At 43.5% G+C, this 70,194-nt stretch overlaps 6 protein-coding genes across 11 annotated transcripts in view; 3 read left to right on the forward strand and 3 right to left on the reverse strand.

Annotated features, from left to right (window-relative positions):
* Window positions 1-8,865: 8,865 nt before the first annotated feature.
* On the reverse strand, window positions 8,866-16,990 carry ccne1 (cyclin E1). Its single transcript, XM_070907117.1, has 11 exons — window positions 16,938-16,990; window positions 16,636-16,723; window positions 16,189-16,251; window positions 15,660-15,826; window positions 14,824-14,959; window positions 12,442-12,588; window positions 12,157-12,252; window positions 11,256-11,390; window positions 10,428-10,539; window positions 10,121-10,278; window positions 8,866-9,983 (listed from the first exon to the last, which is right to left on the reverse strand). The coding sequence occupies exons 1-11, from the start codon at window positions 16,949-16,951 to the stop codon at window positions 9,747-9,749; spliced, it is 1,353 nt and encodes a 450-aa protein (XP_070763218.1). The 5' UTR covers window positions 16,952-16,990; the 3' UTR covers window positions 8,866-9,746.
* Window positions 16,991-18,436: 1,446 nt separating this feature from the next.
* On the forward strand, window positions 18,437-23,229 carry LOC139286086 (uncharacterized protein F13E9.13, mitochondrial). The gene is made up of 6 exons (XM_070906762.1): window positions 18,437-18,509; window positions 19,084-19,166; window positions 19,246-19,426; window positions 19,889-20,039; window positions 20,271-20,398; window positions 23,006-23,229. The coding sequence occupies exons 1-6, from the start codon at window positions 18,437-18,439 to the stop codon at window positions 23,227-23,229; spliced, it is 840 nt and encodes a 279-aa protein (XP_070762863.1).
* Window positions 23,230-23,265: 36 nt separating this feature from the next.
* Window positions 23,266-27,475, reverse strand: LOC139286913 (tumor protein p53-inducible nuclear protein 2). The gene is made up of 4 exons (XM_070907854.1): window positions 27,382-27,475; window positions 25,769-25,900; window positions 25,451-25,613; window positions 23,266-24,258 (listed from the first exon to the last, which is right to left on the reverse strand). The coding sequence occupies exons 2-4, from the start codon at window positions 25,890-25,892 to the stop codon at window positions 24,030-24,032; spliced, it is 516 nt and encodes a 171-aa protein (XP_070763955.1). The 5' UTR covers window positions 25,893-25,900; window positions 27,382-27,475; the 3' UTR covers window positions 23,266-24,029.
* Window positions 27,476-28,067: 592 nt separating this feature from the next.
* LOC139281672 (protein C19orf12 homolog) lies at window positions 28,068-32,295 on the forward strand. Its single transcript, XM_070901782.1, has 3 exons — window positions 28,068-28,268; window positions 29,619-29,780; window positions 30,579-32,295. Exons 2-3 carry the CDS (start codon window positions 29,621-29,623, stop codon window positions 30,839-30,841), a joined length of 423 nt encoding a protein of 140 aa, XP_070757883.1. The 5' UTR covers window positions 28,068-28,268; window positions 29,619-29,620; the 3' UTR covers window positions 30,842-32,295.
* Window positions 32,296-36,002: 3,707 nt separating this feature from the next.
* LOC139286193 (AP-2 complex subunit alpha-2-like) lies at window positions 36,003-51,924 on the reverse strand. 4 transcript variants are annotated; one of them, XM_070906963.1, is made up of 23 exons: window positions 51,798-51,924; window positions 50,325-50,393; window positions 49,829-49,971; window positions 49,442-49,635; window positions 48,220-48,349; window positions 47,409-47,510; window positions 47,192-47,300; window positions 46,070-46,220; window positions 45,732-45,900; window positions 44,967-45,104; window positions 44,701-44,883; window positions 43,714-43,811; window positions 42,936-43,167; window positions 42,259-42,419; window positions 41,875-41,968; window positions 41,064-41,197; window positions 40,009-40,091; window positions 39,686-39,775; window positions 39,132-39,255; window positions 38,929-39,045; window positions 38,278-38,347; window positions 36,846-36,980; window positions 36,003-36,724 (listed from the first exon to the last, which is right to left on the reverse strand). In XM_070906963.1, exons 1-23 carry the CDS (start codon window positions 51,862-51,864, stop codon window positions 36,647-36,649), a joined length of 2,871 nt encoding a protein of 956 aa, XP_070763064.1. In that variant the 5' UTR covers window positions 51,865-51,924; the 3' UTR covers window positions 36,003-36,646. The 4 variants fall into 4 exon arrangements, with proteins under 4 accessions (XP_070763064.1, XP_070763295.1, XP_070763140.1 ...); XM_070907194.1 differs by having other exon boundaries at window positions 41,064-41,167; window positions 41,899-41,964; window positions 42,258-42,419; XM_070907039.1 differs by having other exon boundaries at window positions 41,875-41,964; window positions 42,258-42,419.
* Window positions 51,925-60,377: 8,453 nt separating this feature from the next.
* The window catches only part of LOC139281935 (tryptophan 5-hydroxylase 1-like), a 12,115-nt gene continuing 2,298 nt past the window's right edge, over window positions 60,378-70,194 (forward strand). The window contains exons 1-8 of one of the 3 annotated variants that reach the window (XM_070901806.1): window positions 60,378-60,491; window positions 62,397-62,543; window positions 63,339-63,522; window positions 63,698-63,798; window positions 63,951-64,018; window positions 67,900-68,096; window positions 69,847-69,982; window positions 70,066-70,192. In XM_070901806.1, the coding sequence (XP_070757907.1) occupies window positions 60,378-60,491; window positions 62,397-62,543; window positions 63,339-63,522; window positions 63,698-63,798; window positions 63,951-64,018; window positions 67,900-68,096; window positions 69,847-69,982; window positions 70,066-70,192 (1,074 nt within the window). Of the gene's footprint in view, window positions 60,492-62,387; window positions 62,544-63,338; window positions 63,523-63,697; window positions 63,799-63,950; window positions 64,019-67,899; window positions 68,097-69,846; window positions 69,983-70,065; window positions 70,193-70,194 lie in introns of all 3 variants that reach the window. The other 2 variants (XM_070901815.1, XM_070901825.1) reach the window with 2 other exon arrangements.

Genomic DNA, 70,194 nt, shown 5'->3' on the forward strand with positions numbered 1-70,194 from the left:
ATTAACTGGCCCAGCCCCTTGAACAACAGGAATTGTACCCGATTCCTGCACCTCATCTCGCCAGATCCACGTTAACTTACAGCTAGCTGGCTAAACTTAACGTTACCTTAGCTCAGCATCACTCTTGGCTGGTAGAAAGCGATCGTTAGTTATACACAAGGGTTGGGGCGATGTGCCACAGTCTGCCCAACAACCAGCTGGCGATTGCTGATATTACTCGTGCAAGTGTGTGTGAGTGTGAGTGTGTGTGTGTGTGTGTGTGTGTGTGTGTGTGTGCGGCGAGCCGGCGACACCCGTAGCTTCAGCCAGGAGATGTGTGCAAGTGGAAAGTAGTAAATCTGATAAACTCACAAAATGTCAAATGAAATACTCTTACACCTACTTCCCTTCTTAAACGGTACATAGACTTTATCATGTTCTGTCCCACTCGTACTTAAAACTGCCTAAAAACGTAGTCAATGCGCCACAGGTCTGTATTCAACGCGCATTCAATGTGCTTTCTATTGCTCCTCTGTAAAAGTTAACAAAAACCTGGCCTCTGCTTGAAGTTTCCTTGAGAAATACAGCCGTTTCTGAGCTTTCTGTACCAGTGAGGAGATGTGTGATGGCCATGACAGGTTCTCTGTGATGCTGAAGACCAGAAACTGTTCACCTGCTTCACCTCAGCTCCGCTGATGTAGATAGGGGTGCGTGCCTTCGCCTCCTTTTTCCTGAAATCAACCAACAGCTCATTGGTTTTTGCTGCCACTCTGCAAGATTGTTAATTTCCTCGCGACGTGAAGTCTCGTCGTTGTTTGCGATCCGGGCCAGCGATGGTCGTGTCATCCGCAAACTTCACAACAGAGTTCTGCCCGTGACGGGGGTTGCGCTCGAGGGTGTGGAGCGCGAACAAGAGGGGGCTCGACACACCGAGAGCCGATCGCTCGAGTATGCGGAGTAGGCAGCTGAGTCTCTGTTGAGGAGATCAACGCAAGCGTAAGAGGTGGTCTCACACATGATGGGGGCGCTGCTGCTGTTGTAGTCCGTGATGGTCTGGATGAGCCGCGCCACGCGTCTTTGGTGTCGTTGATGTTGAGGTCTCTCTCCAGTCTCTCCTGATGTCTCCGCTCTGCCTCCTTGATAACAGCCTCCTTGTCACCTGAACGAAAGGCAGCTTTTTTGGATCTGGATAGGGCCCTCACCTCTCCATTCGTCCAGGCTTTCAGGTTGGGGAACAATTTTATTTTTGCTGATTTGCCGTATAATGTATTTTCCTCAAGATTGACGTGGTTCTCCTGGGTGGCGCCATCTCTGAACATGTGGTCCAAACTGTAGAGCTGCTGTAGCTTCCCCTGTCCACACTTTAATCGGGTATTTTTTCTGATGGTTTCACCCTTTTAATCAGCTGGTAGTAAGTTGGCAGGAGAAGCAGGGTAATGTGGTCTGATTGCCCAAAGTGGGGGCAGGGGAGGATTACAACTTTGACATATGGGGAACATTGTCCATAAACTTTGACTACGTTTGAGCACAAAGTATCATTGATGTAAACACAAAGTGCCCACCCCCCCCCCCCCCCCCCCCGACCACAGTCCACCCGTCGAGTCTAATAGCCTGATCCATGATGTGGGGCCAAGTCTCCAGATCCAAAAAATGTGGGCACAACAAAACAGTGATTTTCCCGTTGCTGGGTTCTCCTCAGTCGTATTTCTTCCAGATTCAGAGGTGAAGATGAAATCATCTGTGAATGCTGTGAACTATGTTTAGAGTTGTGAGGCTGCGTGCATATATTGGGACATTATATGTAGGCTTTTCATATTTGCACGAGACGCTGGTGTCTGAATAGTTCCATGAGGGTGAAGTGGCCAGACACGAAAATAAAACTATTCATTCGTTTAATAAAACGAACTTGGGACACGTTGGGGTCGGTAGCCTTCGGCCTGGAGCAGATGTCGTCAGGTGTTACCCAAACTTCAGCGAGTGTTTCAACCCTTACCCACAACGCTCTCCAGTTGGTGGGCTGGTAGTCGCTGCCCATCTGCTCCTGGCCTCCAGCTTCCCTCCTCTCACCTACTCCATAACCAGCAAGAGGCTCGCTCTGCCGCCTCCCCCATCCTGTGAGCTGCTTGTTTCATGCTCTTTTCGTCCAGTGCTTACAACAACCGCCATGCTGATTTGGCTGGGAAGCCTCTGCCACCGATCTCCACGGGGGAAACAACCGTGCCTGCCATCCCCTGAACTAAGGGCTGGTACTTCAAGGCCTTTCTCTCGTGGGAGGCCTCTTCGCATCCCTTCTCTCGCTCAACCCGAATGATTTTCCGGTCTTCGGTTGACCACGGCACAATGTCTGAACCGAGGGTCGTGTGCACCACCTCTGGGGAACGCTGCCTCCTTCCCGCGTCGACCCTCATCTCCCAGGACCTGGCAGTTTGCAGCACATTGGGTTTAGGTCTGATTCCCTTCTTGGTGAAGGTGATGGCCTTTCGTCCGTAACACATGAATTAGTTAATCTATGAAAATACAAGTAACGTAATCCTTGTTTCTGTTGGGATACATTTTCTCACTCTTTTAATACTTCAGGTAATATTGTACAGACAGGACCCAGCTGTGAAGCCTGATTATCTGTTCCATTTAAAGCAGTTGAGTCGCTGCCTTTTTTTTTTTTTTACTATTAATCCCACACTATGAATCACAAAAGACCGGAAAGTGCATGATGGATTCAATAGCAAAACACAAGCATGTTTCAATCAGTGTTTCACTTACAGTGATGCTGGACTTTGTAGTACACGAAAAGAGCACAACACAATAGGCCTTTTATACAGCAGACATTTTGATTTACAACAGGAAACAGGAAAAGCACAGGTGTTACTGCATAGCGACACTTAATGGAACAGATCCATCATTAACCTCATTTGTTACACATCTGCATTTCCTACAATGACGAGTGAAAACATATACATAATATAATATATTTGTGATGTACTGCATCTTCTTATTTAAGGGTAAACAACTCGGGTGCAACTAAATGTGTAAAGCTAAGTACTTCACGCAGCCTTCAATGAAAAGAAAAAGAGCGAACCTTCATATGTGTTTCTACGGCAAAACGTTCTCCCTACTCAGGATCCCCAAAACTGTTTTGCCGGCAATGAAACACTGTTTTAGTTTCTGAATTGGGGGGGGGGGGCATGCAGCGGAGGAGCACATTGTGATGACTGTGAGAAGCAGGCCATTTTAAATAAAATCAACCAACAGGAGTATGATTCCAAAATGACTCGTCTTGTACATCAACAGCTTCAATTCAATGCAATGAAACACATCAGTTCTGCAACAAAACAAAAAGACACTGTGAAACTCCATTTCTGGTCATTTCGTCAGAGAGGTGGTTTTGGTTAATGGTATGTTAAAAACACAATTTATATCTCTCAGACACACATGGATCGCACCAATTATGCAGAACTCCTTTCCATTCTGTGTGTCCTTCTCAGAGACTGGGAGCACGGGGGCTCCTGTGGTTCAGCAAGTGGCCCTGCATTTAATTAGAGTAGCCACAAGAGGGAGGCAGACACTCATTCAAAACAGCATGACAGGAAGACTGGCATGTACATCAAGAGTCCCTGAGCATTTCACAGACATGTTTCTCACAGTCTGAGTGTACTTCAGGGTTTTTCGGGGGGGGGGCCCTAAACAACCACCGACCCCCTTCAGGAACTCAAAATGGTGGTATAGAAATCATACAGGATTTTCACATGTTCAGTATGTGTTGCTGCCGTGAGATAGAAATGTAAACCAGCAGTCATAGCCCTTTTCATAGTCAATATCTCACTCACACTGTTGTGATTTAGCGCAAGTCAATAAAATATTTAATTGTAAGAGAAGAGCAAAACTAAGCCAACTGATGACATCAAAGTGTCTGCTAATATACACTGGAGCAACTTGTTTACATGCGGTGGTGGCAAGGCCCCTGAGGGAAGTCTGGCCTGGTTCTAACTCGGCTCAGCTAAGGCACCGTCGGCAGCGTCGACACACAGAGAAGAAACTAACCACTTGAGAGTCTAGATCTGTGTCGGTGCTTTAACGAGAACCTCGGTGTGGCTGCTGGTCCAGTTTCTGTGCGGCTATTCACCAGTCAGGGAACCAAACAAAACTGCGAGCCCCCGTCCCATCCGGACAGATTTCTGGCCGGCCTGGCCCAGGTTGGGCCAATCACAACCGTTTATCTAATACGAGGCGGGTTTGATACGATGAGTGACAGAGGAGTACTGTAAACAACCAAGATGGCTGCCGCTGACGTGGAACGTTCTGTTGAATCCGCTGTCCCATCAGTATTAAGCAAACTGGGCTTACGAACGGGAGAGGTTCCAAACGAATTTCCGGCGATGCCAGGCCAGCTCTTCACGGTGCAGAGCTGCTTCTCGTGGGGCAGTTGACCAAAGGGGTGTGCCATAACGGCTGCTGAGCCATGACTGATCTAATGTCATAGAGCCAACTCGGAGCTCACGTGAGCAGACGAAGCCTAGTCTGGCTTACTTCAGAACTTTGAAAACCCAGACCCCGAGACACCGAGCACGGATCGCATCAATTTACAGAGAAAACTGACACGTAAAGACAAACAAACAAAAAAGAAACAACACAAAGACAGAGCAGCATGTGTTACACATGTAACATGAAGAGGGGTTCAGTTGGGTTGTGCTAATACATAACATGACATAACAGCTTCCATATGGTGGCAGTACTGTTTAAACAGCGAGAGAGTGCGCTGGATTTACTTCTCTAGGGGAGGGGGGGTGATTCTAACATTACCTGCGCTGTTCAGTCATTCTAATCCCATCCAGAGCACGTATGTGTAGAATTTTTCACCTCCACCCATCTCGCTAATTATTACGGCCACAATTACCTACTGTTTTGCCCGCGAACTCGCATCCCAACCGGAAGCAACGTCCTTATTGCTTTTTTCTGCTGCAAGAGCTGCTTGTTTTGTTTTTTGTAGGATGCAAAAAATGTTTTAGCTAATCTGATGCTAAACATGCGAACACCAACATGTAGGCCTCTTTGGGAGCCAATGTGATGACATGAAAAAGTTAAAACTTATCATGTGGACTGCTACAGGTAGATCATCGTATTCTCTTTTGAGACCTGTTTTTTGAGCCTACAAATTAAAAAAAAGTGGGTGTTTTAAAAGACAATACAGAGTTCGTCACCCCCACCGGCATCTCGGGGGGGGGGGGGGGGGGCAATGAAAGATCTGATAAATAACTTGGGGCGAGGCCTCTCAGGGCTTTCTAAGTAAACTATAATATCTTAATATCTATTCTAAAATCAACTGGTAGCCAGTGTAAGGAAGCCAGGATCGGTGAAATGTTCTCACGTTTCCTAGTCTGAGTCAAAAATCCGGGCGGCAGAGTTTTGGACGAGCCGGAGGCGGGAGAGAGATTTTGTACTGATGCCAGAGAGCAAGGAACTGCTGAAGTCTAATCAACAAGTAATAAAAAGGCGTGGAGGACCGTTTCCAGATTTTTGGCAGAGAGAAATGGTCTCATCCTAGAAATGTTGAGTTCTTGAATGTGACAGTGAACCCAGACTGTTTGACATGAGGGGTATTAGCACTATCTTGACCTATGATCAGTGTCTCAATCTTATCAGCGTTTAGCTGGAGGACATTTCAGTTTAGCAGGTTGACGGTGTTCTTGTAGTTGTTTGCGAGGTCACATAGATCGGAGTGTCGTCAGCGTAAAAATGGAAACTGATATTAAGACTGCGTATAAGGTGGCCAAGAGGGAGCGTGTCAATAAAGAATAGGATTGGACAGCACAGAGCCTTGGGGTACCCCACAGTAAACATCTGTTGCAGCTGACCTGGCATCAGCGATACCGACACAGGAACGCCCGTCTTTTAGGTAGGATCCAAATCATTGAGGAGCAGTGCCATCGATACCCACCCAGGTTTCAAGACCCTCCAAGAGACTTAATCATGGGGGGGGGGCAGACAATTTAACATGGAGGGACTCGCATGAAGAAAACAAAGAACAGAGAAGCTCGGATTACAACACACACCGGAGGGAGTGGACCGCTCAGGACTGCATCTTTACATAGCAAATAGCTGTTTCAAAATCTATATTAATGTTCAAAATCTCATATATGGAACCTTTAAGGCTCGAGAAAGAATGCGGTCACGGTAAAGAGCAAGTGTACTTTAAATTTCCAGTCTGAGGCGATTTCATCACATTGGAAATCAGGCCGCTGGTACTATGCTGACGCTCTGCTGCCCCCTAGTGTCCCCTCTTCTGTCACACACGCATTGCAGCAGGCACAAGGTGCATCATGGCAACAAGGTGGCAGAATGAAATTGATTTGACTACTGTATTACTCCATTTACAAATGATTTCTGGCACGCGGGTTGCCAAATCGAAGCCACCTGGCATTGCTGTATTTGGTGCGTGCGGACAGGTTCATGCGGCTCGAGCGTGGACCTTCAACCAACGGCCCCGCCGAAATACAAACCCACTTCGTGGACTGCGTCAGAACTGCCCGGGTCTATTCCCGCGAGACTGTGGCACAGGTGTGGCGAGGCGCGTCCGGCGCATGCGTGGAAGTATCGCCGACCAGTCTTGCTCCGACTCCGAACCTTTGGGTCCTGTTCAATCACAAACAAGACTTGTCCTCCCTGCCCCTTTTCCGTTTACTGAAATGTTTGCTGTTTTTAGTGTTGTTTCCTAATTTGTACGTTTTTGTTTTCTGTTGATGTGTATTATTTGAATTGACAACACTGTCTTGTTGTTGTTGTTGTTGTTGTTGTTGCTGCTGCTCTGTGAAACGTGACGTTTCCTGTTTTGCTGTGGTCCTTTGCGGTTTGGTCTGGAGAAGAACGCTGAAACCCCGGTTGGATATTCAAGGACGATCTTTCATAATCATCAATGTCAAAATAGACCGTAGTGTAGTTTAAGGTGTTTTAACAGCATCTCGGTCACTGTGCTTTACCACATGTTGAGATGAAGTGATTAAATGCAGCTGAGCAAATTTTAAAAAAAATACTGTTATGTAACGCACAGTGATAACCCAGGACGTCATCATCCATTAAGGACATTCAAGTCTAGTAAATGACGAATGAGTGGACTGAATAAAATGTACCTGGCAACTTCCCCTTCGTCCACTCCATCTCAGGTTCCCTGCTGCTGCCGGGTGGAGGACAAACGCGCACGGTCCCCGCACCCACCGGATTAAAGATGGAGGCCCCTGCCCTTTGTTTACCTGTTGCCATGATGGATCGTGGGATCGGAGCTCCATTGACGGTGGCTTTTTGCCATCGCTCAGCGTTCAACAGGGCCGACTCTGATCGGAGGCAAGTTCACCGTGCCCGGGCTGTCTGTTCCCGAGGGTCTCCCCCCCCTCCCCAAATCTAGCCACGGACGCGTTCACGCGAGAGGCTGCTCAGCATCTGACCAATCGCAAACACGGATAAAATCTACGGGCAAACTATAATATCAGGCAAACACGACGCATTTGAACGCATCATCGCAACAACAAAAACCCACAGGCTGCGTGAATGCATGAGGCTTCCAATATCGGACTATTATTACATTTGTGTATTCTATGAAGTAGACGTGCTGCTTAGATGCATTCTTATGGTGTGTTTGACAGTTTTACTTGGGAGCAAATGAAGAATAAATATAAAAACATGATTCAAAGCTGTGGGTAGTCATACTTCCATATCTTACATAAGTACAAGTGCTTCCATATAAGTACAACAAGTGCTTCAATCAGTCCCTGGGCCAGACGTGGTCATCGCGAACAGGCTGGGGGGGGGGGGTGTCTGGCACTGTGTAGTTCATAGGTCATTCCCTCCGACCAGAATTTATATCTCTCATATAAACCACCGTCAGGGAAAGCCAGAGGGCCTAAGAGACCCTCTCACAGTGGTTTGCAGCAGTTACCGTGGCGATGTACCCCCAGTAAGAAGTGAACCACCATCGTAACCCTGAAAACCCAGGGTCAATCCCTGAAGTTACCTCCCTAACCCCAAATCCTCCATCACAGTACAGGCCCCTGAGAGAGCGGGCGTCCCATATACGGGGGGGGCTGCAACTTTGCCTTCAGCCTTTGCAGCATGTCATTTTATCCCCACCTCCCACCTTTCCCGTCTCTCTTATCTGTCACTATCCGTAAAGGAAAAACTTGGCCATTCCAGACAAGACCGTCGCACATGGCGCCGCTGTTCAACTTGGCCAAGCGGTTCTAAATCTGAGGCGGGGGGGGGGGGCGGTGCCAGATGGTTGTGGTTGATGCTCCCCAGCTCCCCAGTCACGTCGAAAGCACTCCATTCTTAACAGTTACAAGGATTCTGCATGGCACATGGCATTGGTTTGTTTTTTTAATTCTAAATATCAAGAGCAACATTATGTCATGCTAATTTGGACGCACTTTGAACGGTTTTTAAAATCAACCCAGAACAAGACTTCACTTGGACTTGTCTTGAATGACTTGAGAGCTCTGCGGTCATTAAAATACACACCGCACGCATGCTCTGCCTCCACAACGTGAACTGAGTGGGAACTTGAGGATCTATATATCTATATCTACCTACCTATCTATCTATATCTATCCGTTTGTTGTTTTGTTTCCGATATCATATGTCGTTTAATTACTGTACAAGTAAACGTTACTTTAGTGATGGTATATTTGCACGTTGAGAATAGAATGCATTCAGTGACAGCTTTACACTGACATCTAGTGGAATAAAGCCTGTGTGCATATGAGATTTCTTAAAAAAGGAGTAAAAAGGAGAAGAAAAGGATGGAAATACAGACATGAAAATGCAATTTATCATCTCTGCAAAAAAACAAACAAAATATTAATTAAAAGAGTCCTCAGAAACTTTAATGGAAAATATGTAGCAGCATTTTATTTTAAAAAGTCAAATAGAAATCTTACATTTTGGTGGTGGGGGAAACAAACCGCAGGTCGGGATAAAAATAAAAGTTAAATACAATCAATATTTTAGCTTCTGAAGCCTGGCTGGTTCACTTGTCCATTTAGGTAGCCAAGCTACTGGTCCCTAAACAAAACATGGCCATGTTTCGTCCAATAAAATGGCAATAGTAGACCCAAAAACACGAGCAACACACTATTTCTCTCTCACACTCATACACACACACACACACACACAAACTCTTCCCCCTACATCATGCAAAGCCCACTTTTATAGCAGCACATAGAGCCAAATATGACCCTAGGAATAGTTTTTGGGCGAATGAGGCCACTAATAGATTAAAGCAATCTCACACACACACTAAATCAAGTAGAGACTCCATAAAAATGTCCATTCAATTTGGCCTCTGCATAGAAAATAAAAATGGCAACCACTAACTGTAGGCGTGGTTGGTAATTAATGCAAGCATTTTGGGTGCATTGCTATTTGAAAAAACAAAACAAAAAAACAACAAATAAAAATCTCCTCTTGAGCTGTCCCATTCCTAACAGCACCTTGCTTTGTGTTTTCATCCAGGCAGGGGGGGGGGTAGATTCCTGTGGGGAAACCATTTGCACACCGTGTATCAGCGTTTTGCAAATTTAGCCCAAGTCAGTGTTTGCACCCACAACAGAGACATTTAAAAGCATCTGGGGCCATGTAATCTGCACGACTTTAAAAAAGGAGACAATACTATTTTTAAACAACGTTTCCCCGCTGAAACCCCTTCATAGTTATGTGTACTGGCACTGCTGTCCAGTGTCAACACATCAGCTTTTCCCTTCCACTCTCAGCCATAATGCCAAAGTCTAATTAGGATTTGCTGTCGTCTCGTCGGTTTCAGTGTTGCCATCGCTACTTGGGAAGTTACTGTTGTGCTGATGAGCGCGCGTCCTCCTGTCCTGTCGGATTTTCAGCACGGCGGCATCCACTCGGACCAACTCCTCAGTTTTCTCACTGCTCAGGGGTGGGGTCAGGACGCCTGACGGGACGGGACAGTTGCTGTGACGCTCCAGCTCCGCGTCTTTGTAGGAATAGGCCTTGTCCTGTAGGCCAAAAATACACACATTAACTGTGCTGTCACTAGAAAGCAGAGGGCGGAGGACGGGGGGTGGGAGGTTAGATTATATTATTGTTATAAAATATTTTGTCAGAGCTTTACAAGACTAACACTTTCACTCACCAGCCATGTAAGGTAGGGGACGTGGGTCTGGATGTTGTGCATGTCATCCGCGGGGATCCCTGTGAAGGTTTTCATAGGCGACCCGCCAACCTCCCGCAGCACCATGGCGAATGGCACCATCCACCTCACGCACTCCTCTACCTCCACCCTCTTCAGAGCTGCATGGACAGAAGGAGGAAATGAACAAAGTGATGAGTCAAGGCAACACAACCAGGGTAGCACCAGTCGGAGACAAAAAAAACACTACAAATATAAAACTAAGCATGCTAATATGTCTTAATAGAATGGTTGCTTTTTTTTCCTTTACCTGAGACGTTTTCCACCAGCTCAAGAGAGGAGAAGTGAAACAGGGCTGAAGCAGCAAGGATGCCATTGGAAAACTCAAGGCAACGCACATCTAGCATGCACAGGTCCAACAACTGGAAAGACCAGAAAATTAAACATCAGAGCGCACCTCAACAGGAGTACTGCAAAAGGTTGTTCTTACAAAAAAAAAAAAAAAAAGAAGAAAAATAAAAGACAGGCAGCGCATGACTAACCCTAACCCTTAAGATTAAATACAAATGTCTTAAAAAAGGATCAACACTTCTGAATGACGAGCACAGTTTTTTGCTCCTCAAAGCTACACCGGGCAACTGGTGACTGTGGGGCAGCAAAAAGCAGAACGACAACGTCCCAGTAGAGGTACAGTATTTATTGGTGCACACTGGTTTGGACCAAGTAAAAGCTCGACTGGTGGTAACGTGTAATCCAGAGATCGCTTAAAGCGACTTATGCATGCGTTTACCATCCTTGCAGGTTGGTGAAGGATGAGGGAGATTAAGACCTAAAACTGGCGTTCTCTGAATAAAGGCCTCTCTCAAAAAAAAGGTGTTTTATGGAGATTGTATAGCACCAGACATGTGAACATCAAACTACAATTGGGCAAAAGAGGTGAATTTACAGTGCCTTCAATGCTGCTGACTGGATACGGTTTTCTAATGTAGGTCCACTTGGCGTTTTTTAGAAACTAGAGCTGGATTTATACACTATAATAAATGTATCCTTCTGTAGTTCTAATGCAGGGTTCCTCTGTAATAATGAACTAATGGATATAGCAAGTTATTAGTAAAGAAGGAATGCCCACACAACATACCTCCGCGATCTGTGTGAAGGTAGCCTGGGGGTATCTGGGGATGAGCAGCTCTTCCGTCTCTTTCAGGTAGGCCACCTGCATGTAAACGTTGAGCCAGGAGATGGGAGACTGTGGGCTGAGACTCCACTTCAGCCCCTGTGTTAGAAAAGAGAGAGAGAGCAGACAACCTTCAGTGTTGGCAAAGTAAAACCATCGACAGCAAAAGAAAAAAAGGTGCAGATCATGAGAGGGTCTCTTAGGGGGGGCAGAGTGTTCAGTGACCGGCAAAGCCCTCTGGCTTTCCCTGACAGTGTTTTATATGAGAGCTATAGACTCTGGGAGGGAATGACTTGTGTGCATTTCATTGTGCTGTTCTAGACCAATATCATCCTCCAGCAGAGACTGATAGAAGCACTGAAGCCTTGTACTTGTTTTAAGATATGAAAGTACGCCTACTCATCACTTTGAATTAAGTTTTTATATTTATTTTTCATTTGCTCCCAAGTCCGTTTGAAACACGGGGGCTGCAGTGTAATTATAGTGCCCTAATGATGGGGCAGTGATATTATAAGCGTTTATCCATTCGCACAGTCAACGATTTCTTTTGCCAGCTGTCCTTCCTGCGTGTGGCAGCTGTGTTGCTTCTAGCCTGGATGACGTGTTCAACTTCTTCGTATTTGTCTAATATTATAGTTTGCTCTTAAATATGCCGCTCTGCTGCCAGTAGACGTGTCCGTGTTTGCGACTGGTCGGATGCTGCAAACGCAGCCCCCTTTTATGCGAATGCGCTCGTGGCTAACCACCACCGTGTGACCGCTTAGCGAAGCCAGATAACCAAAAGATATCCCGGGTATGTCGAACCTGCTTCGTAGTACATACGGATGTATAATGGATCAATGTAAGTAATGTGTGTGTTCTTTACCTTCATGATAATGATTTCCATGCTGAGAATCTCATCTTCAGTGCAGGCTTGGTCTGTAACATAGGCAAACTGGTGGACCTTGGGAGGATACATCTCCTGGGAGAAGCAGAAACATGGATCATGGAGCATTATAACAATCATTTACGCCAACCAACATATTGTAAAATGTTGCAGAAGAAAGCTGCAAGTGCAGTTAAGATGATGTGCCTGAAAAGCAAAGCCATAAGAATGAACTAGAGGCTACTTAAGCAGGGATTTTGATCATCCCACTGCAGCCCTTCTTACCTCTACTTTGGCAGCGATGAAGAGGCAGGTGATGCCTATTAGCTGCAGCGTTGATTTGAAGACGTTCCTCTGTGTGGCCATGAAGCGATCGAAGTAGTCCTGAGCGAGGTGGTACGTCTCCCTGTGCAGTTTGTACACCTCACTCACCTAAAAAAGACAAACAGAACCTCAATGCAGGTCGCGGCCTCCCGTGACTTGGACATTAAATGGTATCTGGAAACTAAAAAAAAAAAATGATAGAATGTGTATTCATCAGGATAAGAATGTCTCATGGCAAGGCTTAGTGGTTTTAATTGGAACACAGCGATTTGGATATTTTCTGATTAATGTTAGGAAGATATGAGAAAAAAAAAAAAAAAAGATGCCACCCAAGCCTGACACTTTACGGTAGAAGTCATTGTAGCCTGTGTGACACTGTCTAGCCTCGAATGCGGTGTGTCTAATATGCAATTAGCCTGCTGAAACAAATCTTGCTGGGTTTAAATACTTATGGCCCATAGAATAATGAATAGATAGGGAAATAATGGCCGCCTTCCATAGACTATCGCTGGAGTGCCTGATGACACTTGCCACGGCAGATACCAGATGTGCGGGTGGTGGTAGCAGACCAATAATAATAAACCGCTTCTGTAGTTTGAATAAGTCATCTCAAGATAAAGTTACGCAGCAATATTTTGAATATTTGTGATTCCATAGCTAGTCATCTTAAAAATGGTATAATTCATATCTAGGTTAGAAGCGTTACCCTCTTTAGCCACAACTTTCTTGAGACAAAGAGTACACACACACACACACACACACACACACACACACACACACACACACACACACACACACACACACACACACACGCACACGCACACGCACACACACACACGCACACACACACACGACCCAAAATACTCCCAAACAGGGGCAGAAGCATTCCTTCCTTCTCAGCTGCGTGTTCCACGAGTAGAGAGTGACCTCTGGTGGCATAAGCTGTGCACTACAACACAGCGTCTCCATGTCAGTGTATTTCTGACGTTAATAAAAATCATACCTTCAGAGTTTCTAAACACCCTGGTGCACCATAATACTCTGATTCCACCCATATAGTCTTATTATATATTCAAAAAATTCTAATGGCAGCTGGGTTTCAAGCCTGTTTGGCCACAGCGGGCCCAAATCGGGAACACCGCTCCTCCTGGGCGTCTCCCTTGATGTGTGATTGGCAATCATTAGTCGAATTAGTGTCGACTGGGGGTGTCTTCTCAACATCTGTGAAGTGTTGGACAGTGCAAGGCTATTACAGGTGAAACGTGCATTTGAAGGATTTTTCCACCATAAAAAGCTTGTTCCGATAATTGTGTGCAGCACAAATTTCAAGCAGAGCTGGGTACAAAACAAACTGAACTGTTACAGATGTTGGGGTTGTTCAGTGGATCTGTGTTTTCATATTCGGGTTAGTGATACTCTAAACTAAAACAAACTTTTCATTTGGTTTCTTGTCGGGTTGAATTTGGTGAAGCTGCTCTGTAGTGTTTTCAGTTTTGGTGGTTGGGGGCTCATACCAGCCTAATATACAGTCTATGGCTGTGAGATTTCTCAGCTACCTTTACACTGTGCGCCATGTGTTGCCATAGCAACCTACAACCCGAGGTGGTTGTCGTTTCTGCGGTCATCGCTGATTTTATTTGCATCCAGCTGATGCCGTCATGGGGTCTGGACACGAGGAAAATAAAAATCTGAGATTTTTTTGTGGACATTTGATATTTTCTGAAACTTTCCATAGTACATTGCATGTATACCTACATATAGATATGGGGGGGGGGGGGGGGGGGGGAGTACAATATATGCAACCTACTACATTAAGTAGACAAAGACAAAAAGAATTACCTCAGTGTTTAAATTTACACTGTACTCTGTTTTGAAATGGACCTTAGATCTAAAATATGTCAGATGAAGTCCCACATTACTTCGATGTAGCCCTTATCAGCGTTACTCATAAAAAAAAGGTCTTTTTTGAATGTGATTAGGCCAAACCAGAGTGGTTGATCTCTTTCAGAGACAGGAGAACTCATAAGTCATTGCAGCTCATTATTTACCGCCAGTACAACAATGTTCAGACTGTTGAGTATTACTTAACCGCTTGTCCCACTTTTGCATTTTCTCAATAAGCAGATTATGAGTCCACCTCAAAATCAATGAGAGCCTATTGTTGCCAATGTCTCACAACGTAGTTTCCGCTAGCAACAGTACATTACATTAAGAGTTAGTTCTACGGTCCTAAAACTTAAGTAACACAGCTGGAATAATCGAAATGAAAGTCCCTATATGCTTTGTTTACAATGGTGTTGACAAAAGGAGGCATGGAACTGGTCACCAAGACATGCTACAGACCTCCATGAGCCAGTCCAGGAGAATTGCCCTCATCTTGGGCTGCAGATGAGGATGCTTTTCCATCATGTTGACGTCCCTGGTGTAGGTCTTATCCTTCTCCAACATGTTGTTCCACACCACATCCTTACTGGCCCAGCTGATAAGAAAACAGAGATGGACACAACGGTAACTCTCGTCTTGCTGGACCCCCAATATTAACCACTTTTGAAGTAGGACATGAGGCATCAAAATACTATTCAATGCTAATAACGCACAAGGGACAGGCCTCAAATCTAAAAAAAGACTTGGGAGGTCGACCTTAAATCAGACTTTTACTGATACGGAATGGAAAATAATGTTATGTATCTCAAAAAAGTCACAAATTCAGAACTACATTGGTACAAATTAAAATAATAGGTTTAAACGTAGAGATAGCCAGGCTTGCTGGAGAAGTGGGGGATGATCATGGTACACTTATTCATTTCTTATGGGAATGTCCCTAGACAGATATTCCCCACACCTCTACTCTATATGTTGTGGGAGATATATCGCTGCTAAGCAACATCCCTCCGCCTCTAGCGGGCTGGATTCACAGCAATTATGAGAACTTGTCTTTTAGGATTAATAAATCAGGTAGACGGATATAGTCTGAAACAGAACAGATACCTTAGTCACATTAAAAGCCACCGAAACCCCTCACAATCAGATAACAGCCCTTTTATTTGCACTTTAGTTGTATTCCCTAACACATTGAATATGGTTCACGTTGCTACAGCCCTCATGTAGAAAATAGTTCAGTGTGCTTGGATACAAGAGAATGCATCTGACATAATCAACCCCACAATAACAGTACTCACCACAGCGCAGGAAGCGGGGTGCAATGCACAGGGGTTACAAATATGTTGTTGAAGTTGTAGTGGGGGAAGCACGCCTTTATCAGGGCGACCGGTTGGTCTTCTTCCTGATCAGGTGTGGGGATCCACCTGTGGGGACTTGTGTAGCCAGCATCAGGACTCCAGCCCAGCTTCACAGGAGAGAGGGAGAGAAGAGAGGACACAAGGAAAATGAGAGGGTAAGCGGCAGACTCTCCAATGAGCTGAGTGCTAGCAAACATTAAGGCCCGGGGGGGGGGGGGGGGGGGACACGAGACAACAAAAACACCTCCTTAATTAGTGCGAAGTTCTAATCAAGGCAGAATTAACAATGGATCAGCCAATATGTACTTGAGGAGTAAGTGGCCAAGCTTATATACCAGCAGTGCTGCATTTGACTAGTGGTAAGACTCAGTGACTGGACCAAGGATGCACAATCAGTACAGAGACTGGGGTTAAGACCGGGGTGAGGCACATGTATTGACACGGAGTGTCGAAAGATGGCCAAGCCTACCTCACAGTCCCGCTGCTTCTTCTTCGTCATCTCTGCCACCTCCTCATCCACATCTTGCAAATACTGAGGATCAAAGAAGGAAATATATATATATATATACACACACACACACACACACATATATATATATATATATTTTGTACGTGATTCGGTTCAAAAAGCAGAATTTGAATGCCGTCCCAAGGCTGTTTGGCTTTTGTAAGTGGTGTCAAAAAAATATATGAATAAATGCAACAATAATCACATGCAGTACAATATCACCTGTATCGATGAGTAATACTTAAATGAAGCACAGGATACTTACTTGCCAGCAATAGTGAATACATATGTGCCACCAGTTTTACATTTTGGTTATTCAATAAGGCCTACATTCGCAACCCAGCTACAACTGAGAAATGGGGTTTGAACCAGTTGAAGGCTAGTCTGCAAGCCTTTCAGACTACTTACAATGGCAACATCTGCCTTCCTCTTTCTCGGCCGTAATGTATTTTCCTTGGGCGCCTCGGGAGCAACAGACTCGGGTTCAGTCTCTTCCCTATCACAACACAGAACAAAGACGTAGCTGTAAGTCTCGACAGTCAACGTAAAACGCTTGGATAAAACACGTCAATATGGTCAAATTAAGGTCCTATAGCAACAAGCTAACTAGCCAGATGGCTCGAGCTCCCATCAACTTTTCTCTCTGTCGTCACGCACTTTTGATTGACGCGCTTAAAAAGAGCCGTGGGTTGGATAAATATCAAACTCACCGTTTTCCTCGCATTATACTCGCGGGGGAGGGGGTTGGTGTCAGTTGCGGAGTAAACCTGTGAATGAGAAATGTTTTTTTTTTTTAAGCTTTATTTTGGGGATTGACAAAACACATTCATACACTCCCAACCCCCACTCTCAACTCCCTCCTTCTGACAAAGCCCAACTCAGCCTGGCGCGGGGAAATGGAAACGGTACGCAATGTTAAAAGTCGTCAAAAAGTACCTCATAATGCTCGTACATTCATGAAATTACTCGGTGTGAAACAACAGACACCAAATTAGCTGCTTAACGTGGTTATAGTGCGCATTTTTAAGGGGAGCCTGGTTATTTTCCCACGCTAACTTTGGATGGCCGGCTTGCCACATAATGGCCGAACGACAGGCACAACTAGGACGCCTATTTACACACAATTTAACAGTAACAGCAACAACACCGAACACAAAGCTAACACATACGACGTTTAATACAAACCATACACGTTACCTCCACACGAACCACCCGCATTTCAACTTGTTCAGTCACCATTTAAGTAATGGCTACACCATTTGCAGCTGAAACTAGCTTCACCAACTCGATGCAATCGTCGCAAGTTTTGTTCCATCCACTCACCTCAAGATTCTGCCCTTGAAGTTCACTCTTATCCGCTTCTGAAATATAAATATGAATGTTGTTTCACTTCCCCGCCTGTTGTTCAGACTCTCGGAGGTGCTCTGTGTCTGTGCCAGGCCGGGCTAGTTCTACTGAGCTGGCGCCTTGTAGGGAACAGATGACTTGATGCATCAACGTCAGAGAGGAGTGGATTTAACTTGGCGCTAAACCGTCAGCCTCGCCGCCTCTTTGTGGTCTAACTTCAAATCCGTTCACCACAGTTTCACGCCTGCGGCGCATGCAGAGCACGCGTGTTTCATGTAATCGGTCCTCGCTGTGCCGAGGAAGAGAAAAATATAAGTTTATAATTTAGCCTACAAAACGGGAGGCGTGGCTGCCGCGCGTGACAGCTGCGGGGGGCGGAGCTTCCAAAGAGGAAGTGCCCAGGCACCGCGTGGCTAGTCTGCCAGATGTAAACAAAGCGGCAGTGCTTTTGGATTATGCCTGAAATAAAACGTAACCCGACACAAATATCACGAGGCAACTGCGCATTTTCCTTCCGTCGACTCTACGTAAGCTTGTCGCTCGCTGTCACCCTGGGCGGATCATTTGGCCGCTCATTTCCAGCCCGGGTTGCCATACCTATCCCCCCATTGCAACCACGCAGCCCTGCTCTATAAACCAACTCGCTGCCCTGCTCGCTTCTAGTCGAGGTGGCGGGGTAGAGTAAGATAGCGATTGTTTCCCATGCCACCGGTTCGATTTTGAAGACGGTTAATTATTTAAATTGTGTTTGTTTAAACAAAGCTGACCCTTGGCCAGTCACGTGATGTCTATGCTTAGAAAGACAAAAACAGAACCCCCCCTCCTCCTCTCTACTCTCTGGTTTTTCTACAGAAACGGGAACATGAAGTTTTTGGACCTTTTCGGGCGCCTAAAATCCGTGGTTATTGGAATGATCCATGTTAAAGCCTTACCAGGTAAACTAAGACTGCACTGACCTGTGCCCTCCAATGTTCAAATGTGAGGTGTTCAGTGGTGGAGGAAGTATTCAGCTCCTTCACTTACCTACTTACTGTTAGCAAAAGTATCAATACCACACTCCAACTCCAACTGTCCTGCATTGAGAGTGCATTGAAGTGCACAAGGATCAAAATGAGAAGGACTCAGTGCAGAATGTTACACTGTCATGGGTGTATTCCATTATTAGACTGTTTTTGCTCCGGAATTAATGTGTGCATTTTGCTCTTGCAATTGGTGAAGCAAATTCTTAATTACTTCTACTGTTGGTGTAGTTGAATCTATAATAATACATCATATTTTAATAAGCCCATCGTATGTTTTGTATGAAAACGTGTAAAGTAAGCAACTGGACACTCATTAACATGGTTATAGAAAAAACAAATGAGTGGAAATGTATATGTACTTCAAATGTGTACTTAAGTACGGCACTTGAGTAGATGTGCTTCGTTACATCTCCCCACTGCAAATTCGGGAGCTGTGATTTGTGGTATCTCGCGCCGCATGTAACCAAGCTCCTCGTTCCCATCTCAGGAACCCCCCTGGGTTGTATGAAAATGTCCCAAATCACGGAAGAAGCGTGCAGGGAGGCGGCGATCTACCGAGACGCAGGGATTGTAAGTTATTACAGGGGTTGTACATATTAAGTTTTTTCCAGGCAAGCCAGTAACCCCCCCCCCGCACTCCCCATTTCAGGATGGTGTGATCATCGAGAACATGCATGATGTCCCTTACTCCTTCTCCGTGGGCCCTGAGGTGTGCGCCTGTATGACCGCGGTGTGCGCTGCTGTGAGAAGCGTGTGTCCGTCCCTGCCACTCGGAGTGCAGATACTGTCCTCTGCGAACCAGCAGGCACTGGCCGTAGCTCTGGCTTCAGGTTCAGTCTTCATGTATTCTTCATATATATATGTATACATTTATTTTATTCTATTCTATTCTAATTTTAATCATTTGTATTTATGTTGTGTGTGTGTGTGTGTGTGTGTGTGTGTGGGGGGGGGGGGGGGGGGGGGTCAAGGTACATTTGTCATATATATAATGACAAATGTACATTGACCCTTGATCCCTGAACAATCACCCTGGTCTGGTCACCCGCTCTAATTTAAGGTGTGCTTATCAGTGAAATAAGCTACTGTGTGTGTGTGTGTGTGTGTGTGTGTGTGTGTGTGTGTGTGTGTGTGTGTGTGTGAGGAAATCACTCACTCTCTCAGCAACAAAAAAAAAAGGTCAGCTACTCGTGTGTCAGGCTCGGCCAAAAAAAACAAACCTCACCTGTGTTTGACACAGTGGCCAGTGTTTGGTCCACCATAGCATTATAACGTTACTGTTGCGGTCGCAGGTCTGGATTTCATCAGGGCCGAGGGCTTCGTCTTTTCTCACGTGGCTGACGAGGGCCTCCTGAATGCCTGCGCCGGGGACTTGCTGAGATATCGCAAGCAGATTGGAGCCGAGCACGTGCAGATCTTCACTGACATCAAAAAGAAGCACAGGTGAGGTCACCATCTGTCCAGGTGGATTAGTGAGTACAACTTCATGAGCCACTGGTACCTTTTCTCTGATGATGCTGACATAATCACCAGGACTAGCTACTGATCCAGTCCCTCACTGCTAGTAAATGAAGATTCATACAAAATAGTTTTGGGGGGCGACTGGGCAAAAAAATATCAGTGAGGGTGATCGCATCAGGGCCCGTGTGTACTGCATGTGTGTCTTTTCCCCAGCTCCCACGCCCTGACATCAGACGTGAGCATCGAAGAGACGGCGCGTGCCGCCGAGTTCTTCCTCTCGGATGGACTCATCATCACAGGGGTGGCCACCGGAGCGAAGGCCGACCCGCGGGAGCTCAGAGGTACTGCCGCAGAAAACGCCACAATGGCCCATACGACTACAGCAGCCACGTAGAGCTGCGATGAAGGCCAGCTTTGGTCATGCACTGCGTGACACAGCATCAGCATCAGCATCACGTTGGATAGCAAATGTAGGGCTGCAACTCATAGCTATTTCAAACATCGTCCAGTGGTTCCCAACCACAACCCTCTTAATGGACCCCTATTTTACCCTTGTATACACACTGACGACCCCCACCCACATACATTAACTGTACAATTAACCTAAATAGTGAACGTAATACCTGCAGGAAGATGGTATAAAATATATATATATATATATATATATATATATAAATTCTTACCCCCTTAAAATAAAGAGGGCTTCACAACCCCCGTGGACTTTTGGCAACCCCTGATGGGGGTCAGGATCCCCAGGTTGGGAACCACTGATTTAGTCTATAAAATACCTGAAAGTCTCCAATTAATAATGAAATAAAAACAGAAACGCAAGTAAGTCCCCAGATTTCCGAAGTGCCACAGCCTTCCATGTAATTCATTTGAAGTCACTGTCCTGTCTGTCCAGCAGAGGACACCCTCACCTGTAGTGATATGACAATATGGCAGCCATCTGAAGCCTGGCCGCACTGTGGCTCAGTTCAGGAATATGCACTCTCACTCTGTTTCTGTTTCTGTCTCTCTCTCTCTCTCACACACACACACACACACACACACACAATAAAGTGTTAATGGACATTAAGTAATTATATCCTATTTTGAGTGATGTGCTCATTTCTCTCGGTTCTCGTTCAGAAGTCTGGCGGCAGCGTTGGGGAAGGAGCTGAAGCCGCCTTAACGTTGGCTTTTTGGGATGCCCAGACAAGAGACCGTTACAATAGTCCCACCCTGCTGGAAGTGAAGGCATGAATGAGTCTCTCTAAAACCCATGTCTGGTCAGGAGACGTCTAGTTCTTGCCATTTGTTTGAGATGATAAAATGCTGATTTAGTCATCGCCTTGATGTGGCTGCAGAAGCTCAGATCTATTAAAAAACAAAACTTCATGCATTAAGGGGCACACTAAAAAACACCCTTAAAAAGGCAGACTTAGACCCACCCTGGATAGGCACACTTGATTTCACACCACTAAAGAGGCAGGCTAATGAAACTGGGCTAGACAAGCATGTATCCTCCCATACCCATCAGCCAACTCTCCCCCAGCCTCCCCCAGGTTCTGCTAGGTTAAAATCTAGGCTATTAAAATCTCTTATATCTGCAAACATGGGCAAAGACAATGATAAACAAGTCTAAACGGAATCAACACATAACACCCCCCCCCCCCCCCGCATTGTTGTGGTTTCATGGTCTTGAAGTTTTTTTGACAGCAGACATAAATAGGCACGGGTCATTGAAAGGGCTTGAATTTATATATATATATATATATTTTGTGCACAAATAGAAGTTGAAGTAGACGTGTTTTGTGCTCTTGAAATAAACGAGGAGTTACTGAGCTTCTTCTCGTACATTAGTCGATAATTGTTGTCTGTGAGCTTCTGTAAAGCCTGCTAGTTCTCATTATAAAAACCCTCAGCGTTGTAACAGTAATTAACCTTGACCCATGTCTCAACCTATGCCGTTGTCGGGTCCTAGAATTTGAAGGAACTGGGCCTGGAAAGTCCTTGAGTTTGACGTTCAAGAAGGTGGGGGGACCCTGCTACCTGCTGTAGCCCACTGTGCGCTACCTGCTCGGCACCAAACAGCAGACAGACACAGTTCGAGACTAGCTGGTGAACACAGTGGAGCACTGGACAGTTTTTAGAGCTGCAACCATCACTCGAAAGAAAATGACTATTTTGATCCTCGATAAATCGTTTCAGTCACTTTTTCAAGCTGAAATGTGGAAACGTTTGCTGCTTCCAGCTTCCTCAATGTCAGGATTTGCTGCTTTTCTTTGTCCTTTGTGACAGTAAATCAAGAGTCCTTGGGTTTTGGACTGTGAAGGCATCACTTTGGTCACTGGGAAATCATGACAAGCATGTTTCTCATTTTTGAGCTTTTACGGACTAAACGATTAATCGTGAGAGTAATCGGCAGATTAATAGATGTTGAAAATAATTAGTGGTGTGTATAATAATGCCAATGCGTTTACAGCTTGTGGCTGGCCAAAAGAATTGATTCATTCAGCTGTAGTCACTAGGTCGAAATCTGGACCGCGTCTCTCTCACAGTAACACCGGGGCAGCTATTTTAAGCGAGAGTCTCCGACGTGACATACAAGGTGACAGAAACACGTTGAGCTAAATAGGCACACAGCCTTGGACACACACACACACACACACCCACACACACACACACACACATCTTTCTCTTTCCCTCTCACACATGTGCACCCTATCTCTCTCTCTCTCTCTCTCTCTCTCTCTCTCTCTCTCTCTCTCGTTAACACAAACATACCGGATGATACCGGAGCCCACATGCCAGTGTGTGTGTGTGTGTGTGTGTGAGTCTGTGGGGGGTTTGCACGCCTTAAAAGATGTTCCTGCGACTTCCTTTAGTTATTAGACACCGGTTAACTCTTTCCGAGCACGTTCTCATGACCTGCCCGCTGTTCTGCCGTTTCTTTGCCCTTGCAGAGGTTTCCCAGTCCGTGAGGGTCCCCGTGCTCGTGGGCTCCGGCGTGACCTATGACAACGTTGAGCGCTACCTCGACGCAAACGGAGTGATCGTCGGCTCCCACTTCAAGGAGGGGGGCCACTGGGCCAACGCAGTCGACCCGGAGCGAGTGAGGAGGCTAATGGGAAAGATGCGCAACTTACGACGACGACAACAAGAGGGGAGGCGTCACCCCGGTGTTTAATCCCCACTGTACGGCGACATTAAACACACACAGCCATCCCCTTAAGAAAACAACATTTATTTGCAATTTTTTTTTGTTGTTGTTGTTGTACACTTTATAAATCCACACAAATAGAAAAATACAATATTCAACTGTATTTAGACTTGTGAGTCTAAAATGAACAACCTGTGTGACGTGGAAAAAAACCCACTGAAGAGTGCATGAACGTGAACAGTGGGCTGGGTAATTACTCCCCAAGACTCAATTAGAAACAAACGTCGGACAGTCATCTTGGGGCATTCACAGAGTATTGTGTTCTCACACACAATGTGGATACTGTACAGGACGAGGACGTCTAAATATCTATAATCTAAATGTAATACTTACTGAGTACAACCCAGGAACAACACATCAAAATGTGCTGTTTAATCTTTGAATTCTTTTCACATTTGGATCAGTGTCACACACTGTTAACAGTAACTTTCACACATACCCCCCCAACTTCCTACAAGCTCCACCCCTTCTTATCTAATCAATCTAAACAAGTCAAACAGCTGGTCTCCTCCTGGTAACGCACAAAGCCAGCCTGCACGATGTCAGGAGATCGAGGCCCACTGATCACCTCAGTGGTTGGTTTCAGGCGTGAGGGTCGCGGTGCAGGCCGCCTCCAATATTGAAATGAAAATCAAAAATCGTGCCGTGCTGTGGTTCCTTTGGTGATGAACAGAAAGGTGGTGACTCTGGCACGAACTGTGAGGTGAGACAATGGTGGCAAACCTGAGTAAGGCACTGGGTGGAGGCAGCTCCATGTCTGCCCCTGCTCAGTAGTTGTAGAGGCGCTGGCCGGGCTGCTTGAAGTGGCCATAGCGCTTCTCGGCCAGGGAGGGCCGCGCCTTGGCCAGGTTCCGCCTGTGGAGGGCGCTGCGGTTCAGCGTCTTCCGCTCCACCTGGGTCCTGGCCCTCTGGACGGCCAGCAGCTGGATGTTGCAAGGCAGAGGGACTCCCCAGGCAGCCAGATGCCAGGATATGTGCCGACTCACGGGCGCTGGCCTGGACAGACACGGGGGGGGGGTTGATGAAATACTGGGTGAAATACTTTATGAGAGAGACAAAGTATTACTGAACCTTAAATCTTGAAAATACAGTTAATATCAGCATTAGGACTAATAGTAGTAGTAACACCCACTGACTTACATGTCAGCCAAAACACCTTAAGTGGCCCAAAAATGTTTTGATAGTTAAGCCTGAAAGCTCATTCTTGATCCTTGAAAACCTTGACCTTGGCCTAAGGACCAGTGGCCGGTAGATTCCAGACCCAAAATAACGATTTACTATTGAAACATTTATCTGTCAGTGGTTCGTTTGCCACCCTCATCCTTTAAAGCAGTGGTTCCCGACCTGGGGGTCCCGACAGCCATCAGGGGTTGCCAAAGCTCCACGAGAGGGTCATGAAGCCCTCTCGATTTTAAGGCTGTACGAATTTATATATATAAATTATAAAATACCAGCATTTACCTAATTTCTGTGAAGAAGACACTGAAATTTAAGGGTTATTTTAGAAGTTTCTGTCTTTATTTATTTGTTATAACGCTGCTTGTCAATGAATAATGAAATATAGATATTTGGGGGGTCGTCAGTGTGTGTATAAACCATGGTAAAACAGGGGTCCCTTAAGGAAAAGGTTGGGAACCAATTGCTTTAAAAGGAACAGTCTGGAAACATTTTGGGGGGGAAGTGCATATTCGCTTCCTTGCAGAGAGAGTTAAGATGAGAGGGTTGATACAACTCTCATGTCTGTCCATTAATATGAAGTTACTGTCAGGAGACAGCTAGCATACCAGCACCTCTAAAGCTCACTAATTAACATATTCTATGCATGAAATCATAGCATGGTTACTTTAAGTACATTTTACTGGTAAGACTTCTATAATTACTTTCTCAGGATTCTGGGTGCAGGGCTTTCACTCAAAATGGAGTGTTTTTATGTTGTGGTTCTGCTTTTAGGGCAAGTTACGTCACCAGCTGCTGCAAATGTTCTCCTCTGTATTCGGCATCACCGGGATGTTGTAACCTTGCAGTATTGTATACCTTGTATGCCACACGAGCTGCATGGAGGTGTGGTAACTAATGGACACCTTTGCTTATCTCACTAACCGAGCGAGTGTGAATGGGGCGGCGGCTTTTCCCCTTTCTGGCTTCAGATCTAAGACAAGAGAGTTCGAGTGTGTAGATGGAAAGTCACCTGGAAGCGTCCTCTTCATCTTCATCAGAGCCTAGCTCCTCCTCCTCCTCCTCCTCCTCCGCTCGACTCATCCTGCATCTCATCTGGTAGACCGACATGCTGGGGTGCTCAATCAGCAGGTTCTCGAGGGGATCCACCTCAGGGGCTGAGAGCGGCCCGTTCTCTGTATAGGGAACATCCATCGGGTTCAAACAGATCTTCTTCTTTTTTTTTTCATCCCGGTATATAACATGCACACTCACTGAGCCAAGAACATTTGAAATCATACAGATGCGGATAATATATTGTATGCATGTCCAGCGGGGGTCTGCCACTCACCTGGGAGGTTAACAATGACCCACCCTCCCTCCTCAAACTCCATCAGCTCCTCGTAAGCGCTGCCCGCTTCCTCCGAGTCCTCTCCAGCATTACCAAGCAGATGAGAGAGGATCTTTCCAATCATCTTTAAAACTAGAGACAAAGACACGGCGGAGTAGTTTGGAATGACGGATGACATCAAATGAATCCACATTTTAAACACAAAAGTGCGAGTTAGTCCGAGTAACCCCCTCCACCTGAACCTCTACCTATGGCTGATATAACTACACACCACTTCACATATTTGAACATACAGTCACATACAGCAAGGGAGATCAGTGCTTGATTAGTGCGGCCTGCCCTTCTTCTTCACTGATTGGGTGATAACAGTTGAAATTCGTTGGCTGTAAAAAACAGGGGGGCTGAGATTATCATCAAACGGCGCCACATTGTAAACGCCTGCTGGCATCACGAGCCTGGTGGCGATTAGAACGGCGTTAGCAATACTTCCAGCGCAGGGGAAATCGAGACGAGTTGTGATCCTTTTCAGCTTTCAAAAAAGGGCTTAACGCCGCCCCAAGACCAATTGTGATTGTGTTTTACAAAAATACAAACAAGCCAGAGCTTCTTTTTTTTTTTTTTTTTAGAGATAGAGACTACTGTACACCTAATAGCTGCTCTGTATCAGCAACGGCTCATCAGAAACCTGAGCAGTGACCTGGGATCATGGGGTCGGTTTAGAACTGAAACAGCTGAGGGAACACGATGGCACAGGAGGCTGAAATTACACTGATCACAGCAACGTTGCATAATCTGTGATACTGGCTCAGGTTTCTTTCGTGAAGAAGGGAAGCAACTTTCCTTTGTGACCTCAGACCGCAGCTGACTGACCTTTGGCCCCAAAGTAAGCCTCATCCTAGGATTATGTGAAAGTCAAACCAACACTGTACGTGTTTGTTAGTCCCTGGTACAGGTTCCCATGCCATTCTTGGGTCTTAATAATACTAAAACTGAGAAATCGTACTGTCACAGCAAGTGAAAGTAGTCCGGACACTGACCTCATCCAAGTTTTAAAGTAGATACTTCTCAAAACCTTCACTGAAATGGCAGAATACCTTAGTTTTTTTTTTATCCTTAGCTGTTGAAAGTATTCTCAGGTAAATCCCAAAATATATTATAGCCACAATATACCATGATTTATTACACATCTATTACATGTACTAGCACATTTCTGCTGTTGTCTTTAAGAGACATAAATCGACCCGTGTTTTCCCCCCAGTGTCTGGATCCCTCATGTCACCAGACCCCTCCCTGTAAACACAGACATACCGGACACTGTCCGCTTAGCGGGCCTATCAGAACCTGACAAACAGCTGACTGGGTGCTCAGGGACCCGTGTTTCTTGTAATCCCTCTATGCTGGCACTGGGTGACTTTTTTCCAGGCGTATCGAGGCCTGTGTTATTATTACATTACAATATCGACGACATTCAGTCCAAATACCGAGCAAGCGAAGGCTGCAAAGCCGAGAGGGCTGCAGTTAGAGAACAAAAGACAAATGAACTTCAATAAAAAAAATAAAAAAAACAGGCCAGTGTCGCTCAGTGATGCACAGAGGGCGACATGTTGACTCACCTGACCGATGAAACGATGGTGTTACTCGGGTGTGGCCGCTGCACAGAAAGCTTCCAGCTGTGTTGCTGCTCCTCAGGGTTTGTTTTGATCTCAGAAGTTGTTTATCGGCGAAGAGTACTCGCTGTGCTCTGCAGCGTCACCAAACCCCCGCCCATCGAGGCGGGGCGAGGGTGCGTCAGTCGTCATATGTCAACAAACCCACTTCCTGTTTTGCGCGGATGTTTTTTTCGGTGCGGGGGGGGGGTTGTGTATATTGTTGATCTTCCAATAATCGGAATTTTGCTCTAATAGTCAATATTTCAATTTTTCCATCATTCTTTAGTTAAACCAGGGCACGATGTCTTTACCAAACATTGCCTATTGTGTGAAAATACAAACCTCTCAGAAGTGGCTGTCCATTTCAAACAATACATTTCTTCTTTATGTGAATCTACAAACAAAACAAAAAAAAATCAGTTAAAGCGTATAATCACTGTAAGCTTTTTACAAGATGTTTATTTAACTTTTTTAATCAACTTTTTAAATTATTTTTTATTACAATTTGTTGGGCGAGTTTGTGATTGTCGACTTAAATTGTGTACACGAGGTGTTTAAACTTGTTTTTTAATCTTTTAAATAAAGTTATTAAAAAAAAGTATATTGAGAAAAAACACAGATCGATTCTGCGCATGCGTGACATATTGAAGAGGAAGTCGCACACTCTGTATATAATGTGTGGCGTTATAACAGATTGACTTGTATTTTGTCTGTTATATTCTCTGATATATAGTTAGGAGGCAGTAAGTAGGGCGACTGCCATCCCATCATACAATTCAAAGTTCTGCGGAAAGCCGAATGCATACGAAGAGCAAAAACTACCACTGTGAACACTCGGGACAGGACTGAAGGTAAGACTGAAAGTAAATGAAACGATTAGTTAATTCTCGAGAGAAGGCTGGTGACATCTGTCTGCCAACTCTTGCCTCAACTTAAATAGAAAGAAAGAAAGACATGAACCCCTAAGCGCTTGAAGTTACATTTTGTTCGGTATTAAAGTAGATACGAAACTTTGTAGAATTGTGTTGAATTCTAATCAAACCATAGTTGATTAAACCTATTGTCCTGTGTTGTCACAGGGTCCTTTTATCTGAACCCCCCCCCCCCCCCCCCCGCTATAAACTCATCATGACCACCAAGTCAGTTGATACGGACCCTTTGGTATAATTGGATATATGCAGTTTAGACCAGTACTCGACTGCAAAGTTCACTGACACACCAAACTCCATTCAGAAACCGGCTAATTTGAAATATAATAATAATGGTGGGTGACGCCAAGCATTTATAACGCGTACAATTTCTCTTGCGATATATTATGAATTGACGGCAGACTCGTTGATGTTCGGCGTGCACGCAGTGTCAAAGTATTACATCATTTTCATAGAAATCAAGATTTGTTCAAAATATAGATTGAGTTTGGTGAAAAAGTTGTAAACGTTGGGGGACATAAAGGCTATTTAATTAGTTTGATTATTAATTTTCTTTGCTACTTTATGCTGTTTAGGCAATGCTGAATGTAAAAGTGAAACAAAATTATTTGTTGTCGCAGTATTGCGTGATTGCATCTTTAGTTTCTCCTCCCTCTTTCTTGTCGCTATTCCAGTTCCTCTGAAGAAGTTGAGTCCCGCAGGAGAAACAAGAGCATTGTCCTTGTATCTTTCTACTACAATATCACTGTGGAATGGCCAGCAGGGGGCGACTCCACTGGTTGCAAAGAGAAGTCCGATTGTATAGAAGTCTATGAGAAAATGACCCAACTTCTCACTTGATTTATTACCCCAGTAAACATTTTCCTAATGAGTTTATGGTCTCAGTTGCTAGTTTCAAGTCTTCTTAAATACAGCATGATGTTCATTCAGTAAAATATGGTCCCATTTACAGTAAAATAGAACAGGGTATGCTTTAAGGCGTGGCTACCTCGTGATTGACAAGTTGCTACCACGGCGACCTGTCAATCAAGATAGAGGAGTCGGCTGTTAATTTTTTCCAGTAAGTACATTTACAAGCCAACTTTGTTAGCAGAGACTAGCCAGGTGCAGACAGGTTGCCGGTATAGGTAGGTATAAACAAGATGGCGTTTGGAGTTTGGTCTCCTTCTAGTCCGAACCTAGGCTTAAAGATGCGTCTTTCTTATTCTTTAGGTAAGACACCACAGTAGACCTGACTGTCCTCTTTCCTATCATGCCTTTGTCTCAACGCAGGCATGGCTCCACGAATGGAAGACGTCATGCGTCTGTGCTGTGAAATATCGGCTCACGATCAGATCAAAGTCGCGGTGAAAAACTCCGCCCAAGGAGCCGCGTTGGCAGGAGGAGGTGCCTTTGTAGGCGGGATGGTCGGTGGACCTGTAGGGATGGCTGTTGGTAAGAATAAATAAAAATCTGATGAGTAAAATCCTGTCATGGAGCTGAACTTCACTGTGCGGCTAAAAGGAAGCACAGAAATGCTTTTGGAGGAGCACCTACAAAAACACAGCTGCAGTATTACATATTACCGGGTAATTTATTCCAAGGAAGGCCAGAAGGAAGTATTGAGCCCTCCTACTCCTCCTCCTCCTCCTGACGGGCAAAACAGTGTCTGCTTGGTTTCAGCAGGATGCCTGTTTTTTAATATAATTTAATAAAGATTTAAAATGCCCCTGAGTAGTAGTTACTGTAATTGCTACCTGCTCCAGGCTGGCCCCGTCTTTCCTAACAGATACGGGACCAGACAACCGGCTCTTTCGGGGTGGGAATATAAGTATATCAAATTGCAGCCAAGTAGAAGGATGAGGCTTGTGTTATTCTATTGTCAACAGGTATCATGAATAGACCGTAACCCAATAGTTTGTGTCTCAATACTTTCAGACTTAACCCGGCTTTAAACATTACTTAGAGAGGAGGAAATAGTGCATTTGTTGGGGACTATTTCCAGAGGTGGACTAATACACATTTGGTGCTCGATGAGTATTTTGTTGGCTTGGGTCTTTTCATGGGATTTGTTAACAAAAAAAAAAAAAATATATATATATATATATATATATATATATATCAAATATCACCAGACTTATCCTTTAATATTCTGCATGAATGTGTGGTTTCAGTTGTCTTACATTACGCTTACATTCGATTTATACTGGACCTGTCACTGACCCTGTACCCCCCTCTCTGTGGCTCTATCAGGTGGAACAGCGGGCAGCCTCTTGGGCTGGCTGTCCAGCAGTCAGTTCAAGCCTCTGCCTCAGATCCTGATGGAGCTGTCGCCTACCCAGAAACGGAAGCTCTACAATGACGTCGCGGCCGTCCTGGGAAACCTGGACTGGACGAATGCGGCCCAGCTCGTTGCCCTGGTGATGGGCAACGCCACTCTCCAGCAGCAGGTCACGGCCGCGCTGCTTAGCTACATCACGAAGGAGCTCAGAGCGGAGGTGCGCTATCAAGACTGAGTAATTGGCCACACGTGGACTTTTCCGGATTGATGGGGCTTGCCAAACGCAACCAGAGTCCTTTTAGAACATATTTTTGTACTTCATTGGGGAAAAACTCAATAATGGGTGTTTCACTTTCACGACTGTGCCAAACTGAGCAGTAAGCCTTTGCTATCCTCTGAGCGCCTAGCCTAACAAGAAAAAAGAATCATTATACGGTCACCATAGAAACCTATCCGTGTTACTCAATCAATGAAGGCAAAGTGACCGTAGCACATTTTAAGTTTGGTACGACAGAACGATTTTTTTCATTTACTCTGGATTTGAAAATAATGTCTTTATTCCTAACTCTGTATCAGGGTGTTTTTTGATATACCTCTGCTTTTGAATTACAAATAAAACAAACATTGGAAGCTATGGTGCTTTTGACTATTCTGTAGAAGCCCATTACTGCCAGCCAGCGGGGAGGCATATATTAAAAGATCCCTGCAGTCAACTGTACACAAGCTTCAAGCACAGGGTGGGATTGTCAAGGTCATTTTGTGAGGTCACAGTGACCTTTGACCTTTGCATCACAATTGTCGCCAAGTAATTGTCCGACAAACGGTGAAATATGGTCATCGCTTCTTGAGTTATGGCCAAAAGCGTGTTTCGTGAGGTCACGGTGACCTTTGTAATGAGTTCATGCTCAAGTCCAAGTGGACGTTTGTGTCAAAATTTGCAGGAATTCCCTCAAGGCGTTCCTCAGATGTCGCCTTCACGAGAGTGGGACGGAGGGAGGGACAACCCGAAAAACGTAATGCCGCCGTCCACTGCTGTCGCCGGCGTAGAGACACAAAAAGTGAAAGTCAAAGACAAAAAAAACATGCATAACATTGTTGAGTGTTCCACCTATGTTGTGTCCGAGTCATGCCCTCACCCCCCTTTTTTTGTTTTCTGAGTGATACTTCAAACTCAGTTGAAAAGTTCAAACTAAGTTCAGCTTTAAGGACAGGAAGTACGTTAAACCTGCCTATTCTCCGAAAAGGGAACAGACGTCCTGTGACAGGACAGCCTGTTCTTATACATTCTGCTAAACCGACGTCTAGGTGGCGTGAAGACCAGTTTAGGTTTATGCATCTGCCTGACACCCTACAAAGTGTGAAATCACACTCTTGCAAAGCAGGGAAGATGAGGTATTCGCAAAATGTGGTTAATGGTCATATGGTGTTTAGCGATATGTTGCTCAGAAAATAAACGCTTTGAACCCCTGACCCCTTGGAGGGGGGTAAAGGGTACAAAAAGGGAAGACAGAGGAGGTCGGGGGCGCGTGTGCGACTCTGACTGACTGCTTAGGTTTTTGCCTTGGTTGTTCGTGAGACTTTGTTACCAAATTGTTATATTTTCTTCCTTTTTGAACATTTTTGTATCCATTTATTCTTTTTGTTAAAACTCCAATAAAATTGGGTTGTACTTTGTACACTCTGACCAAAGTCCTGTGTTGCTCCTCTCTGAGATCATCTAGGTAGCCCCCCCTCAGGTAAGAAGACTCCTCTCCTTGAGATATGCTGACAGTAGATAATAATTTGGCTTTGATTGATGAATTCTAAGAAAGCTGCTATGTATATATTATGATGTTTAACATGAAAGGACATGTTAAATAGGTTCAACTCAGTTGTCTGATGTTTTGCTGCTGCTTTGGATTGTTTGGAGATTACTGTTAAAGTTTCTAAATAGTTGGGACACAGGGAGGGATTTCCTAAATTTATCTCTAAATTGTGAATTAGGGATTTGGGCATTTGAGGCGGCCCAGTGTGAAACCAGGCGAGTGTCCGCCACCCTTCACTGTGGACCTCCCCCGGTGTTGATCTTTTCCTTCAGGGTCTTACTGGGGTACCACCAATCTTCAAACTCCTATCACACACGGATATTCCTGCTAATATCCGGTCGTTGGCACATAGTCAACTATATAGGCCTCATTGTTATGATATTCCGGGAACGTAACCAGGCTCCCTCAGCAGGCTAAGGCGGTCTTGCGTGTAGATTTTGGGAGTCCATTCGAAAACCTTAAGATTAGGTCGTAGGACAGCCGTCACTCAATGTGATATCCGCGTTGGGTGGGGGTATCGGTTGTAACACCTAAGAACCTCTTCAACATAAAAATGATTTCATTCTAATTGGGGGGAAAAATTACTCTTATCACAAACATAAAAAGAAACTGTGATTCAAAACTGAATCTGGTACATTTCCAAATACATAACTTGTACTAACAAAGACAACATTTGATTCTGATTTTTTAATGTAAACCTGAACATATTAAGACTTTTTCAGATATTGAATTCAGGTTGCCGTCACTGAATTTGACATTCAAGTCATTTGTACTATAAAATACCAAAATATACTATAATACCGTACTGTTAAGTTGTTGTCAGTGAAGTACATTTGAGCATCTGCACAGATCTCCTGATAGTAAGTAATAGTAGCAGGGAAATAATGTATATATATATACATAATAATGTATATATATATACATATATGTATATAATACATAATAATGTATATATATATACATATATGTATATAATACATATATGTATATATATATACATATCGTCACCCTATTAAACTAATGGCATAAGTCACTTTTTGAGCAAAATGATTTTTTGGCCTAAATCAGCTCTTTGTGATGCTGGCCACCTCTGGTAAAGTCACCTAAGCCCTTACTTGAAAGGATCATGCTCTTTTTACCCTGTAAGACAATGGCCTATGTCAAGAGTGTGACTTAGGCCATTTTACAAGCTTTCATGATGGCAGCTGCCTCAAGAAAGAAGATGATTTATGATGCAGAAGAAGCCCTAAACATGATTCTCGGATCATTTTCTACTGGTAAGTGATAAGGTTTACCATCACATAAGCTAGGCTGTAATGTTTTGTAGTAATTTAGTCTCAATTTCACAAGTTATAGTTGAATTACAAAGCTAGCAACTACTAGCTAGCTAACGTACCCAACATCTAGCTAGCTACCTATTCCTAGCCAGCATACTTCTTTCTGTAATGTAGCCTTAAGGATGGTGGGGCAGGATTGGATAGGATTTGTGAAAAAATAAATGTGCATTTTACAGAATGATCACACATTTATGACCACGCACCTCAAAGGATTGAAATTAAAGAAATATTTTTCCTTTTTGGTAGGAGAAGTACTTGACTTATCTGACACCACCTTAAGAAATGAAAACGACAATGAGAAGAACATTCTTGAAGCGATGGAGACCATATCTGATGAAGCAGACAATACCTTAATCACAAGTGAGCACAAGCATGATAAAATGTTTTTCAGAATGATGAGTTTTGAGTTTTAAACCAGGTTTAAAATGGCCTAAGTCACAAAGGCATGTTCAGAAAATGGCCTAAGTCACTTTATTCTTTTACTTTACATAATTGACAAACAACGTTCATTGTATACCAACAGTCATCTACTGTCAAGACCTTTTTGTGTGAAATGATTAATAAACATCATATGTTCTGTATTTGGTGAAGTTTTTTGTGTTTTCCCAAAAACTAGAAAATATGACTTATGCCATTAGTTTAATAGGGTGACGATATATATACATATATATATATATATATATAATATTCACCCTTTCTGGTGTACCTTAAACTTCAGTCTTACCTCAGATATCTATAACAGCTTCACAAGCTTGGATTTTTGTTTGTTCACTTTTAATAGTCTGTTCCTTTGGTAAATAATTAGAAATTGAACTCTTTCCTATGTTAATTTACCATACCTAAGTGCTTTTGATTACTAAAAGCAGCACATTTCATCCGTCTCCCGTCATCCCGCTACGTTAACACTGATCTTTTATCATTAACATTGTGTTTAATATGTCGGTTGTGTACAATAAAACGTTACATTTGTTGTTTTTGGAGCAGGGCAACTACGCTAAAGAGAGGACTTCACAGATGATGATCTTTAAAGATTACAACAGTTGTCAAGTTTTGAAAATCAGAAAATATTTCGACAATTTATTTTTCTTGTGCACAGAAATAGACACAGAAATGAGTGGAAAATGGCCAAAAAGGATGGAAAGTAGAGAATAAAAAGGGGGCATTCTTGTACCACAGAACCAATCAAAACATCAAAATCTGCCAAATGGGCCTTTAAGTTTCTCTTTTTTGACAGAGAATGTTGTTATTGGGGATGGAAGGGGGGGGGGGGGGGGGGGGGGGGGGGTTCGTGAAAAAGAAAAAAAATGTTTTAAACCTGCATTAAATGATTTTTTGGAAACTAGCTGTAAACACAAAAATCACCTAATAAAAAGACCCTAACAAAGGCAAATTCGTTAGCGAACAGGCGCTTAATAACACATCCAGCTAATTCTGAGCAACATTAGCGTTTACTTGGGAGTCTTGTTAACAGCAACCTAGCTGATCAAAGTCCAATAACCAGCTCTCCTCTTCGCTCGCTTCGGGTCTTTGTTCATTAAATACAGCTGTACTTTGTTCTGTTCTGTTCTTTCTGGAATTTCACCTCATACAAGAAAACAGCATAGCATTGAAGACTGTTAACGCTCAGTCCAACCGTGGAAATAAACCCACCTACCAGCATTTCTCAAGCTCACTATATAAACATGTTAGTAACACGTCTGATACAAACAAAAAAACAAGACAAAATTGCCATTTTATGGGGGGGGGGCACAATGGTTCCTGGAGACACATTTTTTCATCTTTGGACAGAGCCAGTCTTTATGCTAAGCATCAAATATGCCATCAAGGATTATGATACATGCTATGAAACAGAAAATACACCACACACTGAAATACAGCAATATTACTTGTTTGGCAGTGCTCTGTAAATAAATGCATAGAGGCGAAAATAGTGCGACGACAGCGTGGCAGTGCTTTAGACTTAGTGAATATTACTCCTGTGTGTCTGTTCTAGGCGGAGTAACAAATGTTCACAGGCACAACTGTGTGGAGTAAAGCAGATACTCTGGAAACAAAATGCATCCATTTGCTACCTAGTGTTCTATGTTTCATTTGAGTGTCTGAATTTGATGCGTGAAAAAAAACAAAAACAAACAAACACGCACAACGCAGCTCGGAGAGTCACACCACAGAACCAAAACTGTGGCATCCAAACTATCTTTTGCTTTAAAAAAAACAAAAATAAAAATACAAAAGCTTTGCTTTTCTTCCTGAGATGACAGACGCGTAAAATCGGTGAAATAAGTAAGAACTCTGACATCATAGTCAAAATTCTCTTGTCTAAATCTATCTGATCTACTTATGTGATCTTTTTTTTTTTTTTTTTATCTAACAAGTGCAAAATGGGCGAGAAGTTGAGGAAGGCTTCCCAGTTCTGTGCAACTTTTGTCTGAAACACTACAAGAACAAATGTCTCGTAGAAACGCTATCAAAACCGCTGACTTGAACTGTTGAGATCACTGGTAAGCTTGCAATCCTCATGAATGCTTCCTGGCCAACTCGTCAAAACGTGTTGAATGAGAAAGGCAGTACCCAGGCAGCGAAAACACACCATTTCCAAACTGTTCAAAACTCTGGAGCCGCTAGCGCCGTCTGCAACATGTCGGCTAAGGTGCTCACAGTGTAACGCACACACACACACACACACACACACACAGAGTACAAGGCAGGTTTAAAGCAGTGGTGACATATTAGTAAAGCTTTGTGCGAAAGTTCAGTTCACTTCATTTACATGTAGATTAAGTGAAATAAAAAATAATAATAATAATTTACACTGTACAATACATCAGTTCCAATCTAAAGTGAGACTAGGAGAGGGAAGGTGTAAAAAAAAGAAAAAATGCTGGCGCTGCGTCGAGTCTAAAACTGCTCAAAGAGGAGATCGCACAGTCTCTGAGACACGGAGTCCCTGCTGGTCCGGAGGGTGAGACGATACATCTGAACAGGAAACAAAGACACAGTTACGCAGGCTATACAATGGTTCTATACATAGATGAATCTGTGTGTGTGTGTGTGTGTGTGTGTGTGTGTGTGTGTGTGTGTGTGTGCGCGCCTTTACCTGTGCTTGTGTGTTGGGCTCCAGTCTGAGGAGGCAGCCCACCTGAGTGTTCTTGGTGTGAATGACTCCGGCTCCAACAAAGTTTGCGGGGTTGGGATCCACCTCATTCAGCAGAGCTACACCAAAACCTAAGATCTACAAAGGAAATTTACAGAACAGAAAAAAAAAATGTACACACACATGAAAAAGCTGATCAATGCACATTCACAAAAATTTGATTCTAAAAGATTTTACGGTTCAGGAAAGTCGTCAAGGCAGCAATTTTATCCGCCGTCGTGACAATCGTAGCGAGGTAAACAGTAGAAATACAGTGTTCACGTTACGAAGCCATCCACCAGGAATGTGGGCTTGCATGTACTTGATTGGTCAATGCAGCGCCTAGCCAGATGTTCACACGGCGGCCATTTTCCTCAGACGCCGCGCTCAGGCCGGGAAGCTCGAGCGCTGTTATCATGTCGTACTGCTGTGTTCGTAGGGAAATCTGACAAATCGTTATCGTTTCACCGCTTCCCGATTGAACAGCGACTGAAAAGACAATAGATAATGAAATCCGGAGGGACATCGGGCCGTATTTCAAGGTAAAACAACATATTTGATAACGCATTAGCTATTGTTTGCCAACAGCCAACGTTAGCCTTCAACCACTTCCTAGCTAGCATTAACATCCCTGTTTCATAGCGCGCTGGATGTAATCAAGCTTGCAACGTAACGTTAACAGTCAATGTCATCTGCATAATGTCACATGACGTTACCGACTTCACCAGAACATTTCTGCGGTCGGGTGAAGAGACAGCAGGACAGTTAGCCAATGTTAACTGGATTACATCCAATGCGTTTTACTCCCAGGCTTAAATAAATGCGTCCAAGATGTGCGCTGATATTTCAGAATTAATTTACGCCTTTCCCTATCGTATCGTGTAACACTATCAAACGCTAACGATAGCTGGGAAGTGGTTGACTGCTAACGTTGGCTAATGGGTTATCAAATATATTGTTTTACCTTGAAAAACAATGTCTTTTCTGTTGCTGATCAATTGGAAAGCGGTGAAAAGATAACGATTCCCCGTGTTCATACGACTTGCAACCTGGAACGCAGCAGTACGACATGATAACAGCATTCGAGCTTCCCGCTCTGAGCGTGACGTCAGAGGAAAATGGCCGCCGTCTGAATATGGTGAATTGTGTTTTTGTTTTTTTGCCAGGGGCCCCCCTGCATGGAATGAGGATGAGAGACCATATGCTAAATGTTATCTCTAATAAAATATACATGTAGAAAAGTGACCAAAGTCAGCACTACAAACCATCACATCGCTCATGCAGATTTGAGGTACTGTGGGAATGTGCAGCTCACACAAGAGCATGTCAAAATGAGTCCTGAATCTTCACACAAATGATAGTTGATGTCCTTTAAGAACTGATTTTTGTTTTTTACCTTGGCCTTGGTAACATCTGTGTCCATTGGGTGTTTGGCTTTGAAGATTTTCTGAACCTCTTGCTGAGGACTGAGGACACAAAGAAGCCAGAGAAGGTAATTACTTATCTCGGAACATGTTGCTATAGAAATGTCATCCACTACAAAAACTGTCTGACTGCTATCGTTCATCTTACTTGCGTCTACAATACGGTCATTTTTGAAATTTCGAAATTAGATTATTCCACTAGCGTACATGTGCCACACTGCTAGAACAAAAATGCCAATTTCCCAATGCCTGAGTTAACGTGTTCAAATTACTTGTTTTATCCAGCCAACAGTAAAATATTTGCTTATATATATCCATAATATCATAGAAGATTAAGCATAAACATTACATTTAATATTTATAATATAAATCACATTTTTTCACTTTTTTTGTGGACATGACATTAACGCTGACCGCCATTGCTGACCTACAATATTACAGCACTAACTCAATATTGTGTTTTCAGGAGAGCTAAAAAAGACAACATATACATTCAGATCGATGTTGATCCATTGAAATGGATCTGCATTTATGACAGTTAAAGAAATCTGCCTCTGAAAACGATTACTGCCGATAGGAACCATGGGACCGGTGGTCCATCAAGTATGTCAAGCGAGCCTTACGCTCCAAGCTGTGCCCAGCGTTGGAAGAAGTCCTGGGACGTCATCTCCGTGGGCTGAAAAAACTTGTTCAGCATCACAGGGAGTTTCACTGCAATGTTCTGCAGAGTTCCACCGTATCTGCTCACACATACAGTCAGAAATTAGCACGTATGACTAGCTAAATACATCAAAAATAAAAAATAAGTACGCAGTCAGACACCAACCTGAACTGAATGTCGAGTACCGGTGCATCTGTGAAATCTGACACACACTCAATGTTGAGGATCTGTTGGACCTGAGCCCCACCTTCTACTAAGGGGTCTACTGCTTTAGCGTGGACATTCAGCTGTGGAGACGACGGTCAAGGATTCCACGAACACTTTGCATTATTCTGCAACGCTAGCCTGTCAGAAGTATCCATTGAGGTCTGACAAGATCACCCAAAAGTAAAAGACGTAGAACTTAAGCATACTGGAGATGAACAGTAAAGCTGCTCACCCAGGTTCTGCCTGCACTCAGACTTCACTCTAATCTGCAAAAGCTGGTTCTCATAAATTACAACACACCTAAACGACACTGGCACACATCTCAGCACACCTAGAGGAGCTTTGGAAAGTATTCACACCGATACACAATTTTGTTATGTTGTAGGCTTAATTAGGGTTCTCGCCCCAAAGGGTCCTGAAGACCTGAAGTTACTTGTGTTAAGAAACTCCAGGGCTTCCTGTGGGCTGGAATGGGACAATCAATCTGTAACAAGAAACAATGCGAAGGATATGAGTCTTGAGTGTGTCCTGACTTGTCACTGATGAGGAGAAGCTCAGGAACTGGGTAGACGTCTTGTTGCCGTAGAACACATAAATGCGACCTGTGGGAGGTAAACCATTTGAGTTCATTCTTTTTGAACTAAATCACATCTGACAAGTATCTGCTACATTTAAAATTATACATATAATCATTACTACCCATTTCACACCCGATTCTTTGCATTATTCTGTAACGCTAGCCTGTCAGAAGTATCCTTTGAGGTCTGACAAGATCACCCAAAAGTAAAAGACGTAGAACTTAAGCATACTGGAGACAAACAGTAAAGCTGCTCACCCAGGTTCTGCCTGTACTCCGACTTCACTCCAATCTGCAAAAGCTGGTTCTCATAAATTACACCGTTGCTCTTACAAACAAACCTGAAATTTACAAAAGGACACAGTTAGAAATCTACAACAAAGACGTTTGAGATCTTCCATTTTTGTTCAGAAGTGTGAACTTCATGCATCCATTTGCTTGGTTTGCAAATAACGCTCGCAGAATAATTTCTCAACATTTCAGCTAACTTGTTAGCCGACGTTCAAAGAAGAATATGTATATATGGAATGTAGCGTTAATAACATGGAATTTCCCTCCCTTCAGAGAACTCAGTTCAACGTCAGTGAACTTTTCTCAACCTTCTTGTTCACAAGGCCTCTGGGTAAAGATATAGGCCTGCCAGACTCTCAGAGGATGAACACAGGAATGTCGAGCGAGTCAGTTTATCATTTTATGAACTGCTATCACAGGTCGTGCATGGCACCAACCTAGAACCGACCCTCATTCCATGGTCTAGATTTCATTCTAATCCGTAAAAGATATATATGGGGTGTCGGGAGTCTTTTACTAGATAATGATGCAAAAAATGTTATTATTAATACCAACACACACACACACACACACACACACACACACGGTGTGTGGCCCACACGACAATCTGCTGATCATACTGATCATTTGACAGCCCGAAGTTGAATGTAATCCCTCTACTACCAATTCGCCTGTTTATGATGGCAGTATTTTGATGCCGCCTTGAGGTTTATTAATTATTGCTACCTGTCTTGGTGAGGGAGTGAAGTTTGAACGTGGTGCAGACGTTAAGTGTTTACCTGGCAAAGAGGGTCTAATAAAAGACACAATCCACTTCCATTATGGGAAATGCAAGATCCAGTGTTTTTGGACTTTGACCCATAACAGAGATTAAAAGAATACCTCGGCCTGTACAGCTTGGATTTTGACCATTATTTTTTAAATCTTGACATTAATTGAAACGTGGACTACCCTACTGTATGTGTGACTATTTACAATTTATGACTGTAACCTCTCAAACAAGCTCACGGTATGGTTCCCACCTGGGGAAATTCTCCTCAGACACATCTATGGATGCAGGGGCGGAGCTGTCGGAAAAGACGTCAACTAGCAGGCTGGCTTCCGCTGAAGGGGTGGAATCTAGACTCTGCAGGTCTGTGAAGAGGTGGGTGGAACCCTGGGAGAGAAACATAAGCAAATGGCATCTTTAACATCCATTATCGACATACCAAGCACACCAAAACCAGAAGAGTTATCTATCAACTGCAATTCAAATTTTCCGTCACTTTAAAAAACACTCAACCGGTGGCTAACCCTAACCCTATATACGATATTGAGCCAATAAATTACAGTTAAGATGAAATGTAGTCTTTCCTTACTTTTCCTCCCTATAGCCTGTTGTTAAGAGCAGCGTGGCTCCTTTTAGGTAGCGAGTGTGTGGTTGAGCAAGCTAGAGAGACGGTGGCTGCGCTCAAGGTGTTGGTGAGCTTCCCTGTGCTTACCGACCATCGGTCTGGGAGCTGTTTAAGCAGATCATATGATTGTATGCCTGATAACAGACTTAATGGGCTTTTAAATCATGATACGATGGCAGAGGGATAGCAGTGAGCCATCAGCCCAATCTTTAAACAGCCAATTTAATAAACATTAATAAGTGATCAGTATCTGCCCTTGAAAGTCTTGACCACAGAATCCTGTCACAAAACCCAAACCCTCTTCAGTGGAGTGGTGGCATTTCCAAAAGATCCAAACACATAATTGGGACAATATAGGACAAGAGCAGCTACCACTCCGGTGGTAATGAACAATTATGCGGTTCACTATACTACGTGTTGTTTCTTGCTATCACTGTACCATGCTCCCAGCAGAGAGCATGACGGGAGTGGAGGAGGCAGGGCGGGGTCTGTCGGTAGGGAGAAGGTCTGCCATCAGTGAAGGAGAAGACTGACGGAGAAAGAGAAAAGGGACAGACAGGAGGAGGAGAAGGATAGAGGGGCGAAGACGGGGAAGGAAGGAGAAAGAAAGGTAAAGATCAAAGAAATGCCAATATGCCAATGTTAGCTATAATAATGCTAATTTGTGTGATGCAGGCTTGTTTTGAAGATTCATAGCCATGCTGATTTGGATGAGAAAGTTCACTTGTCAAGTTTATTTCCTGGGTGGGGTTTGTATAAAAAAAAGAAAAAAGAAAACTTAAGCTGTACTGACCACATTTCACAGCACCACTGTGGTGTTACCTTTGTGGCTTCGGCGTTCTCGCCGTGCTCTGTGCTGCCGTTGACATTATGCCGGGCATCGTCGATGTTGGGAAGGTTGCCTGGACCCTTCTTCCTCTTCAGCTTGGCCAGGATTGATGACTCTCTCTCGGGGAATGGAGGCATCTCTTCTAAGACTGTGGCCTGCGGAGGTACGTGAGAGCGAGACAAGAGTGTAAAGCTTTCGGCCTGGACCACTGCACAATTGGCAAATGGTGATTTTCCATCATTTCACAGTCATACAAACAACTTTGTATTCATGTCAGACAATACAGCAGTTTTATTCTATATACAGGGTTACAGTAGACGGTGTGGGTGAGTTTATATGGGTATATGTTGGGAGCATAGATTGTACATAAGGTGGCTTCACTTTTGGGGGAGCTGTCATGTCGTCCGTCTTTATATACAGTCCATGGTTGGGAGGCAGTAGGGGGGCTTAAATATCTTTAGGCAGAATGACACAGAACAACCGAGTGACTGAAGTAGCAGAACCAAATTTCAAACAATTCACCAAATGAAACAGCCCACCGATTGGTGTTTTCAACCTGAACCCTGAATCTAATCTGACATAACAATTCTCACTATTATCTGCTTTGTGAGCGTGTGTTAGACTGTTATGTGTTAGCAGCATTTTGTCCACTTCCTGCATAGTTCACTAACCAATATGTCAGTGCTGGCCATGCAGCTGAGCCTCAGGTACTCGACAGCCCTCTGCTGAAGCTCTACGTCAGCATTGCGGAGCTGGCTGTCTGAGCGCAGGACATCTTGAATGGTGGCCTTCACTTCTGGGAACAAGTTAATGAACTTGATGTAGGCCGACAGCAGCAGCGCCCGAGTTGGCACGGCGCATAAGTGGAACTTGGAGTGGAGCAGGTTGAACTGGACCAGAGGGCTGAAGGAGAAGACGCAACGCAAAACAGGGACAGTATAACCTCAGTAAACATAAAAAGGTCAGCTCGAGAAAAAATCAAGTCAATATTTCCCTTGTATATTAAGAAATACTGGCTTTCACTCCTGCTTCTTCAGCTTGCCTCCTACGGTTAACACTGCGCCATGTTCAGTTTTAAAACAACATATTGGTGTCTGCTTTTCGCTCACTTAAGCCTGGTCATATCTAGCCATGCAGATAGCATTGGTTTCATTACAACTACTTTCTACGGAAGAAATAGTCCTGAGGAAAACTGTGACACTGAGGTCTGAGAGTTTGAGAGCATATGCTGCAAGGGTGAATTAACAGGAAACGCCAGGGGTCTCGTTTATAAAATAGTGCGTAGGATCCAATCTAAAAGTGTACTAAAATCGTAATCGTAGGAAGTGGGCTCTTTCAGGCCCCGTTCTGTATATTATCAATGAGACCCCCGAGCTGAAACATCAACTGAACTCAAAAATGATATCATCTTCAGAACAGTGGATTGCACTGTGTGGATGCTATTTGTACCTGGAGCGCGGGTCCCCGGCAATTAGGTTACCAAACTCTCCCAGGATGTAACCCCCCACCTTAACCAGGTTCTCGTGGCAGGCGGGAGCCTGTAGTGCCTGTGAAGTGTTCACAAAGACGACATTGGGTTAGGAACAACATGGAAGGAACCGCACACTGCTATCAATCGCCTCCCAAAAGCAGCTTTTTCTTCAGCTATTTAAGGAACAAGTGAGGCCCAGTGCTCAGACGGCTGCGCCTATACTCACAGAACCTGGAGTTACAGTAGTAACTGATGTTCTGTATTGGATAGGGTCCGCCCTATAAGGCTATTGTTAGGGGGGTAAGAAGAATATAGGCCTAGTCCATGCCTCACTGGGTCCGTCTGGTACCACAAACACACACCCACTTCACCAAATGAAACAGTAAGGGTTCCATGCCCAGCCACTGGGGATATGCGTAATATTGCATAGAACCCTATATACATACACTGGTAAAACTTTATTATTAATCATTACTCTTTGGTCATTTTTCTTCATTTTTTTTTTTTTTTTTTTTTTTAAATCAATGTTGTTTTTTTATTTTAGGCTGCGAGGGATCATTACTGCTACTAGGGACTTTATTTTGATGGCTTCCTATCATATTCTACAATGACTCACCCGTTCCTTGCGTGGTTCAAGTATTTTAGAAGTGGTGGGAAATGTGTGACAGCTGGTGCATCCAGAGCAAACAGAGGAGCTATTTACAAAAAGCCAGAAAAGGCTCAGGACATTCATAGTTGCTGCAGTATTGTTGGTTTCGATACCTGCGGAGGGATTGGGAACAGAAATTTGCACCCAAAAAAGATTTAAAAAAAGGACCGTGTGAGGCCTGGGGAAATGGGCTTGCCATTTGCCACCCATGAGAATGAACCCATATATGGATTCCCACACAGTGTAAACAGCTGTAGCCATGACATGTCTGCTAGGAAACGGGGCCTTACAACACAAATCAAATCTCCATGCCCACCTCAAAGACGGTCTTGGCAGCGTAGCCTTGGACATCATCGCGGTTTATGACAATCTGGATGACACGGTACCACACCTCCTCGCTGACATAGTCGCCGGCGACGCGGATGAGGTTGAGGATGGTATCCACGTACCAGGTGTAGTCCACGGCGTATTTTTCTGCCAGGATAGCCACCTTGAGCACCTGGGGAAGAGAAGCAACTGGCAGAGGGTTCGAGCAACACACAGGAGAACTAAACGGTGCACAGGCCTGTACTGATGACCCACTATCTCCTCTCTGATCGAGTAGTCGGCGGTCTCCAGGTAGCTCAGCATCTCTGCCACGATCTGCTTGGCGTTGCTGCGGTCACACATCGCATAGAGCAGATCCACAGCCCGCTGGCGAACACTCACATCTCGCTCCGTCTGTGTAGAAAATAAAACAGAACATATGAAATGACAAATGTCTCAGGCAGATTTTTAACAGCTGTAGCTACTACTTTTCCGAAGCAGACTCGAAACAGAGCGGTAGAGGAAACTTCCCAGAATGCTTTGTGAACTGAGGCAGTGTAACATGGAACATGGCTGCCGGTGCAGAAGCGCATATCTTCGCAAATAACCATGCAAAAAATGTTGGAATATTCACAATGTCAATAAAACTTTTTAGTTTTATCAGACAATTTGTCTAACTTCTCTCAGACTTAGGAGCTACTTTTAGTGCTAAAAGACTTTGTGAATCACAATTCTTGGTGTCTTAAGGTGAAGACTGACTCGCCTCATGCTTTTAGGAGTTTCTCCTAACTTGGCCAGGTAGCTTAGGATGTTTTGTGAACATCCTAAGGCTAAGAATGACTTTTCATACCCACTTTTACAAATAATCACTAAAAAAGTGCATAGCAATTCCAGTGGCACATTTCAGACTCCATAGCACCTGCCATTGGTCAGATTGTTGAAAACGCGGTCTAAAATACGTTCTCCAAGCTGCACGCATCCCTTACACAATTAACCTGCAAAAGCTTATCAACAAAGGCACACAACTGACGGAAGACTCACCTTTAGAGCGTTGATCACAGTGTCTATATGCGTCTTTACTGCCTCGTGGGAAAACTCGGAGCTGGCCAGCGTGCACATGCTCTCCAAAGCCAAATAACGGAGGTTGGTTTCCCTGTGCTGCAAGAACTGGCCCAGCTGGTTGCAGGCTCGTACCAACAGGGTGGGCTCGCTGGGAGAGACAACAACAGGCTGTAGTGTTCAAATGCCCATCACACATTTCAACATCCAAACAACATCCAAAAAGCGTCTAACATCTAACACAACATGTTGGAAACTATTTGCTAAAAGCCTATCCGGCTACCCAACGGCAAAAAATTCCCCAGGACCGCAGAACCAACCTGTCATGGTGGATGATGAGCGAGATGGCTTCAAACAGAACAGCATTCTTTGCGTTGGAGTGCTGGACCTTCTTGGACTTAGGCGGCTCCTGGGCTTTATTGAGGATGGTCTCCAGACACTCGGTCAGACGACTCCGCAGCGCTGCATCCTCTGCAACAACAAAGGCTGTGTTCTTAACACCTTTAATTGAACTCTTGTCGACATCATTTCCACAAATTCTTAGTATAAAAGGGCTTCATTATACATTTATATTAAAAATGAATCAATGATGTCACATTACAAGGAGAGGCATTACAGATTTCAATGGGAGGCCTGTGTTGCTGGTTTTCTGATGGAAGTCTAAATAAACACACGCAATGTTTTTTGCCACCTCATTATTTATATTTTACTTTTTCTCTACTCTGGTGCCATCTGGTGTCAGAAATCCCTTCGTGGAACTTTATTATATTCTTAAAAGACGAGTCCAAAGATGGAAAGAGCGTTCAAGTTGTATTGTGAACGCTAATGGAATAAATATCTTAGAAACAATGCTTGCAGCCATTACTGGGCAAGGGATACAGACGTTTTCAACAGTTTGGCAAATGTGATTATCGGTGTTGCGACACTGAACGTGTCCGTTCGCAACTAACGAGCGTGCGGATTTCCTTGAGCTTTATGTGCTGCAGTGGAAGACGTTGAGAGGGCTTTACTTTTCGGGGGGTTTTTTTGGTTTGTGTCATACGCCACTTTGTGATTGAATTTCGGATGATTAAAACAAATTGGTCGTATTGCTTTGCGGTGCAGGCACCACGCATGGACACCCCTCAGTTGACTGAGACTCTTAAAGTCACACAACTGACAACAATCATCGATTCCACAGATCATAATGATGAAAATGTGGCTGTTGGTTCCCTTGTGCAGAGAGCCGGACATGTGACCTTTCAGTAAATGACAAGAACTGGAATAAATCAAATCAGGAATGATCGTCTGGGTGTTGGAACACAAAAAGTATCCCTTATTATAGAGAAACTACATGTAGACAGCAGTTTTCTCCTTTAACCAGTCCACAGTGATGGGACTATATGTTTCTACACTGGATCATAATTCCTCCTCCAGAAACACACGCCTGTACTGTACCATACCAGGTGGGGGGTAGCACTGTAGAAGGCGCAGCAATTTGACAGACAGCCACGGTGCAGCAACAAAGTAGTAAGTATAGTCCTGTAGGTCGATGGAGGCGGACGTCACAATCTGGACAGGCAAGAAGAAGATGACGCATCAACAGATGTTGAAATTCAGATTTTATCTTTGACCTCAATGGGATGAAGATATCGTGTTAAGTTACTGAAAGACACCCACCCTACTGAGTCTGGCCACAGCCAGCGCGATGGATGTTTTGAAATCGTTAGGACTCTTCTGGGCCAGAGTGGTAATGAGGCTGGTGGCTGCTGTCACCACTCCCTGACAACAGACAAGACACACCTTTATACAAAACAAATACAGACAAACTGACACAATATTTCAGCATCCTGGGCCTGTTTCAGGTGCCCAGACATTAGAGAGAGTGAGTGAGCCAAACAAACAGATAATATACCAACAAATCAACATTTTATACGAACAGGATACGATATAATTAGGGCCGCAACTCGCAATCATTCTCAGTATCGATTAATCTGCTGATTATTATGAATTAATTGTTTAGTCTATAAAATGTCACAAAAAGTGCAAAAAATGCTCGTCACAATCCCAGTGCCTTAAGTGACGCCTTAAATTGCTTCTTTTATCCAAAAAAAAACAGTCCAAAAACCCAAAGACTCTTCATTTACCATTATAAACAACAACAAAAAAAGCAGCAAATCCTGACATTTAAGAAGCAGGAACCAGCAAACGTTTCACCTTTTTGCCTGAAAAATGACAATTTATCGATTAACGTAATAGTTGCCAACTAATTTTCTTACGGTTGAATAATCGATTCATCGTCATCAACCAAACTAAAATCTTCGAAGGCTACAGCCAATTAAACAAAGAGCCGCATTTAGCGTGCACACTTGTCGGCTTTGAGTGCACTTTATTTTGTCACTTTTCTAGCGTCAACACACTCCGTACACAAAACCTTGCTTCCAAATCTGTATGCAGAATGGAATTTGGGACAAAAAGGGTGCAGTCTCACCAGGTGCTGGTCATTAAGCAGATGGACCACTCGGGCTGTCCATTCACCCATGGGCACCAGGTCGGGGGACGTCCTGTTGAGTCGTAGCAGACATAGTGCTGCGCTCTGCTTCACGCTATCCATGGTGTCCCTGATGGAGGCAAGTGCGATGCATCATCATTCATCAAAACCCAACACATACAAAAGGTGGCGGTTACTAGTGGCAACAGTGAGTGCATTTTAATAGCACAGGACCTGGAGTTTCATGCAACGTAAACGTTACTTCAAGCAGAAGTGAACACTGGAGACTGTATAGTTTAATGCAACACGGTAGCAGTACTACTTTGCTTGCTTTCACTTACCCAGTGTTTTTTAGACTCATGAGGACACAATCAAGGAAATGGAATGAATCAAGTGCTGATTTTTCCCCTTAAAGTGATAAATTTGGATTTTTGTAGAGTGCAAAAACTTTGATATCATTTCTTTTAATTTAATTTATTTTGTTGTTGTTGTTGTTGTTGAACAACACAGCATTCCAAGGCTGTACATTGTCAGATTCTTTGTGAGACCCTGTTATAGATAATATATAGATTTTTTAATGTGTTTTGAATAAATGACTTCTTTCTAACAACACATTACTTAGTCATATTTTCAAATCCTCCGCAAGATACTTGCCACCGGGCCTAACAACTTTTCTGGGGGAAACCCTGAACTATACCCTACATGTGATGTGCAATACAATATCATTGCCCAGCCATAACGCAAAGAAACATAGATAGGGCTGTCAAAACCTTCCCAGTCTATGACTAAACGCAGACAGGTCCAAGTCAAGAGTGAAGAGGCACATACTAAAAGGCACACAACACGGTCCTCTCAAGTACCAAGTAGGAATGGCGGACCGCACCACTTCCAAATGAAAACAGTGCTGACCATAAACAGAAATCAAGTGTGAAATAATGAAAATCTTAAAAGGATTTTAAAAAGTTAACAGCTGATTTGAATGCTACCATGTGTAATTGCTTTTGCTAGAAGAAAAAAAAAAGGAATTCTTGCAGGCAATTTCTGATTTTGTCAGATGCTCGTCAAACATAGCCAAAGAGCTACTAGTGTCAAAAACTGACATTAAACCTTTGGACAAAGCTTTCTGGGGTTTTTTTTATGATTAACAGTAACAACCTAGCTATTCCTTTGAGACTTGAGAAACCAGTTGAAATCTCTATGCATTAAATGCTTGTGTACAAACCCCGCCACCAGGATGCTGGGAATTTCCGAAGCAAAAGCCTCGGCCATTTCTCTGCTGCCCACGTTAGCGATGCAGTGCAGGGCCAGGTTCATGAAAGTGGGGTTGCGGCTGGCCAGGTCATTCTTGATGCCGTTGTTGATCAGACGGATCAGGTCGCTGTTGGAGTTCACCAGCACAGAGATGAACAGGTAACCCTGAAAGGGGACACGGGAAAAACACATTTCTTTGTGCAATTCCAAAATATAAAAAAAAAAGGAGAAACACTATATGTCAATATGTATTTGTTATTTGTACACCCCTTAGCCCCCATCCCCTCACACAAACATATTTAGGTGATAAATGATCCACCACGCTCTTGACTCTGGATGAACATGGAGACAGACTTACAATTTGTTTCTCTGTGTACTTGTTGGAGCTGAGGAGATTGACAGCCTCCATGTGTCCAAAGTCGATATCGTGGCCAAGGAGAAAGATAAAGAGCAGCTTGCAGACATACTTTTTTTTGCTGTAGCCGTCTAGAGCCTTGTCTCCTATCCACACGCGCACAAATAAACACACACATCCACACACACACACACAAAAAGATGGATTTGAATGTCTACTTGAAGATACAAAGACAGGTATTTCAATGGTCTGACACGGCAGGCGCTAAAGAATGCATTCAGGCATTTTCTACCAAACTGGGGGGGGGGGGCAAAAACCACAACACAGTTGATGAGAAGAGTTAGCAAAGCAGCTCAGCAGCAATAAGAAAACTTGTATCTATGGAAGGGAAAGGTCAAATCAGTCTTTGGATGGACTGAGAACCTGTCGACTCGTGGCCTGTGCCTGTGCCCCCCCCCCCCCTGCAGTGTGGCCCGGCTTGACAGAACTGTTAACCTACCTTTAAATTTGGAACGGATATTGGCCAGCTCTTTGTTTATCCGCTTAATCTCTGCCTCTTTACTTTTACCTGCAAAACAGATCAAGATATTGTGTTACGAAGCGCTGCAGTCACCCATACACTGTTGCCCTTTCTTTTCTTTTTTTTGACGAGATGAGAGGAATAAACTACACTTGTGTTCATCACAATAAAAGAATGTCACTCAGTGCAACATTATGGCTCTTTTATGTGTTTTTAACAATGACAGTGGAGCTCCATGATACTTTACTAGTTACACCTTTCTAGTGCTCAGTAGAACAGCATGAATTCTTTGCGGCATGGATTAAAAAGAAAAAAAAAAGTGCTGGATTGTGGAAACTTTCCTTAGATATTCCGGTCTATGTTGACATGACGGCATCACGCAGTTGTGCATTATTTGCTGGCTGCAGATTCATGCTGCGAATCTTCCACTATCTTGCCGGAAGTAGCCATTAAAAGACTGTGGCCATAAAGGATAGGTTGTGGCATTTAAACCAAGCTCAATTGGGATTAAGGGGCCTAATGTATGCCAAGAAAATATACCCCAAACCACCACCCGCAGCCTGAACCACTGACACAAGGCAGGATGGATCCATCGGTTCATGTTGTTTACGCCAAATTCGGAGCCCACCATCTGCACGTTGCAGAAGAAATCAAGATTTGGCTGACCAGGTGAAGTTTTTCCAATGTTCTACTGTCCGCCTCCGTTTCTTGTTCTTAGATGACAGGAGTAGAACCGGTTGTGGTCTGCTGCAGCACATCTAGATTTAATGTAGTGTTGTAATGCATGGTTATTTGAGTTACTGCCACATTCCTGGGAGTTTGAAACAGTCTTGCTATCTTAAATCTGACCAAACACTGACAGACAGTTTCTTAAAAAAAAAAAACGGTCTGCAGCTGGACGAGTGAAATCATTGGGAACAGTTTTCAAGCCCACTGCAGGTTACTTTATGTAAAATACACCAGAGCTGCTCATAATGTAGACTGTGCACGTCCTGGTTACGTTGCCTTGAAACATTCCTCACAAAATCTAGTGGAACTGTCAGTTGCAACGTTTTAGGGGGGGGGGGGGGGTCAAATGGTGTTAGTGTGGAAAAAAAGAGCTAGATTTCTGGCAGGACACTGTTTGAAATCTAACGTTCTAAAAAGTACACAAACTACCAAAATGCGGCGTTATGACCAGCAAGCGGTGTGGTCCACGCCCTTTCGACGTGACGTTAGCAGCTGGAAGCTAGCGGCTAGCGTTAATTAGCTAGGCCAGCTGTGAGTGGGCGTCTAAACCCATTTTTTGACACGTAAAACTTGCCAAAGTTGCGGGTGGACAGTGCGGGGGAGCCACTCCTTCGCATGTCCCTGAAACCACCCGCCAGATAGCTAATGTCGACCAGCGTTCCACTGGCTAGTTAGCGCGTCACTAGCCTAACCAATAACTATCTGTGCGATAAACAAACTTACAGTTCCTGATGTCTGAGATGAACACGGCCAGGCCACGCATCCCATCCCCTTTAGAGACTGCCGGCATTTTGTCCACTCCCTGCTGACGTGACGCTTTCTCTCCTGTATTTAAAAAACAAAAACAAAACAGTAACTATATGGGGTAACTTTGTTTGAAAGTTTGCTAGCCAGCTAGCTAGCAAGCGATGTGTAGTACAAGGAGCCCCAATATGTGACGGAGACAGGAACCGGACACGCTGCGGCTGCGCTCAACACATCCCGAGCTACACCTACGACCTACAGCAGAAGCGAGTTGTTTTTTTTTATGTCGGCTGGCTCGACAAAACCTAAAACCCCAGTGAGATAACTGGTGTCACAACTTTCTATTTTATTGTTTGTCAGGTTTTCTTCATAAGGCTCTGTGTGCGCTCCCAGAAAAAGGGGCGCTTGGGGAGTAGCATGACTCTTCCGGTTGTGTGCCGCTCCGCTTCAGTCAGACACTGTAGAGCTCTTCAACTTTAAAACTGAAGACACAACATATTTAAACTCAGTTATACTCAAGAATTACATTATACACGTGTAATTCTTACACATGGAGGACGTGTGGAAATCACCTTTTTTTTTTTTCGGCTAAATCAAATGTGAAATGAATTTTATTGATGGAATATTATCTGTGATAATAGTAGACTAATCAATTTTCTAATCCGTGTTCTATTAGTGTAAAACGGTCTTGGCAGCACATCAGGACTAAGCATAAAAACATAATGCATAGGGGCATGTATGCAGTTGCTGTGCCTTCATCATTCTTTAAAGTGGAGCACTAGTGCAGTGTCTCCCAGTGAGACACTCTGAGGGGAGTTAAGTGCATCAATATCAGAATCAGAAACTGTTTATTGCCAAGTAACATACATCACAAGGAATTTGCCGTGGGAGGGGGTCAAACAGATAGTGTCCGGGGTGGGAGGGGTCGGCAGCGATCTTCCCTGCTCTCCTCAGGGTCCTGGAGGAGTACAGGTCCTGAAGAGATGGGAGGTTGCAGCCGATCACCCTCTCTGCAGAGCGGGTGATGCGCTGCAGTCTGCGTCTGTCCTTGGTGGAGGCAGCAGCGTACCAGACGGTGATGGAGGAGGTGAGGATGGACTCTATGATGGCAGTGTAGAAGTGAACCAGGATTGTTTGTGGCAGGTTAAACTTCCTCAGCTGCCTCAGGAAGTACATCCTCTGTTGGGCTTTCTTGATGAGGGAGCTGAACCCGGAGGTCCTGGCTGATGATGGAGCCCAGGAAACAGAAGGACTCCACAGTGTCCACTGGAGAGTCAGGCAGGGTGATGGAGGCGGGTGGGGCTGCGCTCTTCCTAAAGTCTACAACCATCTCCACTGTCTTTGAAGCGTTAAGCTCCAGGTCGTTGCTGTTGCACCAGGTCACCAGAGCTCAGAGGGCCATGCCTATAAGACTCGCAGAATCTGGAGTTACAGTACATAACGAACGGTAGTGGGATAAGATATAAGATATAGTCTATACCTCATCGGGTCCGCCTGGTGCCACAAGCACAAACATACACCCACTTCACCAGACGCCAAACACCTAACAATAAGTGCCAATAATAAAACAATAATAACCACACCCCCCCAGCCATTTCAAATCCTCCCTCCAGCCTTTGGGCCACGCCACCTCATTTACATACAGCTTGAAAAGCCAAATGCCAAATGGAAAAGACAAATTTAAGATGCCAAATGGTAAAAACTGAATTTAGCCTTTTCCATTTAAGTTTTCCCATTTTGAGTTTCATATTTGATGTTTCCCCTTCTTTTATCTCCATCGCCATTTTCAATTTCCTCTTTTTTTCATTTTAATTATGACCTGATTATTCCTAGTAGTAGTAAAATAATATTCTCTTAAATTTGATCTCTTTTACTTTTCTATTTGGACTTTTAATTTTAATTATGACCAAACATATCCTCCATAGAAAAAAGGACAAAGCCCAATAAAATAAAGCAACAAAAATGAACAAGTGGATGCAGAATGACCCCGCACAGAGACCATACAGCAGTACAACCCACTGGACAGTAACTCCCAGTGCTACACAAAGGCCTGCACTCTCTAATTGTATAAACCGAGAGCAGATGGATCACACTCTAAGATTTGTTTTCATTAAGCTCCTCAAAGTAGTAGAGCTGCACCAAGGTCAGATTTAACGCTCAGAAAATCCCGGCTGCAGATACTAGTGAACCTGCATCAGTGGTTTTCTTCTCAGAGGGTTGCTGAGGGTCAGATCCGCCTGTAAATGTGTTTAAATATGCCAGGTCTCATATGGAGCCTCTTAGAGACACAGGCTACTGTTTCAGACAAAATTAAAGAACCAGATAACAGAGACTTCCTGTCTCTTGCTATAATTACAATTACTGATTCAAGATGGATTACTGCATGGGCACAGTGATATAGTGGGCTTAGTCCCTCCAGGGCCTCTTTTAGGTGGGTAGAAGTATGTGTTTTAGGACTAAGTTTATATGGGAGTGGGCCTACATGTAAATAAAAAAGTTATATCAATTTGTGCCTGTGTTTTGACGTAAAGTAGGCGATTCAATAATTTGTTGAGTGGAAATTCAGTAATGTACACGTGTCATCTGCGATTTCAACATGGAAAAACACACGTGGGTCAGCCAAGCAAAAACTTTAGAAGAAATAGACCGACAAGCAAATACACCAGGGCCAAGCTCCTGACGTTACTCGGAACAAGAGGCTGTGGTTTAATGTTCCCCAAATAGTTTTTCATTATATAAAGAACCGTCTGAACCAACTGTGGCAAGATGTATGAGTATGAGTATCTATTATCTTCAAACTACAATGCAGATGTACACATTTTTCTTAACCACCCTTTGAGCCGAACCTGACGCTGATCCAGTGCCTGAAAAGGGCCAGTACTCACCTGAGATACTTTCTAAACTGTCTGATTTTTGTACCCTTACTTCTTACTGAGTTGCACCACCTCTACCCGCGCAAAATTTGGATTTTTTCACACGTTTTCAGGCCTGAGCCAATGCAACAATGTAAGTACGTTAAATACTATCCCTTTCCTCCCTCTTTGTTCTGTCATGCTATGTATATATCATTACTGTAAGGGGGAAATGTTGATTTACCAGAGTTTCAGTTATACTCAGTTTATGTTGATGTGTGGTTCCCCAACCTGGGGAGGGATCATGAAACCCTCTTTATTTTAAGCGTTTTAGAATTTTTATAAATATAAAATCATAATATACATCCATTTAATTCATTTCTGTGAAGAAGACAACCAAATTTAAAGGGTTATTTAAGTTTGTATCTTTATTTATTTGTTTATTATAAAGCCAGCCTCTTGGACTATTAAAACTTATGTATGATAGTGACATTAAAAAAAAATGCATACAAAAATACATTTGAAGTGGGATATATTACCAAGATATTCGCATAAATATAAATAATCCAAGACACATGCGATGATCATGTCATTGTCCAGTGAGGCACAGATTATATTCTGCTTCGCCCTTATCCCACGAGCGACAGGCTTAGAGGGTGAGGCCCACGCAACAGTGCTGAACTATTTATATCTATACAACCAATGTGTTTATTATTGAAATTATGAAATTGTTAACAAGAGCACAAAATTCTTGGATTGAGCCTTTTAGTTTTGCTCTCTGGACCAGATTGATGCATTTAACTTCAAAAATGCACAAAATTTTCTACCAGGGGAGCATGCGCCTGGAACCCCCTAGAGCAGGTGTATTCAACTAAAGTTCGAAGAGGTCCAGTTAGAGAAAATATCCTCAAGCGAAGGTCCGGAACATCATAACGTCTAACTTGCGTTGTGAGTTAGTGTGATATATCTTGAAGTAGCCTAGTAGTTGTATCAATGTCTGCATGTCATCAACAACTGACTGTCAAATCAAATATTTATTGTCACTTAACATTGAACTCTACAGATATATAATACTGTAGATATGTATAATGGTCTTCTCTCATTAAGTAAAATAAGGGCTGCAGTCAACCAATTTCACAATAAATAATGTGTCTTCTCTGCCTGTGTCGTTAACTCGTCTTATCATCTGTCACTCACCTCTCTTGTCTGTCTGTACTCAGAGTCGCAATGTTTATCGCCTGGAATGCACAGATTTGATTGGCTGAGTAGCATCACGTGGGCTGGCGTAACTCATATGCAACTGGTCTGTGAGTTTCCTGATCCGCTAAACCAGCGCCGCAAAGACTAGAAAAGCTGCGCCGGTTAAAATGGAAGCGCCCTGTCAAAATTTTAAATCCCTTAATAATTTAGTGATGACAGGTCCGGGTCCGTATAGGACGGCGTCTGGGTCCGGACTCGGACCGCGGTCCGCCTGTTAGTGACCCATGCCCTTGAGGGTCCGAGGTCCACCCTCCACAGAAAGCAGCAAACAAAATATAGATATATACAAAAGTACATAAATCTATAAGCGTTATTATTAAGACACTGCAATGGATGGGGGAGCTGTGTCTTGTGAGCAAATAAAACAAAATAGGGGGCCCCCCCAAACAACATTTTGCATAGGGCCCCCGAGAAAAAGCTACAAACGGCCCTGCTCAGACCTCAACTCAGACTCAGAGCCCTTTAAAAAGGGAACCAAGTATATGAATCTGCTGATAAAACACACGCTACCCATCCTCCAAAGATGAGCCTTCCAGTAGTGAACCTCTTCCATATAAGGGTAAAAAAAACCCGACAAGACCACAGCCCCGGCTGCCCCCGTCATGGCAAAGTGTCCTTGAGCAAGACACTGAACCCTAACTTGCTCCCGATGGAGACCAGCACCTTGCATGGCAGCTCGGTCGCCATTGGTGTGTGTGAATGTGTGAGTGAATGGGTGAATGAGACTTAGCTGTAAAGCGCTTTGGGAACCGTGAAGGTTGAAAAGCGCTATCTGAGACCCGGAGAAAAAAAGGTTTTGCTTTTTTGATTTTTTTATGATAATTTAAGTATTGTGGTTTAAAGAAACATGTTGCAACAATTTTTTTTTCAAAAATATTGTTTATTGATTTTTTATTGACTGTCCCTTGTAGTGGACATCGGGACTTGCTTCATACAGAATGTAATGATGTAATTCTATGATACTGAATTCATTTTTGAGTGGATTTCTTTTAAAAATTATTTTCATGTCGTGAACATTAAAGTAAATGAAATTCTGACATTCAAACTCTTCAATCTACCAAACAGGGTTAGTTAAACATGATGCTAAAACAAAAATATATTTGGCTAAGTGCAAGTAGTTACTGGAATATCCTTACTGGTGCTTCGCACAATAAACATTTGAACACAAATCTAACCCTAACCCTAACCCTCTTCGACAACAGGGTTGAAACTTAAGTGATAAAGAAAGGAGAGGTATAAATTTAATGCACTTTTAGCAGATGTATTATTAAATATGTAAATCAACAGGGTCAATAATTTTCCAAGTCAAGTTTTTAACTGATTGTGTACTGTGTGTGTGTGTGTGTGTGTGTGTGTGTGTGTGTGTGTGTGTGTGTGTGTGTGTGTGATCAACAGTGTGAACAAAAACTGCTCTCATTTCCCTTTCTACACACTGTAATAGCAATAAACTTCAAAACCCTAGCTTACACATTGCTCCTGATCCATAACACACAATGTGTATCATCACTTTTCCCTGGCTTGGGCTCAGGCTCCTCAACAGCTGCAGTATCCTCCTCTGAGCTTTCATCTTCCTCCTCTCTCTGGCCCTCCTTTACCTCATCTTTAGGCAGCTCTAAATCAGAATCTCCTTCCACAATTCTTAACAAAATCCTCTCTACCTCACTTTGCCCTCTGCTCCTTGATGTATTACAAATGGAGGTTAGTAAGTCCTGATGTCCTCTACAAAGGACATTGAATAAAAGTTGTGTTATGAAAGGGTTAAAATTACTGTGACTTTTTAAAAATCTTACTAAATGGAAGCCAAGACTTATTTTTAAGAAACAACTTGATTTTTAGCAACAGAAACATGATATCTGGGTCTTAGGAGGAGATCATTTACCATTTACCATTAGCCACATGCACCAACTCCACAAGTAACGAAAAATGCAGCGATAACTCATCATATTGCTCACCATGTTAAATCAAATGTTACATTACAATGAGTACATTCTTATTTTCTTTCGTATTCCCTTTAGTCCCTACTGCAGGACCTCAACTGACAGGTCGTGGGAAACAAATCGAGCAGTTTCAGTAAATACTAAAGATTAACATGCGTATGCCTTAGGAAAAACAGACACACCTGTCAGTTTTATTACATTACATAATTACATTTATTACACGCAAGCCTAAAATGTACTTTGTTACAGCAGATGTTATGGCCAATAATACTCCACTGCAGCTAACAATGCCGACCAGCGAGGCCACGGAGGTCAACGACACCGTTTGCATAACTTAAGGTTATTACATAGAGGAAGCTTGCATCATCAAGCTTTTAATGTCTGTTGGTTGTAATGCAGAATACGTACCAATGCTGTCATTTATTTTATTTTTTTTAGAAGAGGCTCAGAGTGCTGCTCCACTACTGCACAGAGACCTGCCATCTTCAGAAGGTTTCTGATGACTCAGCAGTAGTTGGATGTATCGGTAAGGGTGATGAGGAGGAGTACAGGGCTGCTGTGGACTACTTTGTCGCATGGTGCGAGCAGGTCCACCTGCAGCTCAACGTGACAAAGACAAAAAGGAGCTGACTGTGGATCTGAGGAGGGCCGAGGTGCCAATGACCCCTGTTTCCATCCAGGGGGTCAGTGTGGACATTGTAGAGGATTACAAGTACCTGGGAGTCCACATTGACAATAAACTGGACTGGGTGAAGAACACTAATGCCCTCTACAAGAGGGGTCAGAGCCGTCTCTATTTTCTGAGGCGGCTGAGGTCCTTCAACATCTGCCGGACTACGCTGAGGATGTTTTATGAGTCTGTAGTGGCCAGTGCTATCCTCTATGCTGTTGCATGCTGGGGGCAGCAGGCTGAGGGTGGCGGACTCCAACAGGCTCAACAAACTGATCTGTAAGGCCAGTGACGTTGTGGGGGTGGAGCTGGACTCTCTGACGGTGGTGTCAGAGAGGAGGATGCTGTCCAAGCTGCGGGGCATCTTGGACAGTGTCTCACATCCTCTCCATGACGTACTGGTTGGACACAAGAGCAGCTTCAGTGGGGGAGACTCATTCCTCCCAAATGTACAACAGAGCGCCACAGGAAATCATTCCTGCCTGTGGCCATCAGACTGTTTAATGCCTCCCTCTGAGTGTCAGACACTCAGAAGAAACTGAAAATCTGGACCTACTTCACCTGTTCATATACTACCTCACTATTTATTCTTTCACAGTGCAATACATACATATATATATATATATACACACACACACACACACACACATATATACACATACATACTCTTATTTCTAAATTTATGCTACTTTCTACTACTTGAATGGGAGCACCGGTACTGTATATTTCCCCCGTCTCTGGAATTATATATATATCTCAATACATGACAAAGAATGAAGTCAGACCACAAACAAGCATATTTCGAAGAAAGGCATTTAAAAATAATTCTAAATCAGATTTTAAATGCATCCAAAATAGACAAACAAGCGATTTATGTGCAACTTGAATTGGGAAATAAAAGAATAAAAGAAAAAGACAGAAATTCATTAAATATTACACAACATTACAGTACAGATTGTGATGGTGACAAAGGAGGTGAAGATTTTTTTAACTGAAATAATTGACGATTGACAATTTGAGTACTACTTCTTTAATGATGTTGAAATGATATAAATGTTGAATTATGACAATAAAATGAATTTGGTTAGTATTTCCTGCTGTCTTTCTCATACAGTTGGCTATCTTGTATAGTTGTACAGTAGCCTTTATAATTTAAAGTTAAGGTATTGTATCTTTCTTTTTTTTTATATATAAATTGGACAGTTAAATGTTGTACAACAGTGCTGCCTATGTATACTCACTTATTATACTGTTACAATAATATAATGTTAGCTGTTTGCTCACCAGCCCTGCGAGTGGTCACTACATCGGCAAGCTTCTACGACCACATATTTCACTTTGCCACTTTCTGCTAAAAACGGTTCTTAAGATTGTGTTTTTCATGTTTTTCTTAGCCTATTTTTCAAGGGCTTTGTGTACATAAAGCCTATATTCTTCATATTATTATTATACAGATAATTGTACTACATAAGTACTTCATGGCCACTTCCGAAGTGGTTATTATGGTGCCCTTCTGTGGTGTGCCTGTCAGGCCACGTGTCAGCCCTGATGTTAATCGTGACACTACTACCTAATCTCCCTCCTGCTGAAAGAAGTGGCTGCTCCCTCCCTCCATGCCCCCTCCCCTCCACTACAGCTTCATAAATACGGTGGCATTTTGCTGCGTGTATACGGTACAGCTGGCAACTTGTGCTGCAGCTGATCTCGTAGTCTTCTGCCGTCTTCCTCTCTTGAGAAACTCTCGTTCCGAGTTTCGAGCTCAGCTGTCGCTCGGGCAGAACAAACCACATTTACTGAGCGATAAGTATATTGCAGTTCTACTACTGATCTGGAGACAGGCATGTATGCCAAAAAGACAGATGAACAGGGGCCGCACAGAAGGAGGTCTTTTGACTCTGTAAACTCCGCTTATGAGGAAAAGCAACTCAACAGTGAAGTAAGTAGCACTAATGATGTTTGTGTTCTGTGTTTATCTTCTTTTATTATTAAAATTATTGAAAAGAAGGAAAAAGGTCTTTGGGAACCAACCAAAATGCTTCATTTAGAGATGCAAGCGTTCGATTGACAGCAGCTAGAAAGCCATAGCGCTGGTGTAGGTAAGGAGAGACAAAGCACACAAATTTGCACTGTAGCCTACAGGTCATAGTCGAGCTGTGAATGGCACTGATGTGTAAGGACCACACCAGCACCTAAGCTGACCGCAGTGACATTTGCAGGTACGTTTACGTGCTGTTCAATGTGCTGCCGCTGAGCAGCTATTTAACTATCCAGTAACATGAAATATAAATTTCTCCCATTTGGTTTCTGACCTTGCTTAAAAAGGAGAACACAGGACAAGTGATGCACAGAGAAGATGCTGTAGCACCCCAAAACCCCTTGCAACAAAGTCAGTCAAGACATAAACCACAGTCATTTTGACGGGGGGGAAAAAAAGTGTTCTAAAAGATTGATTATAGTAAAAAAAAAAAAAAAAAAAGAAACCCTTGCAGCTTATGAACTTGGTCATTTAATGCGCATATATGGCTGGCAGGTTGTGTTGTATATAGCCGTTGATTTGGGGCTGATAATAAAACGTGTGTGTGTGTAAAATGATATCAGTGTAGAACCAACAGAAAGTGTTCCCATTCAGTGGTTTTCTCATTAGCTGATTTCGTCTCACACGAAGCAGAGGACATAATCCTCCCTCTCCAATAAGCTTCCCGCCAGATGGCGAGGGCACTGTTCTGCTTTCTATTCATTTCCTCAAAAAGATAGTTTTTGTTTCTAATCATCTTGAGGAATGTACTTGTCTTTTAGTGAAGATTAAAAGCCATAGGCGGTGAAAATGTAGTTAGGCAGAGGAAAACCGGAGCAAGACCTGAGGTAACGATGATATATTGGAGCTAACAGAGTAAATTGTAGTGTAAACATTATGAGGAGGAGAAAAGAACAAGTACTCTCTTCTGTCTGGACGCATCAGACTCCAGATGTCTTGTAAACCCAAATCGGAGGCTACCTGTCCAATGGCTTCTCTCTGTGCTACACCTCGGTAAGGATCTGTCTATATCCTGGTCCAGGATTTAATTCAAAATGAATGAATGATGATGATGAACTTTGCGGAAAATCTTATCAAGACCGAACTGAGCGAGGACATCGGACCCGGAATGGATTTGGGTATCGAGCGGGCACACAGAGCTTTGGGCACAAGCCCCCCCCCCCCAGATGATGCAACACCAGGATCTATTGTCATTAAAATGTCTGATATTTACAACTTATATACCGGATACCGCATGCATGAGACCGTCACGTGAAAGCGGGATTTGTGATACCCCGTGCAGCCACTACGCCAAAATCTTTCCAACCCAGCCTCATTCCCGGGGGGGCTTGGCAGATGTAACGAGCAGTGGGAGCTCAGTTTTTGACTTACTGGGCTCTTTTCTCCATATGTTCACCCCCAGCCTTTACAACTCCGACATCTATGTCCAACAACATAATACCTTTTACGGTCCAAATGGCCGGACTGTACTTTGCCAGATGCGAGTACAGGTAAAAGTTGCTCTTTACGCTTACCTGCCCAGCATCAAACGCCAAACAAAGTTGGCAACTAGTTTAAGAACACGGTAGAGCATTTTGCTAACTATCTCTAAAGGGAGGTTAGACCACAAATAAACCATAGACAGCAACAAACAAAAAAAGCCTCAGTTTGCTTGTGCTGCTCCTGAGTGGCAAAAGAAATGTTCAAGTCCAGCCACCTTTATCTCACTGCTTAGTGGATCTGTAGATCAATAAGCATGGAAGATGATGTTTCTTTATTTCAGGCCATAGGAATAATCACTGATACATACATGTATAATTGCTTTTTTTACTCTTTATTAATAAGGTCCCATTCAGAAAAATTGATGAGAACCCGGACACTAGGAGCATCTCCACTGGAAGTCCCACCAGCTCTGCGAAAGGCATTACAACGATCATATTCTCACTGAAAAATGAAGTCGGTGGTCTTGTCAAGGCCCTTAAGCTTTTCCAGGTGGGCGTTTCATTTAACGTTTTAAAAAGCAGGCCTCATGCTTTGTCATCTTTAAATTAAAGAGGACCTATCGTGCTCATTTCCAGCTCTATGTCTTTATTCTGGGACTCCACTGGAGTAGCTCTGCATGATTCACAGTTCAAATAAGTCCTTGTTCATCTTATGCTGGCCCGTCATGCAGCCCCTCAGTTCACCCTCTTGTCTGAAGCAAGCCGTTTGACCTCCTGTCTCTTTAAAAAAGGCCCGCCTCCCTTAAAGCCCACTTTCTTCTGATTGGCCAACTTGGCTGCTCTGCTCTCGGTGATTTACGGAGTTTCCTGATGGACAGAAAGCTTTATAAAGTAACCGCTGTAACTGTAGCTGCCATTGGCTCAGTTCAGCTCGGAGCGTTGTTCTCGGAGTGTTGGTCTTTACATCTGTCCAACAAGAAACCAACCAAAACTTTCCTTCACAACCGAAAAACCGCTTTCTGCGAGACATACTGAGCAGCCTCCAAAAACTTGAAGAGTAATCCCAAATAATTTAGACAGACTGAGCGGGTGGATGAGCATGTTCCTTGGCTCACAGGGATTACTTTTACACACGTTTACCTCTTTAATTAATATCAATATGAATATCCAACATTGTAACATTATATATATATATATATATGTGAGAAAATAAGGAAAAGCAGAATAGGTCCCCTTTAATAGTCAAATGACTTAACAGTTGTTTTGTAGAAATGATGGATGTTGTGTGTCATTGTGTTTGGAAGTGGTTCCACACGCTCAACTCGTATGTCACGTGCATGTGCAGGAAAAACACGTCAACCTCATTCACATCGAGTCCCGCAAGTCCAAACGAAGGGATTCAGACTTTGAGATCTTTGTGGATTGTGACACTGACCACGAACAGCTCAAGGAGCTGACTCAGCTGCTGACGAAGCACACCGATGTTGTTGAGCTTACTCCATTTGACAACGCCACTCTACCTGATGATGGTAGGCGAGAATTTCTCTATCCAAAATCCCATAATCTATGCCTGTCAACTATCCACTTCATAGTGTATATGGTTCAAATCTGAGTCACTGGACAGTTTTATAACTGTTAAATCGCGATTACAGTCAGATACAAGCAACTTTGAAATAATTGACCTGAACCTGAATTGTATTTCAGATATGGCTGGTGTGCCCTGGTTCCCCAAGAAGATCTCTGATTTGGATCTGTGTGCGAACAGGGTTTTGATGTATGGCTCTGAACTGGATGCAGATCATCCGGTATGTAGGACAGACACAGCTGCTACTGAGCAGCCTGTAGTTTGCATACATTTCCACTTCTTGCCCTAAATGCAAGAAAGACAGCTATAAAATGGCTTCTCTTTATTTTCAACAATACGGAAATTGTTATTGTGAGTGTACTGTTTTTGCAGGGATTTAAGGACAACATATACCGTAAAAGAAGAAGATTTTTTGCCGATTTGGCGATGAGCTACAAACAGTAAGTTCCATTGTTTCTTTGACTGATTGCTTTTGAAATTGATTCATTTTGTTTTTGATGTATAAAATTAAGATAAAACACCAAATCTGTAAAACACCAAATTGTCCTGGTTAAAATTAAAATTGTAATTATATTATACTGGTTTTCAGCGCTTACACAGACGTTTATCATGTTCTGTCCCACTCGCGATTCCTCCTAACATACATATAAAAACATAAGCAATGCGTCTGAATTCAACACCGATTTGTCAGCATGCGAATGGTTAGCATAGAACGGTTGTCATGCTGAAGACAAAGATCCAGCTCCAGGAGGCGTCACTCCTTCCTTCGTAAAGTCCGATCTCCGACCCACCCAGGATGAGGCAGATAAGAGGTCAAGAGAATACGAGTTATCTGGGAAAAATCTGAGCAATAAGAGGGCAATCTTTGAGTGTCTTCTTGTTTTGAATTCATCCGTGAAAGCAATACCGATCTGTCTGGCCCTTATTTTCTAAAGAATTAACTCAGATAATTAAGTTCACCACATGTCTAATGCTTCCATATTTAAAAATGTTGGCCTACTCATTTGCCGAAAGATACCAAACACGTTTATGAATAAACTGTTAGAACTGGGAACCAGTTGTTAACCCAGCTTCAGACATCATATATGTTGAATTATGTGCAACATATTCACCATATATGTCAGTATAGATGCCTGTGTGTTCATACAGTGCATCCGGAAAGTATTCACGGCGCTTCACTTTTTCCACATTTTGTTATGTTACACCCTTATTCCAAAATGGATTAAATTATTTTTTTTCCTCAATATTCTACACACAACACCCCATAATGACAATGTGAAAAAAGTTTTTTTGAAATTTTTGCAAATTTATTAAAAATAAAAAACTAAGAAATCACATGTACATAAGTATTCACAGCCTTTGCCATGAAGCTCAAAATTGAGCTCAGGTGCATCCTGTTTCCACTGATCATCCTTGAGATGTTTCTGCAGCTTAATTGGAGTCCACCTGTGGTAGATTCAGTTGATTGGACATGATTTGGAAAGGCACACACCTGTCTACATAAGGTCCCACAGTTGACAGTGCATGTCAGAGCACAAACCAAGCATGAAGTCAAAGGAATTGTCTGTAGACCTCCGAGACAGGATTGTCTCGAGGCACAAATCTGGGGAAGGTTACAGAAAAATTTCTGCTGCTTTGAAGGTCCCAATGAGCACAGTGGCCTCCATCATCCGTAAGTGGAAGAAGTTCGGAACCACCAGGACTCTTCCTAGAGCTGGCCGGCCATCTAAACCGAGTAATCGGGGGAGAAGGGCCTTAGTCAGGGAGGTGACCAAGAACCCGATGGTCACTCTGTCAGAGCTCCAGAGTTCCTCTGTGGAGAGAGGAGAACCTTCCAGAAGGACAACCATCTCTGCAGCAATCCACCAATCAGGCCTGTATGGTAGAGTGGCCAGACGGAAGCCACTCCTTAGTAAAAGGCACATAGCAGCCCGCCTGGAGTTTGCCAAAAGGCACCTGAAGGACTCTCAGACCATGAGAAACAAAATTCTCTGGTCTGATGAGACAAAGATTGAACTCTTTGGTGTGAATGCCAGGCGTCACGTTTGGAGGAAACCAGGCACCGCTCATCACCAGGCCAATACCATCCCTACAGTGAAGCATGGTGGTGGCAGCATCATCCTGTGGGGATGTTTTTCAGCGGCAGGAACTGGAAGACTAGTCAGGATGGAGGGAAAGATGAATGCAGCAAAGTACAGAGACATCCTGGATGAAAACCTGCTCCAGAGCGCTCTTGACCTCAGACTGGGGCGACGGTTTATCTTTCAGCAGGACAACGACCCTAAGCACACAGCCAAGATATCAAAGGAGTGGCTTCAGGACAACTCTGTGAATGTCCTTGAGTGGCCCAGCCAGAGCCCAGACTTGAATCCGATTGAACATCTCTGGAGAGATCTGAAAATGGCTGTGCACCGACGCTTCCCATCCAACCTGATGGAGCTTGAGAGGTGCTGCAAAGAGGAATGGGTGAAACTGCCCAAAGATAGGTGTGCCAAGCTTGTGGCATCATATTCAAAAAGACTTGAGGCTGTAATTGCTGCCAAAGGTGCATCAACAAAGTATTGAGCAAAGGCTGTGAATACTTATGTACATGTGATTTCTCAGGTTTTTTATTTTTAATAAATTTGCAAAAATCTCAAACTTTTTTCACGTTGTCATTATGGGGTGTTGTGTGTAGAATTTTGAGGGAAAAAATGAATTTAATCCATTTTGGTATAAGGCTGCAACATAACAAAATGTGGAAAAAGTGAAGCGCTGTGAATACTTTCCGGATGCACTGTATATGCACAGCACCTTAAATGAGTAAACTTAGTACGTATCAGGGTCCATACATGTCTCCTCCTCTCCCAGATTGGTGGATATGTGCAACCAGCTCATTAGTTCAGGGTTTATTGCCCCTGCATCCAACATCAGAATGTTAAACTTCAGTTCTTTTCAGACACGGCACATTAATTAATAAACATTTAATTCTGCACGGCAAAGTCAGTTTTTTTGAGTTCACCCAGCAGCACGGTGGGAGTTCTGCCCACATCCTGAAACGTGGGAGTATTATACTAGTTGGCTCCAGCTTGTCGTAAATTGGTCAGTTGTCAAAAAACTCTTTTGAGGTAAATGTAAAATTACTCATCATTATCCTCCTTGCTGGTGTCTGTACTAAGCCTCAGTTCATCTGTAAGGGAAGAAGCGCCGCTCCGTAACGCCAACAACTCCAAAAGAGTGATACTTCTCTCTTGTGGATCGAGTCACGTCAATTTCGGGAGTCACATTCTGTCAGTTAAACCTTTATTCATGTAATATCAATAGTTTATGCTTTTAAACTAAGTCGTTTTCAAGAGACTTCAAGACTTACGGTACTTGGATTAAGTAACTCATAAATAGTCAAAAAGTAGGCTACACCTGTTATTTCCATGTGCCAGATATTAATCAACATTGTATCATCCTTTGCTGCAATGTAAATATAAGGATCAGGACTCGGAATTGACAGATACCCAATATTAAAGGACCAAAATACTTGATTGGGATATCTTGACTGTTTTGTGTACGTTTATTGATAAAACAAAATAACCCGATATGACTTACCTGCTTCTGAGAGGTTCGATTTGAAATATTTATCACTTTATATGGTCTCGGCCCCACCCACTAAAAATTTGCCCTGACTGTGGCCCTGATTGTAAACTACATTTAAAAAAAGGATGATGTCTTATGGAGTTGTTTTCTATATCTTACTGTAATTGATAATAGGTGTGAGATAATTAGTTGTCGCTCTTGGAAAAGGGAAGCAATTTATTGAACAATTTATTTATGATCAAGTCAATAATATCTCAAGTGGAGACCTATCAGTAAAATGAATAGAGGAAAGGGTAATAAGTCAATAGCCAGCTGAAAATAAGGTTACGTAGTACCAAACCGCATACTATAATATTTCTGCTTATTTAATCTAAGATTGATTGCTATTGAGTAAACTTCAGATTGTAGAGAGCTTTGAATTTTACATTATTAATATTATAAAGCGTATACAGTGTCATCGGCATATAATTGAACAAAACACAGACAATGCATTTTGTTCTACATTGTGAAATATGGAAAATCAACGATTGAAATATAGAAACGTAATGGCCTTCTTAACAGTTCAAATAATCTGACTGACTGCAATGAACAGAAACACACTCCTGACAGTTAAACCAAAGAAATGCTTGTTGAGATACACCAATTAAGTATCTCAAAATGACACTGTATTAATTAATTCATTACATTGCTACATCGTTTCTCCCATGTATTTGTTTTTAAGTCAGTTAGCTAACCAACTCCTTCTGTTTGTCAGCGGCGATCCTATTCTCCGTATAGACTTCACAACAGAGGAGGTGCATACCTGGGGCGTGGTGTTCAGGGAGCTCAACAAGCTGTACCTCAGCTATGCCTGCAAGGAGTATCTGAAGAACCTCCCTCTGCTGACCAAATACTGCAACTACAGCGAAGACAACATCCCCCAGCTGGAGGATGTCTCACACTTCCTCAAAGGTAAAATGGAAGCCAGCTTTGCCGATTTTGAGTTTCTCAGCAAATAACGCGGTAATGATTGCCATAGCCCTCAGCAGCAGTTGATCTAATGACAAGATAACGTCAGCTCCACAAAAATCTCCCTTTGTAATACAGGTGTATCAGACTTTGGACTATCAGGACTCGTTCAAATGAGACCTCGTGGGGATTCTCAACACAGGCAACTTGCTTATCATTTGAAATCATTCAAGTAGTCTTACAGTTACTTGTACCAAATCAATGAGAAATTGCATGTTGGCCCATGAAAATAACACTAAAATTACACAAAGCAGGAAAGAACTGCAACATATGTCTGACAAAAAGTATTTTCCTGTCCATGAAATATATTGACAAGAGTACATTTCGCATGTTTGTGTAATGTGCGCATATTACAATATGTGACCATTCACATTAAACCTGCAGTGTGGAACTTTCATCTCGCCCTTCTGGTAGTGAAAGTAATTACACAAACACTGTTGGCACGTGCTTATGTTTACGGGTGAGCTCGCCATAGGCTCCGCTATACTTCTAGTTGCTGTAGCCTACTCTGCTGCTACAATTGCCCCCCCCCCTTCAGCTCTGACAAACCAGTCATTGCTACGGGTACACCAGTGTGGGAATGTCGTTACTTACCATACTGAGGCTACATTGTGGTGCCTCAAGAATAATTTATGTGGCAAGTGGTCTGGGAACTGACGGACAGGGATGGCGCAGGAGACCTCAGGCAGATGGCCTGGGGGACACCGACTGGGAACGAGAGACACGAGTCGGCTGAGCCACTGACTGGGAACCAGGAAGAGGTGTGGAAATCAGGTCATACAGTCCATCAGATACTGGGTCTGCTGGGTCCATAATTGGCCAGTTCGTACTGTCAAGGCTGTGTATGCAGGGTAGCAGGACACACAGGGATTAGGACCCAAATGCAGGTAAAAGGTTTCCCTTATGAGAAAAGTGAGGCAGGCAAGAACCAAAACTGGGAAGAGCAGTCAAATCCGGGAAGGAGCAGGCAAAAGTCAGAATCTAATAAACTGTCCAAAAGTCCAAAAAGAAAGTCCGGAACACTGGAAATGCAGGGGAAACAGGGAGCCAAGACAAGTAACACACAGCAATAGTATACAACAAACTGGCACTGGAGAGAGGGGAGCACACAGACTAGAAGCCAGGTGGGGATAAAGAGGGGCAGGTGAAACCAATCAGGGCGAGTGCAGACAGTCACACAGGCGGGAAAACACACACAAAGGCAGGAAGTGAAGTAGTCCGAAACGAGAGGAGAGGTAAGTAACAAAATAAAGCGGGAAACATGAATCGCAAATGACCGAATGAACCAAAACACACAGCCCAGGGAGCAAACTGTGACAAAACCTCCCCGACGTCAGACAGAGGGTGAACAAAGTGAAGTGGTGTCAGTAGTTGTATTAGGGGACATTTCTTTTGATGATGAATAAAAGTGTGAGCTTCCATGGAACATGACATTTTCTGGGTGACCCCAAACCCTTTTGACCGATAGTGTATATAAAATATATATATATGTATATATAAGTTGTCATGCAATTGACAAGCCGTGGTTTACATCACATTGACACAGCGGACAGAATAATGATTTTACATTTAAGTTTTTATTTTACTTTTTATTTTTATTTGAGTTGATTTCTGTTAGTTTGCGATGGAATGTCTTTCCATTAAAGTCACAGACAGTTTTTGTTTGTTTGTTTGTGTGTGCGTGTGTGAATAGAGCGCTCAGGCTTCATCATTCGGCCGGTAGCGGGGTACCTCTCCCCCAGGGACTTTCTTGCAGGACTGGCCTTCAGAGTATTCCACTGCACTCAGTATGTCCGCCACAGCTCTGATCCTCTGTACACACCGGAACCGTGAGTACGCAAGCATGCACGCGCACAACACATTCACTTCCACAATCGCACTGCTGCTATGTGACACTGTGTGTTTGATGCAGAGACACATGCCATGAGCTACTGGGTCACGTGCCTCTGCTAGCCGAGCCCAGCTTCGCCCAGTTCTCTCAAGAGATTGGTTTAGCATCGCTGGGAGCTTCGGACGATGATGTACAGAAACTGGCCACAGT

The sequence above is a fragment of the Enoplosus armatus genome, chromosome 1 (assembly GCF_043641665.1).
Source record: "Enoplosus armatus isolate fEnoArm2 chromosome 1, fEnoArm2.hap1, whole genome shotgun sequence".
Lineage (NCBI taxonomy): Eukaryota > Metazoa > Chordata > Actinopteri > Centrarchiformes > Enoplosidae > Enoplosus > Enoplosus armatus.

Coding starts and splice junctions, on each gene's coding strand:
- LOC139281672 (XM_070901782.1), top strand. CDS start 29,621: ATGGCTCCACGAATGGAAGACGTCATGCGTCTGTGCTGTGAAATATCG. Junction 29,781..30,578: donor ACCTGTAGGGATGGCTGTTG/GTAAGAATAAAT, acceptor TGGCTCTATCAG/GTGGAACAGCGGGCAGCCTC.
- ccne1 (XM_070907117.1), bottom strand. Junction 12,253..12,441: donor TCATCGCTGCCAAAGTAGAG/GTAAGAAGGGCT, acceptor TGCTTCTCCCAG/GAGATGTATCCTCCCAAGGT. Junction 9,984..10,120: donor TCCCCTACCTTACATGGCTG/GTGAGTGAAAGT, acceptor TTTGGCCTACAG/GACAAGGCCTATTCCTACAA.
- LOC139286086 (XM_070906762.1), top strand. CDS start 18,437: ATGAAGTTTTTGGACCTTTTCGGGCGCCTAAAATCCGTGGTTATTGGA. Junction 18,510..19,083: donor CCATGTTAAAGCCTTACCAG/GTAAACTAAGAC, acceptor TTCCCATCTCAG/GAACCCCCCTGGGTTGTATG. Junction 20,399..23,005: donor CGACCCGCGGGAGCTCAGAG/GTACTGCCGCAG, acceptor TTGCCCTTGCAG/AGGTTTCCCAGTCCGTGAGG.
- LOC139286913 (XM_070907854.1), bottom strand. CDS start 25,892: ATGATTGGAAAGATCCTCTCTCATCTGCTTGGTAATGCTGGAGAGGAC. Junction 25,614..25,768: donor GGTCATTGTTAACCTCCCAG/GTGAGTGGCAGA, acceptor TTCCCTATACAG/AGAACGGGCCGCTCTCAGCC. Junction 24,259..25,450: donor GATGAAGAGGACGCTTCCAG/GTGACTTTCCAT, acceptor GTGTCTGTCCAG/GCCAGCGCCCGTGAGTCGGC.
- LOC139286193 (XM_070906963.1), bottom strand. CDS start 51,864: ATGCCGGCAGTCTCTAAAGGGGATGGGATGCGTGGCCTGGCCGTGTTC. Junction 47,301..47,408: donor CTGTGGCCAGACTCAGTAGG/GTGGGTGTCTTT, acceptor TTGCCTGTCCAG/ATTGTGACGTCCGCCTCCAT. Junction 39,046..39,131: donor GTACTCGACATTCAGTTCAG/GTTGGTGTCTGA, acceptor ATGTGTGAGCAG/ATACGGTGGAACTCTGCAGA.